This window comes from Populus nigra, chromosome 7 (assembly GCF_951802175.1).
Source record: "Populus nigra chromosome 7, ddPopNigr1.1, whole genome shotgun sequence".
In the NCBI taxonomy this organism is placed as follows: domain Eukaryota; kingdom Viridiplantae; phylum Streptophyta; class Magnoliopsida; order Malpighiales; family Salicaceae; genus Populus; species Populus nigra.
This window is the reverse complement of record NC_084858.1, coordinates 8,265,400-8,337,488: the sequence shown is the minus strand read 5'-3', so window position 1 is coordinate 8,337,488 and position 72,089 is coordinate 8,265,400. Positions and strand designations below refer to the sequence as shown.

Below are 72,089 nucleotides of genomic sequence, written 5' to 3'. Positions count from 1 at the left end.
AAAAATCATGCTCTCTTCAATCTTTAGAAGTAGTTGTTCAATTGTTATGCAAGGCTAAGCTCTTTTCTTGGTTGCAAGAACGCAAAAACCTTCGGATTTCAAGAACCATGAGATTTATTCTTTCTTCTATTTTCAGTTTATGTTATGAATGAGTATGATTGTTTTCCTATGCATATTTCCTATGATTGTTGTTGATGATTGCTAGAGCGGACTCTAAGTTATTGTTGTGAACAATCTATTGCTAAGTTTAATAACAAAACCGGAGTTTTAATATATGAACTTGTGAAGCAACTAAGCTTGATAACTGTGGCAGAACTACGTTATTGAACTTAGGGAGAACATTTGAACAAAGTAACACAAGCTGCGGACAGCTTGTATGTTAATCTTAATGAAATTATCTAGTTCTTAAAGCTACCATTAAATTGAATCATTAGTGCGAACACTTTGATTGTTTGTTGGTTAGGATTAGTTATACGGTGGATCCGTTAATTAATCAACGTTAAGAAAAGATAAAATTTCAGAACATAAACTGCAATTTTTGTTTCAAGGATCGGTTCTAATTTCCGTAGGTGGATGTGTGTTTGCGACCAAGATTTGTTTTCTTGATAATTTTCGGTTTTAATTGATTTTGTTTGCTAGTTTAATTGTTGTCATAGTTTAGATAATCACAAACCAAAACCCCCCAATTACATAACGTACAACACAAAAATCTGACTTAAAACTTCCTCGTAGGATCGACCCCTTGCTTACTCTATACTAATCTTGTGTGTTTTAAGCTAGGGTAACTAATTTGTGCGAACACGACATCACAACAATGTCATCTCTCTATATTTTAAAAAATATTTTGTCTTGAAATTTTTTTAATCAAGCTGGTTTTCATTGATCGGTTATATTTGGACTTACCATGAGGATCGGTCTGCAAGGCATTTTCATGTGGAAAATACAGTACTTGTCTTTTGCATCTTCTTCATAGTATTAGTAAGAATGGAAGAACTAAATCAGGTGAGAGCAGAGAACAACAATCGAGAAATCGGTTAAGGACCAAGAACGATTGAGTATGAACTAATTTGGACGGAATCGAATGATTACGATCATAGACAATGAAGTAAAGCCAAGAGGGGAGAGCACTTAGACAATATAGTTAAGTCTGCTGGAATGAATTTTTCAGGACCTAGCTTAAATAGAAAGCGCAGGAAAGCCGATTGACGGTAATCGGACACTGGTTTTCAGGGAGCTCTCAACGGCTGAAGAGGAACTAGAAAAAAAATTTCTCATCACCGACTCAGACACATGAAAAACAAGACTGGACTTCTAATTTAAACATTGGATCGAATAACATAATTTAATATTTGGGTAGTGTTAATAATTTTCTTTAACATTTATTACCATATATATATATATATATATATATATATATATATATATATATATATATAATTGTCCATCTATTTTAGTTAAAGTGCACATCATGTTTTGAATTCACAATTAATATTTTTCTTTCTTCTAGCAATTATTCTAGCAATCACTGACCTGGAGGAAGGTGGATACCGTTTTGGGTGAAGGGACAATGTTAGCCGCCATTGTCCTGTGGCGTGTAGACAACTGTGTAAAAGTTAATGTCGAGGGAGAGAGCAGGAAAGAAGACCAGTATCAATGCATGAGAATAAGCTGGAGATATTAATTTTTTGAACATGTGGATTGAAGATAGTGTAAAATAATGATTGGTAGATAATGTAATAAAATGTCGAGAATACAATTATTGCTCTTGTGTTTTTGGAATATTGGAAAAAAGAAAAAGAAAACTAAAACTAAAACAAAGTTTTTAATTTTTGGAATTTATATCGATTTTGAAAAACACATTTTAGAGGTAATCTACAAATTTCCTCTTTTCAAGTTTTTTGTATTTTCAAAATAAATAAAAGACAAATTAACAATTTTTTTTCTTTTATATACAAGCATTATTTAGCAATGTAAAATATTTAAACTAATTTTTTATATATATTTATATTTAATTAATGTCACAAACTCTAAGTATTTTTATTATAAATCTAATATAAACATTTTTCAATTAATTATATCACAAATATAAAATATTAGGGCTTAACACATGGTACCATACATTGAGTTTTTTCCTGTGATGGAAAACTATTTAAAAATTTCAAGTTAAATATTGTCTATCGCATGGCCCCATCCACAAACATATACATATATGTCTTGAAAGATGAGAAAAGGGAGTAAGTGATTAGTACTTAAAAGTATATTTTTATCAAGGTTTTATATCATCATTTTGCACTTGAAGTATCAATAACTCCTTTACTAAAGCATATTTTATAATAATAAGTCTGATAATATAAGATAACTTTAATTTATGGTAAATGTTCATTTAAATACAGGCATATTTCACAATTCAAATGATTGATTGATGTGATTAACTATTAAAAGTGAAAGGACAAAGAAAAGGCGAAGCTTAGAAAGGAGATATCGATTCAATTCAAATTGGAACACTGTTCAGTTATTGGGTCATATTTGGAACTGTAGATCTTGGATTTCAATTTAATTTGTATGGATAGAAAGCTAAGAAATAGGCCTACAATGTTTATGAATAGTGAAAGACCCAAATTTGCCGTTTCAAATTCAAAGTTTGGCCACAAAAGAGAAGTCAGAATCTGTTCTTCAATCCAACCCAAACACTGCTCAGAATTTTACTCATATCTGGAGTTCTAGAAGGCAAAATGACGTTACATTTGGTGGGTGGAAGGAAAAGATAATTTCCAACAACTTTCATGAAGAAGACCTGCTCCAATTCTGATGGTAACAATGACATTTCATCCATACAAGAGCTTGAGAGCTATCCACCACGTCCACCAACAGCATTACTCAGTATTTTAGTCATATCTCGAGCTCTAGTGATCCAAATGCTCTGAAAGTTTATGGGTGGAAAGATAAGATGATTGCCAACAACTTTCATAAGGAACACTTTGTCAAATTCGGATTGCATCAATGTCATTTCATCCAACCAAAATGCTTGAGTGTTGTTGTCCACCAAGTCAATTAAATTAATAGTTGGCTACTACATCAATAATCAATTACTAAATGAATAGTTCCGAATTTTAGCCTATAAAAGGAGGCATTTGCCATTTATTTAGAAATCTTGGTTCTTCATATCAAGATCATGTTCTTGCTCTCTCTTTATATTTTTGTAATGCTTAAGTTTTGCTTTCATTAATCTCTTGTTCATGCTTTTCATTTTCTTTACTATACTTAGTTAACTTATATCATGTTTATATTCTTATATTGTTTATTTATGTTTTTCTTCTTCATAATGTCTAGCTAAGTTAATTATATCAAGGTGAAAAGGTTTCACTAATGGTGTTAGGATAAGTATAATATAAACTTAACATGAACTTTAATATTTATATCCAAGAAAGTTTGCCATTAACATGTCTTATCATTTTTATCTTATTAATTTTTAATACCTTGCTTGTTAAATGGTTAATCTAGATTTGTGTTGTATAACACTTAGTACATCAAATACTTGATCCTTCATAATCTTCGGCCGACATCGTTGTTATGAAAGGAATTTGATTTATTGTCAACATAAGTTAGTATCATGAATACCTGATAAAATTTATAAGTATGGTGTTACGTAAATAAAATGATTAATATGATCATGTTGATAATTTATAAAGAGTTTATACTTTACTTATCTCTAATAATATTAGTGGATCCTCTAACCTTGATATTTGTTTTTATCATTGTTTAATCTTCACATTTATCTTACATCTCAAAGTCCTCTTTAACTCATCATCACCATCACCATCACCATCATCATCATCGTTGTTGTTGTTGTTCTTATTATTATTATTATTTATATAGTTCACCTCCCTATGGTTCGATCCTAGTCTTGTCGGGTTATTTATTACTTTGACACTCTTGCACTTGGGATAAGACATCAACTCTTTGATCGTGTTAGTAAGATAGAAACCAATCTGCATAATTCTTGATAAACAATAGAAGAAGAAAAAATTCTCCGGTCCCAAAAAATTACAATAATTCAACAAGCAGGTCAAAACATAGACAACTCAACCGTAATGTGACAGCATGAATCTTCATAAATCTCAAGATGAAACAAATATTGACCTATCAAAATCAAGAATCTAAACCGTGAAACCAGTTTTAAATCCAGCAAGCAACTAACTTTCCTCATCTTCCACATCCAAAAAACTACAACAATTAAAATAACTCAATGCAAGTACCATGTTAAATATGCATAATCCTATAATAAAAGCTACAACCAACTCATTCTCAAAAAGACATAAATCACTTCGCAAGCAACATCATCTTCAAAAAATCCTGATGATTGATCTATTGTTTTCAAATTAGCAATTCATCTACACCCAATCTAAACTCTACAACTAAATGCTTTAATAACTAACTGAAGATAGACATTGCTAAAAGAATGGAGCTATGACCACGGAAAAAAAATAGAAGGCACTGACAAAAATGCAAACCTAGCAAAGGAGAGTTTCCAATAATGAAATAACCAAGAGGAAGAAATAATGGCAGCAAGACAACCTTAGAGAACCCAACATCAAAATAAAAGAAAACAAAACTAGGCAAATGAAAAGCAAGGAAGAAAGGTTTGTTAAAACCAAGAGGAAGAACAATGGCAGGAAACTAAATGGATTTTTTTGTTTTTTCAAACTCATAAAATCGGTTTGAGTTTAACCTGATTTTACAAGTTTGACCCGATTTTGCGAGTTTTCGAGAGATAACAATAAGGTATCAATTGAATAAAATCAATGTAAATAAAATCTCTATGATATGATCTGCTGCTTTTACTGATTTGATTCCAAGTTACGCTCTTCTATAACAAAAACTTCCTTGTTATCATGGATCACCATCTTGAGGTGAGTTTAATGTCGTTGGGACTCCTTCATCAGTCAACTTCTCTTCACTAACATAGGTTGATTTGTGAGAGTGTTCATCCTTGTCACTCTAATTGTCTCAGTCTCCTTGTCACTCAAGTTACTCCCACAAATCATGCTAGGATGTCGGGTTCCGCTAATGTTAACATCCTCCATCAACCTATATCGGGGCTTGAGGCAAAGTTTTCCTTTAATGTAGCTCAGTGAAACCTTTAACATAGTTTTGGTGAAGATGTCGACTACTTGATTATTGAGATGTGTTGAGTGGTGAGAAGTCCAAGTGCAACTCGTTCATGCATAAAATGATAATCCAACTCGATGTTTTTGTTGCGAGCATGAAACACTAGATTAATTATCATATGAAAGCACTGAGATTGTCACAATAGAGGATTGATAGAGAAGAGAGTGGAATGTGAAGATCTTTTATAAAAAAGGTTATCATCGTAAGTTTTGTTGTTGTATTGGTCATGACTCTATATTATGATGCAATGCTTGATCAAGAGGTAATATGTTATCTCTTTGCACACTAGGAGATGTGGTTTCTTCTAAGAAATATGCAGTATCTAGTTGTGGAACGTATTATGGTGGAGTAATCTCCCCAATTTGCATATGAGAAAGAACAAAGATCAAGTGTAGCATCAGAAGTAAAATATCGGCCAATATAAATGGTTCCTTTCACATATCTTAAAATGTGATGACCCATTTTTAAATATATAACAATCAAAGCACGCATGAATTGAGAGACAAAGTTAACATTGTATCAGGTCGTGTTAGATTTAGGTACTGTAAGGCACCAACAAGTCCATCAAAAGAGTGTGGATCTTCCAGTAACCTGTCATTTGTTGTGATCCTAGTCTTAGCTTAAAATGGTGTGTTCATGGGTTTACATTCCACCATATAAGCTTTAAGGCAATCTAGTGAGCCATCGAGTTTGATTTTTGGTTTGAGAAACCATCCAGAGCTAATGAGATGCATGGAAGTTGTGCGACGAACAAGTTCCCAAGTTTGATTTTTTTGGAGAGCCTCAAGTTCCTCTTCCATGACAGCCTTTCTGCTAGGGTGAGCTAAGATAAACCAAATATTGTGAGGTTCATGTGGAATGGTTATTGAATATTTAAGGGAACTTAAAGCATATTTTGGTTTAGGCTTGACAATACCTCTTTGTGATCTAGTAATCATGGTATGTGGTGGAAGAGGTGAATGTGGAGAATGGAGTAGTGTCTGAAACGAAATCAGACTGTGAAAAAGATGGGTATTGCTCCAGCATTTTAAGCTCAATTTCAGGTGGTGCTAGATGCAACTCAATCATGGGTTTAGTTCTATCAAACTGTCAAATGTCAATTTTGTCATGTTGTTGATTTATTTCAGACTTATTTCCAGGTTCTGCTAGTTGTAGTTCAGTTACGATTTCAGTCCCAACATGTTAACCTTCAATTTTATTTAGAGTATTAACAGGAGCACAACCTACAACATCATGTGAATCAAGATAAAAGTGTTGGAATGGCTGGTAAGGAGCTTAAGCATGGTGGAGTAGTTGTTGTGGGTTGTATGTCTGCAACAAAATTAGAATTAGTATGAAACAACCATGAATCAAATATGCTAACAATTTGCGATGCAGAAGACATAGTGTTCCAATTCTGATATTTTGTTTAAAAGGACAGAATAACTCATCAAAGACTACATGAAGATAAATAAATATTTTAATTGGGCATACCTAATATCTGTTATTATTGAAGCATGCATTGTATGCTGTTTAAATTATAATTATTGGTCGCACGTGAATATTTGCTGTGAGTGGGATGAAAAGATTTTTTTAATGTGTGTATTAATTAAAATAAATTAAAAATTATATATATATATATATTAATAAACATTAAAAAGTGTTGTTAATGTTAATAAGAAATTCAGAAATATATATATACACTGTCATAGGAAGCCCTTCAAGTTTTTTCATTTAATTATATGAAAAAAGCCTATATTTTCTTTTTGCTCAGGTGCCAAATTCAATCCCCACATTTTAGTTGTTATGAAAGTAATAAAATTAAATTTTATTTTGTAAAATCGATTACCTTCTTCCCGATTTGAAATCTCAAGTTCTGAAACTTTTTTTTTTTAAATAATTGTGATTTATAAGGAACTGCTTTTATTTACATCTTTGTAGGACACAATGATAAACATAAAGAATACAAATATTTTCATCTTTCTAGTAAAAGAATAATTGATCAAGTGGGTTCTTAGAGTCCAAATAAATTTGCTAGCTCTACTTTTTGCTTTCCTTCCTCGTATTCTCAAGTTGTGTTTTGTCGAAAAGATGTAGCAAATTCCAAGATTTCACTGTTTGTCAGTACACAAATGAATTTTTATGTGTTCCCAAAGAACTTTGAACAACTTTATTCCCAAAGTACATAGCAACTTGTCAATTTCTTTTTGTTTTTGTAAAAGGCTGTCATATTTGTTATAGAAATTTAATCCAAATTCTGGCTCCGGTTTTATTCTAATTATTTTATTCCGGTTAAATAATATTTTTTTAAAAAATAATATACAGTTTTATAATATCAATTATATGTCTTAACTAACTGTTAAATTGAGTTAAAATTTTATAAGAAATCTCATGATATATTGATACGTGCCATAAAGAAATCAGAGATTAGAAAAGCAGATTGCTGATGACATTCTTATGATTTTGTTCAAATTCATAATTTTGTTTAGAAAATTCATTTTATTGTGTTCTTTTATATTAAATTTTTTTCAATTTCATTATTCAACAATGATTTTATTAATAATCGAGTTTCATAATCTTTTATGATTTGTTTTATTTGGGGTTATCATGGTCTCATGATCTAGATTATAAATTTAAAAGGTTAACCTAAGTTGACCCGAGTCGATCTAATATATTGTCATCTCAATATATTTTTTTAAAAAAAAGATGTTATCTTGGAATTTTTAAAGTTAAACTATATTTTTATTAGTCGTCCATGTTATTTTTGGACCCGTCAAGTGACACGACCAAAAGATTGATGTCTTCTCCCAAGTGCAGGAGTGTCGAAGTAATAAATAACCCGGCAAGACCGGGGTCGAACCACAGGGAGGTTAATTTTATAAATTATAGATAACAATAATACAACAATAACAATAACAACAATAATAATAATAGTGAGGAAGAAGAGGAAGAAGTTGATGAGAACTTTGAGATGGAAGATTAACGTAAGGATTAAACAATGATAATAACAAATGTCAAGGTTAGAGGATCCACTAATGGTATTTCAAACAAGTATAGTATAAACTCTTTTTATTCAATTGGAAACCACACACAAGGAGGTTCCAATCATATTATAAATTGTTAACATGATTACATTAGCTATCATATTCGAATAATGCTAATACTTGTAAATGTTTTCAGGCATTCATGATTATAACTTATGTTAACAACAAATCAAGTTCCTTTCATAGCTCAGGTGTCGGTTATACCATACAGTATGGGCTATGAAAGTGCCAAGTATTTGTTGTACCAAGTGTTATACAACATAAATCTAGATTAACCATTTAACAAGCAAAGTATTAAAAGTGAACAAGATAACAAATATAAAGCATGTTAGTATCCAACATTAAGGTCCATGTTAAGTTTATATTATACTTATTCTTACACCATTAGTGTACCCTTTTCACCTTGACATAATTAATTTAGCTAGACATAATGAAAGAAAGAAACATAAATAGACAAGGAAAGGAAATGAAAAGCATAAGCAAGAAATTAATATAAGCAAAACTTAAGCATTACAAAATATAAAGAGAGAAAGCAAGAGCATGATCTTGATCTGAAAACCAAGATGCCTAAATACATGGCAAATGCCTCCTTTTATAGGCCAAAATTCGGAACTATTGATTTGTTGACTAATTGATGAGTGGGTGGCAACATCTTGACTTGGTGACAATTCTTATCTTCTTGTCTGCCAAAAACGTCATTGATGACGTCATAATTTGAACAAACTTGAATCATGAAAGTTCTAGGAAATTGTCTCATCTTTCCAGGGTAAAAATTTGAGATCATTTGGACTTCTAGAACTCGAGATATGGGCTGAACACTGAACAATGTCTGGGCTGCAGGACAGATTCGGACTTCTTCTTTGTTGCTACAATTTGGACTTGAAAACGGCCTTGTTAAATCTTGGGATCCAAATGAAAGTTGTAGGCCTATGTCTTATCTTTCCATCCATATAAAATGGACCTAAATCCAAGATCTACAGCTCCAGATATGACCCAATTACCGAACTGTGTTCCAGTTTGGACTGCACCAGCATCTCTTTGGCCATCTTTGTGTCCTTTCAATTTCAATACTTCAACTCATCAATCAATTCTTTCATTTATGTGATAGGCCTGCATTTAAGATGAACATTTACCATAAATTAAAGGTATCTTATATAATTAGATATGTTATTATAAAACATGCTTTAGTTAAGGAGTTATTGATACTTTAAGTGCAAAATGATGATATAAAACCTTGATAAAAATGCACTTTTAAGTACTAATCACACCCCCCAACCAGCTTATTACTAGTCCCTAGTAATTAAAGCGTTAAAGTAGAAAAACAATTTGCAAAATCCACAAAGCAAGGCATTCATCATTCAACTTCCATTAATCTATCCAGATAAACAAACTCTCATTAAATTTTATATATCTGCTCAATACCTCTTAAACAAAATATTAATAAACCTTCCTTGTTATGTGCTCAATGTATGAAACATAGATGATGGGGCTTTTGTTGGAAGAAAACAATATTTTGTTCTAATGTTTAAGGTTAACTTCCTTAGGTTGGGATTATTTTATTTTATTTTACTCTTTTTTTTTTTTTAATATCTATACATATAACATAAAACACAATGCATCTTTAACCCATGTAACGAGCTTTCGGCTAATGACTCCCAGACCAGTTGATCTTAGGGCATTAGGTGTTGAGACACCCCTACGAGCTTAGTAACTCGGGTTGCAGATACTGATACGTAGATAGTGCAATGTTTGATTCCCTTAAGCTTTTCTCCTTAACCCATGTAACAAGCTTTGGGCCAATAGCTCCCAAGTCAGTTGACTTTAGGGTATTAGGTGTTAAAACACCCCTTCGGGCTTAATTGCTTAGGTTAGGGAGGCTACAAAACCAAACTTATCTACGTTTTTATTATCATCATTTTTTGCTCTTTTTTTTTGTTTTTTTTTTCTCTTTTTTTTTCTCTTTTTTTTTTTTTTTTTTTTTGCAAATTATAGACTATCCCTATCCCTTAGTTGTTACCTTTAACAAAAGAACATAAATAATGTAATAATCCAATGTGCAACCCACAATCATATGTTAAAGTGTGTGTGTGAAAATGAAGGTTTACGAATACTTGTTAAATGAGTATATGAGCAGAATTAAGTGATAGCAATGCGAGAGTTTGTAAACCTGAATATTTCAAGAAGTATTCTAATAGGCCTTGTTATGAATATTGCAAATAACCATTAGAAAATGTTTACTAAGATGCGTCTCAAGAGTCATTCCCCCTTACTCTACCATCCTAGTAATAACAGTTTTGCCCAATGGTTTTTAAACAAAAACAGTTAGTTGGTTTTTTTTTTTTTTTTTTTTTTTTGAAATACTACTACCCTCTCCCCCCAACCAAAACGAGACATTGTCCTCAATGTCCTAAGGTAGAAAGATAGAGTATAGAAGACATCACCTGAAACAACGAACACTGACAAACCTGAAACACTTAAACAAATATAACAAATAACATAACAAAATACTATGTGAGAAATAAAACCAAAAGACACAAGGATTCACAAACGAAGGCTCAAATCCAATCTAAGCTTTTTACGGCTTTCTGTAGTTGACCAATTGTGCGACTCATGGAAGGATCAATTACAGGGGTGAAAGATTGTAGTTTGTCGATCAATTGTTCAGCCGTAGCAGCAGAGATTATGATTTGTCGTGCTGAAGATGTTAGAAATTCCTGTTCCACAGCTTGATCAAGAAAAGACAACAAAGTATCATAAAAACCATTAACATTGAGCAAACCTATAGGTTTATAGTGAATGTGAAGTTGGGCCCAAGAGGAAATATGAAAGATCTCTTCCAATGTGCCCAGACCACCTGGTAAGGCAATGAAGGCATCAGCATGGTTAAACATTGTATTCATTCGATCAAACATTGTGGAGACCTGTAGTTCCTCTCCAATTGTTCTTCCAATGATGTCCCCTTTTGTTAAAGCTTCGGGGACGACCCCCAAAACTTGACTACCTCCTAAAAATGCAGCTATTGCCACACCCCCCATTAACCCAAGGCTGCCTCCCCCATACACTAAATGAATCTTTTTCTCAGCTAGTACCTGACCAAGATGATTTGCTGCTTCTAAAAAAGCTATTTCCTTCCCAGGACTGGATCCACCGAAAACACAAATATTTTTGATGTGATAACTTGAGGGACCTGCCATTTCTACACACTTCTATATCTGTCTAATGTAAGGGATAAGTAGAAATGAGGGGAAGGAAGAGAAGATTTTATAGATGAGAAATTGAAGATGCAATCATACCACCTATATGTAGGCCAGCTGGAGTCTCACACTCTTTCTCTCTCTTTATTTATTTATTTATTTATTTTGAAAAAGCATGTGTATGTACAGGTAGTTGTGATTGTGGCTCACATCTTCCCTTGGTTTTACGTCCAAGAACGGCTTAAACGCCCTCTATGGGTCGGGGATAGGCTTCCCATCCAGTTTTCTTAAAAACTGGCAAACAGGGTCTTTTTTAGTCAGATTCCCAAGACTAAGTCTATCATGTTCTTTATGAAAATGGGGCCATAAATCATGAATTGCACGATGCACATCTCCACTAGGATGCGTCTCAAGGGTCAACAAAAGATTATCTAAAGACCCCTTACTCAGGCCATCCTTAATGAATTGTATTTTATCTTCACGGTTTATAGATACCATTCCTAAAGAACGACATGTTGCATTACAAGTCCATCTGGCACATCGGTGACAGACTTTCAGTCGTTTTGCACGACGTTTCTTTGCAAAAGTGCTTTTACCTATTCCAGGCATGTGTGAAATGAAAGAATTGGAGGACTCACCTGATAATCGGACCTTTGCTTCAATCAACCAACGAATATCTTCAGGAATTCCATGATCCATTAACAACTTCAATCTTGCACACCTAGCACGATAAATTTTTGTAATCGCATTCTGAGGCAGAGCGGGAAAGTACTTTTTCAATTTTTCAAGAATGGTGTCCATTTTGAAATGAGAATTGGAGAAGAGATTCAAAGAAGAGAGAAAGAGCAAAGAATTGCACAAATATATACAAATATCAATTATTATGGGAAACTGAAAGAACCGACTGAAGTCACGGAGTACCGTTGTCCGCCATTTGACCGGGATGAGAGACTAGTAAAACAAGAGTCACACTAAAAGGAAACACAAAAACAATGTGAGAAAAACAAAATAATCAACCTTTATCTACAGGATCATTCAAACCAATGGATTCATTTTCACTAGGAAAATTATCAAAGTAAGTTTTCAAACGATGTCCATTTCTCTTAGAAACATTGTCATTCTTTGAATTCTCAATATCAAAGGCCCTATAAGGATACACATGTTTCTCAATAAATGGACCGCTCCATCTTGATCTTAACTTTCCAGGAAATAAATGGAGTCGAGAATTATAAAGCAAAACTTTTTGACCAGTATCAACTTTTTGACAATTTTCACAAGTTTTGCAGAATGCATGTGTGTCTTTGAACATGGTGGGCCAATAAAATCCATTTTGAAAGATTTTTGCAATGGTCTTTTTTGACGAGAAATGACTCCCACGTGCTTCAGAATGACAAAATTTAATGACACTACTTACCTCATTGTCCGCAATGCATCTTTGAAATATTTGATCAGGACAATGTTTGAATAAGTTAGGGTCATCCCAATAAAATTGCTTCACTTCGTTCAAAAACTTACCTTTGTCTTCGGTACTCCAATGAGTTGGCAAGTCTCCTGAGGCAAGGAAATTGATATTTTTAGCAACCCAAGGCATTGAACTAAGAGAAAGTAAGGATTTGTCAGGAAAGTAATCATCGGTTGGTGTGATGTTAGATATCGAATCTGTTGTCACTCTTGACAAAAGATTCGCATCAACATTTTCAATGCCTTTTTCATCCGTGATTTCTTCCTGAGAATAAGTCATTTGCAAATCTTCAAATTCATCAAACTCAGTATTACTCAAAGTAGATTCAAATTGATCATAAACCAATTCTTCAATAAAATCTACTTCTTGTAAATCATTATCATCTCGAGGTTGCTTGCAAATGTTGAAAATATTCATCTCCAATGTCATGTTCCCAAATGATAGCTTCATCAGTCCATTCCTACAATTAATCAATGCATTAGAAGTTGCAAGAAATGGACGTCCTAAAATAACAGGAAATGAATTGCATGCTTCAACAGGTTGTGTGTCCAAGACAATAAAATCCACAGGATAAATGAACTTATCGACTTGTACTAACACATCTTCAACTATTCCTCTAGGCACTTTTACAGATCTATCGGCAAGTAAAAGAGTTACAGAAGTTGGTTTTAACTCACCTAGATTGAGACTTTGAAAAACTGAATATGGAAGTAAATTCACACTAGCTCCAAGATCAAGTAAGGCTTTTTCAATTTTATGCTCTCCAATAAAGCAAGAAATTGTAGGACAACCAGGGTCTTTATATTTCAATGCATTATTGTTCTGAAGAATGACACTTACTTGTTCGGCTAAAAAGGCTTTCTTTTTCACATTCAGTTTTCTCTTCACAGTGCACAGATCTTTCAAAAATTTAGCATAAGAAGGAACCTGTTTAATAGCATCCAGCAAAGGTATATTGATCCTTACCTGTTTGAAGGTTTCAAAAATTTCAGAGTTGTAATTGACTTTCCTTTGTTTGGTCATGGCATGAGGAAATGGAAGTGCTGGCGGAGAATCAGTCTTGTCTTTGCAATGATCAGATTCAACCTCTTCCTTACCCTCAGAGATTGATTCATCATCATTCTCACAAGGTTTAAGAATGGGTTTTTCAATAACCTTACCACTGCGAAGAGTGATGACTGATTTTACGTGATCCATGTGTTGGCTTCCCGAACTACTTACATTCGCATTGTATTGCCTCTTGGGATTTTGTTGTGGTTGAGATGGAAACTTACCTTTCTCTTGGAAACTGAGAGCAGATGTCAATTTTGCAAGAGTATCTTTAAAATCTGTCATGCTTTGAGCAAGTTGAGTGTTAATTGCCTCTTGCTTTTCCATAAATGCATGCATTGTTTCCTCAAGATTTCTTCTAGGAGGTGGAGCATAAGGAGGTGCATATCCATGAGAATTTTGGAAATTATGATGTGCTTGAAACGGTGGCTGTGAAGTTTGAGCATTATTGTTCTCACTCTTCCAACTAAAATTTGGATGATTTCTCCAACCAGGGTTATATGTTTGCGAATATGGGTTATGGTTGGGCCTTTGAAAACTGTTTAATGCATGGGCTTGTTCATGGAGACATTCTTTAAAAGAAGGCAAGGTTGGACAGTCATTGGTTGAATGTTCGTTGGTTTCACAGATTTGACATGCAATGTCTTGAACAGATTTTAGTTGACCACTCTTTTTTAATTCCAATGCCTCAACCTTTCTAGCTAAAGATGCAAACTTGGCTTGGAGGTCATGATCTTCCCTAAGGTTGTACATACCTCCACTAGATGTATGAGGTTGGGTTTTACTTGGTGCCTCATAAGTACCTGTGGTGTCCCAATTTTGCGCATTTTCAGCTAGCAAGTCTAGGTATTCCATTGCTTCATTAGGGTCTTTATCCTCAAAAGTTCCATTGCACATCAATTCAACCATTTGCCTATCTCTAGGAGTTAACCCTTCATAAAAATGTGAAACTAATCTCCATGTTTCAAAACCATGATGGGGGCAAGTATTAAGCAAGTCTCGATACCTATCCCAACATTGGTAAAATGTTTCTCCTGGTTTTTGAGAGAAAGTAATGATTTGTCTTTTGAAAGAGTTTGTTCTGTGGGATGGAAAAAACTTCTTTAAAAATTGTTGTTGCATTTTATCCCAAGCACGAATGGATCCAGGTCTCAAATTTTGTAGCCATGTTTTAGCTTTATCTTTTAATGAAAAAGGAAAAAGCTTCAATCTAATGGTGTTCATGCTACAATTTGAGTCATTATATATGTTGCAAACCTCCTCAAATTCCCTTAAATGCAAGTATGGATTTTCTAAATCTAAGCCATGAAAAGATGGTAAAAGTTGAATAATGTCTGTCTTAAAATTAAAATGAGATGCATCAGGAGGAAAAACTATGCATGAGGGTGCACTTGTTCTTGTGGGATTCATGTGGTCTCTAAGAGTTCTAACCCGAATATTCTCATTATTCTCATTATGAAGTGATTGGTTATCTTCTTCAGCCATATTTTCTGAAAATGATGAGGATACCCTACAAAGTCTACCACTTAATGTACGTGACCACACTCTCATGCACGTGTAGGAGAATAAAAGGAAGAAGAAAATAAAAGAAAGAGAAACAAAACAAAAGAAACAAAGTTAGATACAAGAAAAAGAGAAAATAAAAAAGAGAAAATAAAATAAATACTATAATTTGTACAAGAATTTACCTCCCCGGCAACGGCGCCAAAAACTTGACACGACCAAAAGATTGATGTCTTCTCCCAAGTGCAGGAGTGTCGAAGTAATAAATAACCCGGCAAGACCGGGGTCGAACCACAGGGAGGTTAATTTTATAAATTATAGATAACAATAATACAACAATAACAATAACAACAATAATAATAATAGTGAGGAAGAAGAGGAAGAAGTTGATGAGAACTTTGAGATGGAAGATTAACGTAAGGATTAAACAATGATAATAACAAATGTCAAGGTTAGAGGATCCACTAATGGTATTTCAAACAAGTATAGTATAAACTCTTTTTATTCAATTGGAAACCACACACAAGGAGGTTCCAATCAGATTATAAATTGTTAACATGATTACATTAGCTATCATATTCGAATAATGCTAATACTTGTAAATGTTTTCAGGCATTCATGATTATAACTTATGTTAACAACAAATCAAGTTCCTTTCATAGCTCAGGTGTCGGTTATACCATACAGTATGGGCTATGAAAGTGCCAAGTATTTGTTGTACCAAGTGTTATACAACATAAATCTAGATTAACCATTTAACAAGCAAAGTATTAAAAGTGAACAAGATAACAAATATAAAGCATGTTAGTATCCAACATTAAGGTCCATGTTAAGTTTATATTATACTTATTCTTACACCATTAGTGTACCCTTTTCACCTTGACATAATTAATTTAGCTAGACATAATGAAAGAAAGAAACATAAATAGACAAGGAAAGGAAATGAAAAGCATAAGCAAGAAATTAATATAAGCAAAACTTAAGCATTACAAAATATAAAGAGAGAAAGCAAGAGCATGATCTTGATCTGAAAACCAAGATGCCTAAATACATGGCAAATGCCTCCTTTTATAGGCCAAAATTCGGAACTATTGATTTGTTGACTAATTGATGAGTGGGTGGCAACATCTTGACTTGGTGACAATTCTTATCTTCTTGTCTGCCAAAAACGTCATTGATGACGTCATAATTTGAACAAACTTGAATCATGAAAGTTCTAGGAAATTGTCTCATCTTTCCAGGGTAAAAATTTGAGATCATTTGGACTTCTAGAACTCGAGATATGGGCTGAACACTGAACAATGTCTGGGCTGCAGGACAGATTCGGACTTCTTCTTTGTTGCTACAATTTGGACTTGAAAACGGCCTTGTTAAATCTTGGGATCCAAATGAAAGTTGTAGGCCTATGTCTTATCTTTCCATCCATATAAAATGGACCTAAATCCAAGATCTACAGCTCCAGATATGACCCAATTACCGAACTGTGTTCCAGTTTGGACTGCACCAGCATCTCTTTGGCCATCTTTGTGTCCTTTCAATTTCAATACTTCAACTCATCAATCAATTCTTTCATTTATGTGATAGGCCTGCATTTAAGATGAACATTTACCATAAATTAAAGGTATCTTATATAATTAGATATGTTATTATAAAACATGCTTTAGTTAAGGAGTTATTGATACTTTAAGTGCAAAATGATGATATAAAACCTTGATAAAAATGCACTTTTAAGTACTAATCATCAAGTCAATCGGGTCATATCAGTTCAACTCTTACTTTTTCTGTTATGTTTGAAATTTGAATTGCACAGTTTCAAGTTAGTTTATCTTTGGATTTGAATTGAAATTATATTTGTTGAATTATATATATAAACAATACAATCCCGAAACAACATGTTGAAACGCTTCGAAACCGAAACATATTGTTCCAATTGAAAAATAAAACTTATGACCTAGGTTAGCTCGTTCGAGAAAACTCCATAGAAATAAAATTAAAAAATAAATTATGAAGTCTAATTAATAAATATTCAATTAAAAAAGGACCCAAAAAATAAATAGAATCAACCCGGGTCAACCTGTCAAACCCGTAATCTGAGTCATAAGATCAATATAACATCATAGAAAGCAAATAAATTTTTTTTATAAAACTTAATTTCTAATCAACCCAATATTAAAGAATGAAATCAAGAATTGTTTTTAGAAAAAGCAATAATTTATTTGCGTATGAAAGCCTAATTTTGGAAAAAGCCTAATAAAAGCTTAATTTTGCTTAGAAATTAATTCTTACGAGGAATAGACAATTCTCTAATACTTAAGACAATAGATGTACGAAGAGGAAGAAAATATATAGAAAAAGAAAAAGAAAATGAGGGTTAGGGAATGCATATCTATATTTGTTTGCCTAAAGATTATATGGCCAAGCCTGGCTTGACCTGGTTTTCAATGTTGTAGCTTTAATTGGCTTTTTAATGTATTGACTATTGAGGGTGGCTTTTATGCCTAGAATGATCCTATCTTGTAGGCCTCATTGTAGTTTTTTTTTTTTTATTCACGTGGGGTGTCCGGGCCAGCTTGCGCGCACCACGACTATTCCCCACGGCCCACTGGACATCCTGCAAGCCCAGGGGCAGGTTAGGCACCGCGGGGGTGACAGGCGTGCACATAAAGGGTCGAACCCGGGACAGGGGCGGAACAAGTCACACGGTTGACCACAACAGCTAGACCCTCAAGTGCCATTGTAGTCTTTTTTACTTGCCTAGTAAGTAGGGTATTTAGACTCCTGGACTTTAGAATTTCTTCATGAAGAAAGAAATCATATTATTAGTGAAGAAATTGGCCCTAACCTTCAACTATTCATGTTAAATAAAAAAAAATTAAGTTGAAAGGAAACATCTAAATACATGTCTTATTTTTTTTCTTTTCAATAATCCATATTTGTTTTGAAGTCCAATTAAATCCATTGAGGGCTTAATTTTGGAGAAAAAAATGAAATTAAGGGCAAAATTTGGTAGTTTTGCAAGCCAATGACCTAAATAAAGGATAAGAAAATGTTTGGGTTTATAATTCATTCAATTAGAGACTTAATTGAAGAGAAATTTTGACTTTTTAGATTAATTCGACCGAAATTGCATCAATTGAAGAGCTAAGGATGAAAGTATAAAAGATGCTGATATTAACGGACTGACTTGAGTTCAATCAAGGTGAAATTGAAATAAGAAGTAATTTTGAAGGTCAATTTGATAGAAATTGCATACATTGAAAGTCCAAGGATTGAATAGAAACACTACCAGAAAATTGATAAAAACAAACAGAAATATCGAGGGAATTACCGTGGGAAAAAATTAAAACAAAGCTGAAAAAAATAATGACGTGCCATTTTTACTGACGGAATTACCGACGGAATTTATTCTGTGGGGAATAAAAAAATTATTACCGAGGGATATACCGACGAAATGAAGCGGATAATTTTTTTTATTACCAACAGATTTACCGACGGACAAAAAATTACCGATGAAAGATTCACCGATGGAGCATTTTCGTCGGTGATCCGTCGGTAAATTAATTACCGATGGAATATGTGTCTTACGCCGACGGAAAAATTCCGTCGGTAAAACTGTTAAATCTTGTAGTGAAAATGCCGCTAATGTGCAAGGACTGATTTGGTTTCAATTAGGGGTCAAATCGAAGAGAAAACCATGATTAAGGATGAATTTGACTTAGATTGAAATAATTAGAAGTACAAGGACTAAATTGAAAGTTGAGAAAAAAATCTTAAATTAAATAGTGTGTTGTTGCCTAAATGGCATCGTTGTTTTAGGCGTCCCTGGTTTCCTCTTCCCCTCCCCCCCACCGTTGGTTTGCATGGTAACAATGACATTATTGGCTTTCATTTTCATCTGTAGGGTGGTCCAAACCTTCAACCATTTGTTCTTTGTTTTACATGGAAATTATTGAGAAAAGAACCTACCCAGCTGCTCTACTACATTCATCCATCATTTTTATATTAATACTTGCTCCATTCTTCACGTGCAGAAAGAATAAAACTGGTGCCAAATGGGCTAACTCAAGCATTATTGAGCAAATCATTCAACAATGGTGGATGTTCAAGATTGTTCTAAGAGGATAAAAAAATAGATTTGTTCCACTTCGAAAGGTTTTGGAACCTTCCCTATGACAAGTTAAATGAGTTTTTTTTTTTTTCATGATTTCACATAATTTCCAAAATGTATTAAGACTATATTCTCATCCCATTTCTTGTAAAGTTTGAATATAAAGTTGAAAATACTGTGGATTCATCCAGCAATATCATACCGTTACTTTTCTTGTAAAGAATGTCTTTCAATATTTTTGACTTTCTAGAGGATAGGAGTTTTTCCCCAAATAGGGCAGAAAAAAATTGAGAAAAAGAGGAAGAATTTGCTGTGAGAAGCACATTAGAAGCACCTAGCTAGCTACAACAATACAGCCGGAAAGTGAAACCGAATAAGAGTATCAGTAGCCAGAAAGTGACAAACAGCCGGTCCTGGTTTAATTTTGAGAACTTCAAAGGCCATGCTCTGGACTCCAAGCTGATATGCTCAGGTGGCATCCGCTTCCACTTACAGTCTCTAAAAAAAATCAAAGCAACGTTTGCATATTATTTTAGCAATGTTTACTAAAAAAAAATGTGGTTTCTTTTACGAGCATGGAGTCATATTCAGCCACCCTTACATGACCATGATATAAGAGATCATTAAGTTCTATAGGAGTGATGCAGAAGATTTTCAGAGAAAAATAATCATTTGTTTTTGTAGTTATTTTTATTGCTATTTAGTTTTTAAATATATTTTTTCTTTATGATATTTTCTTATTATTTAGTTTAGGAATTTTATTTCTCTTATTAAATTTAAGCCCAAGACTAATATAAATAGTGTTGTTTAGCTTGTATTTAATTCAATAGACTATTTGAAAAATATTCAATAATAAAATTTTAAAGTATAGTTTTTATCTTGTGACCCAATTCCATAAAATTCTATGTTGTTTGTGTTTGTGTCTTTCTAGTCTTATTTATATCAACTTTTATTGATTTCAAAATTCAATAATACCTGGTGGTTAATTGCTATGTGTTGTTGAAAAATTATAGCAAAAAAAAGTCACACAAGAGAAGATTAGAAGGGGATGAAAAGATTTATTTTTGAAAAATAGAAGATATATGTAGAAAAATTGCAAAATTAACTCATCAATTCAAGGTGATGAGAATCCTAAGAGACTGTGAGGAGAGGAATCATAAATCCATGAGCAATTTTAAAAATTTTATCCCCACAAGAAACACCACAAGGAACCCATATATCATATTGTCTAATAATTAGCACACTAACATGTCTCAAAAATATCCTAAGCCAACAATAAAAAAAAAGAACAAAACAAAACAAAAACCCTTACAATGCATGCACACACATGATGATAAGATTCTCCAAGTGTAAGATCTCATGAAACCATTTGTATTCATTCTTGCTTTAATTTTCTTTAGCAGTCAACCAGGATGCTAAAGAAATACTAGGATAATTATGGCCCACCAAGCAACTTGCTTGGTGGGACAAATTAACAAGAAGGACTTGTGAATTTTGATGTTGTTGTTTATTGTAACTAGTAATTATCTTGTTATAATTGTACCTTTTGAGCATGTGAGTCTTTATGGGAAGAATATGCCACAGCTGCCTATGGAGACCACTTTTTCTTCCACTACTAGAAACAGGGGCTATTGGCATCTGAATTTAGCAACGGATAATTCCATTGCTAAATTCAGTAACAGATTTGCAACGAATTATACATATATGATTTTTTTAATATCAGCAATGGATTTTAGCAACGGAAAATTCATTGCAAACTTTACATTGAATTTAGCAACGGAAAATCCGTTGCTAATTAAAAAAATAATTATTTAAATTTTAATATAAAAATAAATGGAACTGACTATGCCTCTTTGTTTCAGTGTTGTTTTCTTTGGTATTTACTCCACCTCTATTGAGCAGCTCTATCATTCATGAGAGAGAGAGAGAGAGAGAGAGTGTGTGTGCATCAAGCTGTTTTACCATAACAGGAAGGAGGGTAGGTCTGTAGAAGATGTATGGAGATGGAAAGGAGGCATCTTAGCATTTGGCTTTGCTGATCAGAGAAGGTAAGAATAATTGACAAGGAGAAGGGTTCGCTCCCATTTTCTGTGCTCTCTTTGTTCATGCTACTTCCCATCCCATAATTTATTTCCTTTCAAGCTGCTCCTTCGTTAAAGTCTCACATCTACTTTGCCAGTTTCTGTTATGTGTGGACACAAGATGGTGGTGGTGGCAGCCATGTCAAGCATGGCTGCTGTCAAACATGGCTGCAAGGTTAGGCATGGTAGGTTACCTAACCATTGAAAATGGTGGCTGCCATATTTGACTAAAGGAGAGTGTCTCAGCTATAAATAGAGATGCTGAGAGAGAGATGAAGGGTAGAGAGAACAAGAGAGAAACACAGAGAGAGAGCTAGGGAGAGTTGAGTTGAGTAGAGAAGAATTTTCTCCTCCTCCTTGTTTTGTTGTTTGTATTGTTTCTAAGCTTGATTAATACAAACCAGTAGCTCCGTGGAGTAGGCAAGTTGTTGAACCACGTAAATTTGATTTGTTTTGATTGCTTGAATGACCCAACAACTGGTATCAGAGCTTGTTCTTAAAAAGGAGGGTGTTTGATCCAAACTCAAAAATCAAAGTTCTCAAAACGTGTTTTTCAACATACCATCATGTAGATCAAGAGGAGGCGAATTCACTGGTGAAAACCCGGCGAAGAACCGACGTCCTGCATGCCCGCACGCGCCAACACGCGTCGACGAAGCCACTGCCTACGCGCGCCCACGCGCAGCACGCTCTCCATGCGTCGTCTCTGCCCAGATGCCTGCATCTGAACCGGGTTGACCCGCCACGGCATCATCCAGTCAACAGCCACGCCAGCAATACCGCACAGTCACCTGACACGTCACCTGACACATCAGCAAGTCAACTGACACGTCATTCGACCAGTCAGCAGCCACGTCAGACACTGCCACGCCAGCAAGAATCGCGCGTGTATTTGCCACGTCAGCAAGAATCACGCGTGTGTTTTCCACGTCAGCAAAAGGGGTCCCGGTTGGCCTACGTGGAGGACACGTCATCTGGCCAGGTCATTAAAGTGGGTTTTAATCCAGTGCTTCGCAGACACTATTCTGGCCTGACACGCGGCTTCATCTGCACCGTCCGTTGATCCAAAATGGAGATTGTGGGTATAGGAGAAGTGCAGATCAAGACAATGAATGGATCTACATGGAACTTGCAAAATGTAAGGCATGTTCCTGGACTAAAGAAGAAGTTGATCTCAGTCGGACAACTTGATGAGAGTGGTCATTCAATCCTTTTTTCTGGAGGTATGTGGAAGGTATCAAGGGAGCAATGGTTTTGGCTCGTGGAAAGAAAACCGGCACCCTGTATATGACCACAAGATTTGCAGACATTATTGCCTTTACTGAAGCAGAAAATCAAGCACAGCTATGGCACTGTAGACTCGGCCATATGAGTCAAAAGGGGATGAAGATACTTCAGTCGAAGGGAAAACTGCCAGAGCTTAAAAATGTTGACCTAGACATTTGTGAAAGTTGTGTTCTTGGAAAACAGAAGAAGCTCAGTTTCTTAAAGGTTGGCAGGGCTTTAAGACCAAGAAAGCTAGAACTGGTGCACACAGATTTATGGGGACCTTCTCCAGTGGCATCTCTTGGAGGTTCTCGGTATTACGTAACTTTCATTGATGATTTCAGCAGAAAGGTATGGGTCTACTTTCTGAAAAATAAATCTGATGTGTTCGAAACATTCAAGAAGTGGAAGGCTATGGTTGAGAATGAATCGGGTTTGAAGTTGAAATGCTTAAGATCTGATAATGGCGGAGAATACATTGATGGAGGTTTCAAGGAGTATTGTGTTGTTAATGGTATCAGAATGGAAAAGACCATTCCAGGCACACCACAACAGAATGGCATTGCTGAACGAATGAACCGGACCATCAATGAACGAGCTAAAAGCATGAGGTTGCATTCAGGGCTACCTCAAACATTCTGGGCTGACGTAGTTCATACTGCAGTTTACTTGATCAACCGTGGACCATCAGTTCCTTTGGAGTTCAGATTGCCCGAGGAAGTATGGAGAGGAAAAGAGGTACAACTCTCTCATTTAAAGGTCTTTGGGTGTGTTTCCTATGTGCATATAGATTCTGATGCTCGCAACAAGCTAGATGCCAAATCCAAGAAATGTTTCTTCATTGGCTATGGAGATGAAGAATTTGGATTTCGGTTCTGGGATGATCAGAACAGAAAGATTATCAGAAGCAGGAACATGATCTTCAATGAGAAAGTTTTGTACAAAGACAGATCAAGTGCAGAAACAGATATGACTGATTCAGATACAAGTCCACAAAAATCTTAATTCATAAGATTAGAAGGCCTTCCCGATGTTACCGAGCAAAACAAAACTCAAGAGTCTTTACAAGAAGATTCAAGCACATCTGTACCCACCACTACCCAAGACGATGCAGAGCCAAGTGAACCAATTGTTTATGTTCGCAGGTCTTCAAGGACTATAAAGCCCCCACAACGGTTCACACTTCTACTGAATTATATTTTACTGACAGATGGTGGTGAGCCGCTAAGTTATGAAGAATCCTTACAAGATGGAAACTCAAGCAAGTGGGAGTTAGCCATGAAGGATGAGATGAGTTCGTTGCTGAAGAACAAGACCTGGGAGCTTACCACACTACCTGAAGGAAAGAAGGCTTTGCAAAACAAGTGGGTCTACAGAGTAAAGACTGAGCATGACGGAAGCAAACAGTTCAAGGCAAGACTTGTTGTAAAAGGGTTTCAACAAAAGAAAGGGATTGACTACTCTGAGATATTTTCTCCAGTTGTGAAGCTCACAACAATCAGAGTTGTTCTGGGGATAGTAGCAGCAGAGAATTTACATCTTGAACAATTAGATGTAAAAACAGCCTTTCTTCATAGAGAATTGGAGGAAGACATTTACATGCAACAACCAGAGGGGTTTGAAATACAAGGAAAGGAGAACCAAGTCTGCAAGCTAAAGAAAAGCCTATACGGTTTGAAGCAAGCTCCAAGATAGTGGTACAAGAAGTTTGGCAACTTCATGTGTAGTTCGGGATACACAAGATGCCAGGCTGATCACTGTTGCTATGTCAAACATTTTGACAACTCCTACATCATTCTACTATTATATGTGGATGATATGTTGATTGCAGGATCCAACATTGAGGAGATTGACAAGCTGAAACAACAATTGTCAAAACAGTTTGAAATGAAGGATTTGGGAGCTGCTAAACAAATACTTGGCATGAGAATCATCAGAGATCAAGACAAAGGCATACTACAGCTTTCACAAACAGAGTATGTCAAGAAGGTTCTCAGCAGGTTTAGTATTGATAATGCTAAACCAGTAAGTACACCTCTGGGGAATCATTTCAAGCTCAGCAAAGACCAGTCACCAAAAACTGAGCTAGAAAGTGGATACATGGATAAGATTCCATACGCCTCAGCTATCGGCTCTTTGATGTATGCTATGGTCTGTACCAGACCAGACTTGCCCATGCAGTGGGAGTTGTAAGCCGATATATGAGCAATCCTGGAAAGCAACATTGGGAGGCGGTGAAATGGATCATGAGATACTTAAAAGGTTCATCAGAGACATGTCTTACCTTCACAGCTGGTGGTTTGAAACTTGAAGGTTTTGTAGACGCTGATCTAGCAGGAGATGTTGATAGCAGAAAGAGCACTACAGCATATGTATATACTTTAGGAGGGACTGTTGTTTCCTGGAGTTCGACCTTACAAAAGATCGTCGCTCTTTCAACAACCGAAGATGAATATGTTGCAGTTTCAAAATCTGCAAAAGAGATAGTATGGCTATAGAGTTTCTTGAAAGAATTGGGCAAGATGAATGAAAAGGGTACTTTGTATAGCGACAGTAAGAGTGCAATCTTCCTTGCCAAGAATCCAGCATTTCACTCTAGGATGAAGCATATTCAGATCAAATATCACTTCATCCGACAATTGCTAGATGAGGAGCAACTGATGCTAGAAAAGATCTGCGGAAGCAAGAATCCGGCTGACATGTTAACTAAAGGAGTTACTCTTGATAAACTGAAGCTGTGTAAAGCTTCAGTTGGTCTCAGAGATTAAAAGACAGATCTAGCACCATTTGTGTCCAAGTGGGAGAGTGTTATGTGTGGACACAAGATGGTGGTGGTGGCAGTCATGTCAAGCATGGCTGCTGTCAAACATGGCTGCAAGGTTAGGCATGGTAGGTTACCTAACCATTGAAAATGGTGGCTGCCATATTTGACTAAAGGAAAGTGTCTCAGCTATAAATAGAGATGCTGAGAGAGAGACGAAGGGTAGAGAGAACAAGAGAGAAACACAGAGAGAGAGCTAGGGAGAGTTGAGTTGAGTAGAGAATAATTTTCTCCTCCTCCTTGTTTTGTTGTTTGTATTGTTTCTAAGCTTGATTAATACAAACCAGTAGCTCCGTGGAGTAGGCAAGTTGCTGAACCACGTAAATTTGATGTGTTTTGATTGCTTGAATGACCCAACAGTTTCCTTTCCTTTTATCCCACAATATAACTCGAACTTCCCTTTTGCTGGTGACCTGTGCATGTGCTTGCATGTTAGCTCTAGCAGATGGGGTTTGAGATTTTGGAGCTCGAAGAAATAATTTTGAAAAATGTTGCAGATAGAAGAAGAATGCGACAATTGTACTGCCTGCACAAATACATTGATCGATCGTTCTTGAGTCTTCAGTTTTTGGCAAATAAATTAAGTCACCATGCGTTGAGTTATTGTTGTACAGCTACCACTGGCATTCCTAGCCTGTGCCGAGCATGTCATTATTGTTGTCATCCGGTAATCCAGCCCTTTTATCCGGAGAATCCGTTCGTTATTGTGAATATGAGCAACGGAGAATCCGTTGCTAGTTTTGCAACGGAGAATCCGTTGCTTACAGTTAGCAACGGATTATCCGTTACTAATTCTAAGCAACGGATTTTCCGTTGCTGCAAAATCAGCTAAGGATTTATCCATTGCTAAAAAATCAGCAATGACAAATCTGCATCTGATTTTTGTCGTTGCTGATTCCGTTGCTAAATTATTTTAGCAACGGATTTTAGTATTATTTGCAACGGAGGAGTCCGTTGCTAATTACTACATTTTTTAGTAGTGTTGGTTGTTTAGCCATATTAGGAAAAAAGACAAATTCCAAAAAGAATATATTTACATATGAAAGTATACTTAGATGAATTATCTACTAGATATACATAATATCTGCATTTTTCTATTGATAAAATAGAAGTAGATCCATATACATCACAATTATTTTTATAAAAAATATATCAGAACTTGAGTATTCAGAACAGGAAGAAGGTAATCTACTAAGTTTCTGAAATTGACAACTATCACAAAAATATTCATGTTTTACAGTTTCTATAACATCAATTAAACCTTTATTTTGCAATACTTTTAGAGTGGAAAATTGGGGATGTCCTATGCGTTGATGCCAAATGTTTGTTGATCCTTATCTGAATTAATAAGAGAAGTAGAGCTCAAGCATGATGAGAAGAATATAAAATCATTGCACCTTTCTATGATCACGGGTTGCCTTGTCTGTCAGTCCTAACATATGGTTGGAGGCTCCTATGGCTGATGTCCATTATGTTTCAATTATAGTATTGTCCAAAGTGAGAGCTGTAAGAGCTTGTGGTATGTCTTCATATTGAGTTGATTATTTTGGTACTTAGTAAAATATCTTTTCAATATATCCTACTTAACCACAATACTGACAAGTTTCTTCTCAATATAATTCTTGTTATGTGGGTGTCATGTTGTTCACCAGGTGGGGGAAGGAATTTTTGTTAGGGCCTGGAGTAAGTTTGGAAGAGTATGTATGATTTCTATCTTTAGGTTGTTGTGCATAAAAGCCTCTCCTAGTAGAAATGAACTTATGTTTGTTCCTATAATTTCTTAAAGGGAACTATTGTGTACGTTGTTGGTTTTGTCCATAAACGCTTGTTATAGGGTGAATGAGTTTGAGTTATTCTTATGATTTATAAACCAATTATGTCTTTGATCAAGACTTTGTAGTTATAAAACTGACTCGGAATATGAAGGCTTTGGTGGTTGAAAATACTTTTGCAGAATAAGTGAAGAACCGAGAAGCAGAAAAAATAAAAGACTTTGATCTTTACAGTGACTGTTTGTTACTGTAGATCAACACCAGAAATTTGAATTTGAACAGGGGATGTTTATTGCATGAAAACTGGATAATAATAAGGATAATTGCACCACCTTACAGCAATCAATTACACTGATTTATAGAAGGAAAATAAACAGAAAAACTAAAATTAAGCAACACTACTGCCACGTTTGGCTTACATTTCGCCACTACTAACAATTCACCTAAGGACTTGTTCAATCCTTTATTCTAGCAGAAATTAAAACAACACGTGAGCTGAACTGATCTTCAAGCAACACGTCAGCAACTTAAGGCAATAAATTTCAACACTCCTCCTTGCATTAAGGGCTGCAAACCCCAATCATCCTGGTTAGAAATTCAAACCGATTTGCAGGGAGTGCTTTGGTAAACAAGTCTGCCAATTGATCTTCGGTTCTGCAATAAATCAATTCAACATCACCATTTTTCTGCACATCATGAACAAAGTATAGCTTGATGTTGAAATGCTTGGTTTTCCCGTGGAACACTGGATTGTGAGAAATTGTTATGGCTGCTTGATTGTCAATTGAAATTTCAGTTGCTTCTTGCTTCTCCATCTGTAAATCACATAGCAATTTTTTAATCCATAGTGCTTGATTGACTGCTGCAGTTGCAGCTATGAACTCAGCCTCCGTAGTTGATTCAGCGACAATGCTTTGCTTCTTAGATGACCATGAAAACACAGCTGATCCTAAATTGAAACAAAACCCTGAAGTACTTTTCATGTCATCAACAAATCCACCCCAATCACTGTCAGAGAAACCATGCAACTTCAGCTTTTGACACTGTGTAAATTTGACTCCAAAATTGCATGTTCCTTTGATGTATCTCAAAACTCTTTTGGTTGCCCTCATGTGCAACTCGCCTGGACAGTGCATGAAACGAGCAAGAAGATTGGTTGCATATAATATGTCAGGTCTGGTTGCTGTTAAATACAACAAGCAACCAATTAAGCTTCTGAACCTCTCTTCATCTACCTTGGCAGTACCATCATCCTTCCTGAACTTGTCCTTTTGATTCATTGGAGTTGCAGTTGGCTTGAAATTTTCCATTTGAAATTTCTTCAAAATTTCCTTTGCATATTTTTCTTGTCCAATGAAAATTTCTCCTCTGTCTTGCTTGATCTCCATGCCGAGAAAGAAACTCATGAGCCCAAGATCACTCATCTCGAAAGCTTGCATCATATCCTGCTTGAACCTTTTGATTTGCTGCAAATTACTCCCAGTCACAAGAAGGTCATCAACATACAGTGACACAATTAGAACATCACCTTCAATTTTGTTCACATAGAGAGTTGATTCAGAGGGGCTTCTCTGAAAACCAAAACCTGTCAAGTACTCATCAATTTTTCCATACCAGGCCCTTGGTGCCTGTTTTAATCCATAGAGTGCCTTCTTCAACAAATACACCTTGTCAGCTTTGCCTTGAACAACAAATCCAGCAGGTTGTTCAACGTAAATTTCTTCTTGAAGAACACCATTCAAGAAGGCAGATTTGACGTCCAACTGGAACACCTTCTAGTTTCTGTGTGCTGCAACAGCAAGTAGCAATCGGATAGTGTCCATCCTTGCTACTGGGGTAAATGTGTCTGAATAATCAACCCCATACACTTGAGCATATCCCTTGACAACGAGCCTGGCTTTGAATTTGTTGATTGAACTGTCAGCGTTCAATTTGGTTCTGAAAATCCATTTTACGCCAATGATGTTTTTGTCTCCAGGTCTGTCAACAAGTTCCCACGTCTTGTTCTTCTCGATCATGAAGATTTCTTCTTCCATTGCCTTCTGCCATGATGGATTTCGTTGAGCTTCTTCATAGCTGTCAGGTTCGCACACAGCAACATTGCTCCTTTGATAAATTTCTTCAATTGATCGAGTACCCCTGACTGGTTCATCATCAATTGATTCGGAGTCAATCAATTTATCTTGCAAGGGCTGAATTTGATTATTAATCAGCATGCTCTCCTGTGAATCAACCCACTCCCACTGTGCATCTTCATGAAATGTGACATCCCTTGTAATAGCAATTTTCTGATTTTGAGGATGATAAACCTTGTAGGCTTTAGAAATTGTGCTATAGCCAATAAAAATTCCTTTGATAGCTTTCTTGTCAAGCTTGTCCCTCTTAATCTGTGGAACATGTACAAAACATACACAACCAAAAATTTTGAGGAAACGTAAGGAAGGCTTATAATTATACCACATCTCAAAGGGTGTCATTTCTGCCAACAGCATTTTGGGTAGATTCTTCTCATGCATCATGCTTCTCACCATCTCCATGACATATCGATTACGCCTTTCACTTACCCCATTCTGTTCTGGAGTATAGGGGGTTGTTAGCTGGTGTTCAATACCAGCATCTTCACAGTAACGGTTGAATTCGGCTGAGGTATACTCTTTGCCATTGTCAGACCGTATGGCTTGAATGCTGCTGCCACTTTGGTTTTCCATGTTTTTCTTGAATTTCCAGAAGATGCCAGCCACCTCTGACTTGAACTTCATGAAATATATCCAGCACATACGGGAGTAATCATTAATAAATAGCAGATAGTATCTGCTGCCATTCAGTGATGGTGTGCTTAAGGGACCAGCTACATCCGTATGAATTAACTGGAGCTTGTGTGTTGCTCGCCAAGTTGATCGTGGAAATGGCATTCTATTTTGCTTCCCAAGCTTCATGAACCTTCATGGTGAGCATTCTCTTTTGATGACAGTGTGCCAATCGTTTGTGCCATAGTTCAGTGTCACTAAGAGTGACTGGAAATGCAGTATGCTCTCCTTCAAATGGAACAAATGAGAAGCTTTTGCCTCTCATTTTAGCTTGAAGTATTTTGTGCCCAGCAGCATCAAAAATACAGTAAGTGTGATTCTCAAAAATCACCTTCATTCCTTTCTCAATCAATTGCCCCACACTCAGCAAATTTTGATCAATATCAGGTACATAAAGAACATCTGCTATTGTTTTTGTACCTGAGTTTGTTGTAATGGCAATTGTTCCCTTTCCCTTAGCTTCAATGCATTCACCATTTCCAATTCTGACTTTTGCAACATCTGTTGGCTGCAGATTTCTGAAGAGACTTTTATCAAAAGTCATGTGGTTTGTACAACCACTGTCGATTAGCCAATGATCTGAGGTAGTTTGTACTGAGAAGCATGTTGCCACAAACATCTGGTCTTCATCATCCTGATTTGCAACTTGAGCATCCTCTTCTTGTTTCTGATTTTTTACTCTGCAAATGATTGGCTCGTGCCCAAGCTGGTTGCATTTGCTGCACCTTGCATCAGGCCTCTTCCAGCACTTGAATGGTGGATGACCCATCTTGTTGCAATGTTGACATGGTGGAAATTTTCTTTTAATGAATTTTCCTTTACCGTGACCTTGACTAGTGGGTTTGGCTGCAACTTGGTGTTTTCTGCCAAATTTCCTTCTTTCAGAATCTGGAAATTTGGCTTGCAAGGCACCTTCAATGACATGATCTTGCCTCATAAGCCTTCTTTGTTCTTGGGCTTGTAAGGCATTCAAAAGTTCTGTCAAGGTAATACTTGACAGATCTTTTGTGTTCTCCAGAGTGGTGATTGAAGCTTCATATTTTTCTGGTACTGTGACCAGAATTTTCTCAACAATTCTTGAGTCTAAGAATGAAGTTCCCAGCAATTTCACCCTGTTTGCAATTCCCAGCAATCTGTCTGAGTACTCCTTGATAGTCTCAGAATCCTTCATCCTCTGCAGCTCAAATTCACGTATTAAATTGAGACTTTGCATCCCACGAATTTTCTCATCTCCTGCATACTCTTCCTTCAAATATTCCCAGACATCCTTAGCTGACTTCAGGGACATGATCCTGGTGAAGATCGTTGTTGAAACAGCAGCAAAAAGAGTGGCTTTTGCTTTTGATTTCTTGGTCTTTCTCTCCTTATGACTCTTGATTTGAGTCATGGTTGGATTATTTGGCAGTGGTAGGATCTCATAATCCTCTTCAACAGCTTCCCATAAATCCATAGCTTCTAAATATGTTTCCATTCGTATTGCCCAAAGTTGGTAATTTTCTCTATTGAAGATTGGAGTTGAGATATGAGAGAAGTTAGTTTCAGAATCCATTACAGACCCTTCAAGAAATAAGCTCTGATACCAATTAAAAATACTTTTGCAGAATAAGTGAAGAACCAAGAAGCAAAAAAAATAAAAGACTTTGATCTTTACAGTGACTGTTTGTTACTGTAGATCAACACCAGAAATTTGAATTTGAACAGGAGATGTTTATTGCATGAAAACTGGATAATGATAAGGATAATTGCACCACCTTATAGCAATCAATTACACTGATTTATAGAAGGAAAATAAACAGAAAAACTAAAATTAAGCAACACTACTGCCACGTTTGGCTTACATTTCGCCACTACTAACAATTCACCTAAGGACTTGTTCAATCCTTTATTCTAGCAGAAATTAAAACAACACGTGAGCTGAACTGGTCTTCAAGCAACACGTCAGCAACTTAAAGCAATAAATTTCAACAGTGGTTTCAACATGATGGTTAGTGAAAGTTTTATATCAAGGGCCAAGACTAGTGAGGAGGCAAAAACTTTTTTTTATTTAAGACAAGATTCTTAAAAATTATCACATAAACCTTTGAAGGTACAAATATATTCTTAAATGGTTCTGTCATCTTTTTTACGAAGATATGTAACTTGTTGTCTGAGAGTGACTTCATGTTCTTGTGAATCTTGTGCATATTCATTCTTTAGAGTATTCTAGATAGCATAGGAAGTATCTAAATCCATAGCAAGGCCGAGTGTTTCTTTTAAAAGCATCCTAATTATCCATCTACGAAGAAGACGATCTGCCTTTCGCTAGACAATGTATTCTTCGGTTAGTTTTGATGCAAAGATGTCTGAATCTTTGGTGTTATTTGAGTCTGGTATGATGTACTTAATGGGGGTTGGGTCTTCATTAGTGAGGTGCTCAACTAGCTCTTGACTTTTTACGAGAGAAAGGTTTGTTCTCTCAAAAATGAATAATTTATAGAGCTGAGTTAAAGGTAATGAAATTACCAATATTGAGAGACATTGTTGTTATGTTGTAAGATTTTACTGAGATTGTTGTATGTTCACACAAGTTCTGATATCATAAAGAAAAATTGAGAGAAAAAGTTGTTTGCTAAGAAGATTAGTTTCTTTATTGAAGGAGACATGAATACATAGCAGTACTTTTACGGTTCTTGAGTAGGTGGTATTTAAGATAACAATAAAATATCAATTTGAAGGTAATCTTTGTGATTAATGGATAACAAAAAAGACAACAAACACCATTGCATCAAATGATACATTCCATGCTAGAAAATACAATCACATTTCTGGGCTCTCAAAAGACAATCCAAGCATGCTAAGACAAGGTTTTTCAGGACCTTCCTAGTATGCAAATTTAAAAGCAGCGACCACAATACCAAGCTATGACCTATGATCATGGAGTCATGTCTTGATCCTTTTTTGGAACCCAAATAAGAGTATCAGTAGCCAGAAAGTGACAAACAGCCGGTCCTGGTTTAATTTTGAGAACTTCAAAGGCCATATGCTCTGGACTCCAAGCTGATGTGTTCAGGTGGCATACGGTTACCGCTTTCACTTCTGCGCCATCAGCAGCGATTAATGGAACCACATAAACCTCTGTGCCTTCGATTACATGGCAATAATGTACTGCATAAGGATATCTGATCTTATGACACACCGCTGCTTTATGTTCTCCCCTCATTTCCGCTTTTGCCGAAACAGTATACTCTTGCTTCTTGCCTGGTTCAGTTGAGAGTACCTGAACATTTTGGCCAAGCCTCGCAACATTAAAATCAATTAATGACTCTAGAGATGTAGCACAATATTTTTCTTCTCCTTCCATGTTCGGGCTCTCGCAGTATCCTATTTCATCACTGATAATCTCAGCCTCTTCCGAGTTGACTTGTAGAGAAAAGTACTTCAAAATCTCCGGAAATTTGTCACTTGAAAATGGTATAGACTCTGCGACTCGACGAGGCAAGAAACTAACCTTGGTTCCGCTGTTAGTAAAAAGTAATTTCATCTTTTTACCGGGATGGACATCGTTGTACAAGTAGAATATTGTTGAGTCGGGGAGAGCAGATTTTGCAGTTTGTTTATGGCTATCTACTCCATAGTGTTTTCCATATTTTTCACGAGCATCAACGCTAATGTTTTGGCCATTAGCGAAATCTCTGATCACTGAAGGATAATAACCAGGTTGTAGAGTATCTCGAAGGGCTTTTGGCAATGGAGTGTTGGGCAACCTTGAGAACCAATACTTCTCAGTGGGTGGAGAATTATCGCCCGGGAGGAAGCTGGGCACTTTGGTTGGTAAACGGACAGCAGTGGGAAAGGAAATGTGGAGGGAGAGAGTTAGAAAGAAGATCAGGAATGGAGCACCAGAAATGGCTGGAGACATTTTTGAAATAAGTAGATTGATGATTGATCGAGGATAGTAAAGTAGAGAGCTGAGTGACGTTATTTATAGGGAGGGGGAGGGGATCAGGGCAACGTTTGCATATTACTTTAATAATTAAATTAATATTTTTTTTAAAGAAACAAAAAAGTTGAAAGGTTTGGTGACTTCATTGCAGCATCCTCTCATATAAATTCCCTTTAATTTCATTTTAGCATTTATTTATTTTTAATTCCATCCTTGGTTAAATGGGATTTTGGGCTCTTGAGGTGTCAAAATGATGTTCTAGCATTGAATTGCATATTATTCTAGCAATTTTTATGTTTTTTTTGGGGTAATGGGTGGATAAGTATCACTGACCTGGAGGAAGGTGGACACCGTTTTGGGTGAAGGGACAATGTTAGCCGCCATTGTCCTGTGGCTTGTAGACAACTGTGTAAAAGTTGATGTCGAGGGAGAGAGCAGGAAAGAAGACCAGTATCATTGCATGAGAATATTAATTTTATGAACAAGTGGATTGAAGATAGTGTACAATAATGATTGGTAGATAATGTAATAAAATGTCGAAAATACAATTATTGCTCTTGTGTTTTTGGAAAATTGGAAAAAAGAAAAAGAAAACTAAAACAAAGTTTTTAATTTTTGAAATTCATATTGATTTTGAAAAACACATTTTAGAGGTAATCTACAAATTCTCTTTTCAAGTTTTCTGTATTTTCAAAATAAATAAAAGACGTAAACAATCTTTCTTTTTCCTTTTACATACAAGCATTATCTAGCAATGTAAAATATTAAAACTAATTTTTTATATATATTTATATTTAATTAATGTCACAAACTCTAAGTATTTTTATTATAAATCTAATATAAACATTTTTCAATTAATTATATAACTTTTTCTAACAAAATATTATCACAAATATAAAATATTAGGATATGATTGTAATCCTTGTGTAATTCTTATGTGAAAAAATATGTCTTTATTGTCAATAAATAAACACATTTGTTTAATATATCTAACAAACTCTTGAGTATCTCTAAATTAAATTATAACTAATTCTTGTGTAAGAATTAAGAAATAGAAACATCTACCAGACCGGGTGATCGACGGTGTATAATCTTTTTTCTTTTTTTAAAAAAGAAAAAAAGAAAATAGTCAACCAAACTGGAGTTCGTTCAGGCCATTACTCAAATGGGTTGGAAAAAAAAAGACAAGAGACAAGAAGAGCATCGGCTAAAAACAGGGGCAAGAGAAGGAGTACCAGCATGTTAATGCATATGTTTATAATTTAATCATTTTCATCATGTTCTTTTTCAATTTTTATTTTTAAAAATAAAAAATAACAAAGGAAATGGTGATAGAGTGGAAATATTGATGAGAAAGAAGGCATTTTATTGAACAAAATACTACAAAATTAAGTTTCAAAATAGTTATATCAAACACGTAAATGTTCTTCTATTTGTTTTAGTTTTTAAACTAGTTTTGCATGTTTTTGAATTATTTAGATATGTTATGTTAAAAATAAATTTTAAAAAAATAATAAAATATATTATTTTAATATTTTCAAACAAAAATTATTTGAAAACTTTAACCACACTCCCATCAGCCCCAAATTAAGAAGTTTACTGCCACAAGTATTGCCGATATCTGATGCATACACGTAAGCATGAGCTGTTTGGCCACAGCATAGATTCGCAAAACAGGTTCACAAAGGGATAAACCCCGTCCTGATGAACAATAAACAAGGACAACTTGAAATCCTGTTTCAAGGGGAAAAATGCCTTATGGTTCACTCCAGGGGAAAACAATGCCAGAAAACGCAGCTTGCTAGCCTTTCCCAGCATGTTGCAATAACCATTTATATTATAGCTTGGCCAACACGAGGGGGTAAAAATGGAGGACTGCAAGTAAATTAACTCAAGTAACAACTAAGGAGTGCAATATTCAGAAACTCATTACAATCCCATCCCCTAAACAAAATAAACTTATATAACTGCTAGACAGCACAAAAAAAAAGAAAAGATCTGCTCCAAGGTGTCCAACTTCATCTTAACCCAAAAACAGTAAAGAGCGATCCCTACAGTTAGCATCTCATATGTCAGGTAAGGTTCGTGTAAGTTTTCATTAGATGGCCAAAAGGTCAGATGCTGGTACTATTGGTTTGGATGATTCGGACACAGCAGGAGCTCTTGTTTTAGCTTGTAAAATCTGTACAGTATCTAATCCTACTACTCTAAGGGTAAGTGGTTTCATCAAAATGGAAGGATAGATCACTAACATCCTATCTTTTCTATCTTCATGTTAAAGCTTCAGGTGATGCATTGCTTTGATGCCTGTAAAGTATTAACAGCATTGGAAATCTCCAGCATCTGTTGTTCCATCTTCACTCTCCAATTTCCCAAGTCTTTGTACATCTCCTGCAAAGGCAATATTTAAAATACGTGTTTAATTGAGCTCACAAACCATGATAGAAGGTAAAGTGAGCAAGATATTTTGACCAGATGCTATAAAATGTCACCTGAAAGAATGAAAATGAATTGTCAAGTTCTGACTTGGAATTGGCCGTGGCAGATGAATCTGGGGTCATATTAGCTTGATCTTCCTCCATCCTCTTGGGTACCAACTCCTGCACATCTCTGTTTATACCAGAAAAGGGCACAACAAACCTCGGATCATTAATAAAGATCTTTTTTTCCTATGTGAGGAGAGGTGTTGTGATAGATATTGGTCAAACATAAAGTCTTCTAGACCTCGACCCAAAATTGTGTCAATAAAAATTATCACCTCTTCATTTTGGCCATTTCTTCCTTGAGCAGCTCCAGCTCTCCAGCACAAACAGGCTCCTGAGAGGGGTTATCAGAGTGTTTCAACCAAGGTTGAATAGCGTTGCAGGGTTCTTGTTCCTGCGGTGAGGCATTCTGCTTAAAATTAACCAAATCTGTGTTCTCTAACCAAGGTGCAAAGTCTTCCCCTTGAATATTATCCAAGTTGGTGCTCTCCAACCAGTCCTCCCATCTTTCAGAAATTGGATTGAGGGCAGTACATTGCTTTGATGCCTGCATGCTGCTCAGTGAATTTGAGATTTCCTTGAGTTGTTGCTCAGTCTTGGACTTCCATGTCATCACATCCTTATACATGCTCTGTCCAAAAGGAAAAGTCAGGGGCAATTGATTTATGTACAGTGACATGTGCAAATAGTACGTAAAAAGTGGAAAAAATAAACAGAAGATAAGGTGTTCTTCTGATACCTGCAAATCACCCAAAGAACTTGAAATCCCCATTAGGCGCTGGTCTATCTTACCTCTCCATTCCACAAATTCCTTGTAAATATCCTGTTGAAAGGACAGAAACTTAAAATGGAGCTATATAAAGCAATCTTAATAGTAATCATATTATTTTTCTACTGCAGAGAGTGATTCAACATTCACCCCAATTTGGTTAGCTTGGTGCTGCTCTTGATTCTTGGATACCAGCTCCTCCATATCCCTATAAGAGGCAGACTTAATTATTCAAGGAACACAGACCTAAGCTCAATGTAAACAAGACTTTTATTCTAGTACTATTTATTTACCTCCTCATTTTTGCTACTTCATCTCTAAGCAAAGTCAGTTCTTTAGCAGAAACAGAGTCTTGTGAAACACTACCAGGCCTATACCAAGATGGGGGAACATAGTTTGGATCTGGCACCCCAGCCTCCTGCTTGATTTTAACCAGGTCAGCACTCTCCAGCCAATACTCCATTATCCCTTGGGTGTTGTAACACCGACGAAACCGCTCAGTGCCACCTGGTGCCACTTTACCATCAATGTGCTTCAGTAGGTGGTCTAAGAGTCCAGTGTCACCAATGTGTTTACGAGCTACGGTTCTCAGTGCTGACCGGGAAATGGGATTCTCGAACACTGCCCCTTCAGCCTTCATGACATCCAACATACTTTTCTCTGCCAGATTATACCTTCAAAACCAGATACATCATTCATTTTAGTGATCATCATGTGACATATCAACCAAACAGAAAGGAAGAAAAAGAGTAATGATTTACCCTGTACCTGTCTACTGACCATCTATCCTTGACATTCTCCTTTTTTATGGAAATGGAATTTTCACGCTTGATTTGCTTACTCTTATAAACAAGATTAGTTTTCTTTGCCTTAGCACGTCTCACAGCTTGTGCTTCTCTGCGTTCGCTGAGGGCATGACACTTCCTTTTCTTAGCTTCTGGCAACACAAAAGACTCAATACCATCTTCGCCAACTTTCAAATCTTCTTTGACAATGGCAGATGGAAACTGAGGGTTATTCTTCCCATGCTTTACAACGGCAGATGGAAGTTGAGTGTTCTTCTGTCCATGCTTAACAATGGCAGATGCAGTTTGAGGGTTCTTCTGTCCATGCTCGACAACGGCAGGCGGAAATTGAGGGTTATTTTCCCCAGGACTGTCAATGAACTCAATATGCCTGCTGACTCCCCATTGTATCATTCCAGTGCGTTTTATCTCCAACAAACACGCCCCTTTCTTCGTACTTTCATCTCCCCTGCCACAACTTTCATGCAATTCTGAAGAGTCTGTAAAGATGAACCACAATGAAAGCCTCAAAAACAAAACTGACTCCATGTTCTTTACAACATATAAATGCATTTACGGCAAAAGATGTGTTGGGTTCTTTTCCACTACCTTTGTCTGACTGCGACATCAAAAAGCACATGATCCCATAGCCAAAAAGCAAGTGTTTGATGGTAAAAAGCGTCCCTTGAAACTAACCTACAAAACACAAACAAACATGGAGTACAGGTACTTTTACCCTCTGCCCTCCTCTGGGTGAATGGGAAACACACAAGCAAAACCCTTTTAAGATTAAAAAAAAAAGAAGTTTTCAGAGAGAATCACAAGCAAATACACGAGACCACTATCAAAAACTTTCAATGCCAATACAATTATACTACTTCCTATAATATATCATGCAGAATCAAGGTACATCAATGCTGAAACCTAGCAAATTTTCTCAGCATGGTACCCATTGAAGGGATAATCATATGCATGAAAAAATAAAAAAGTAAACCAACCAAAAAGACAAAAGCAACAATCAAAACATGGAAACATGTTACACTATGTAAGAATGCATTGAGGTACAGAGAAATTAATGGGGGGGGAAAGAATAAACACACCAGTAATTGCATCCATAACTTTTCAGTGTTTAATGGTAAAATGTATCTGCCATCATCCACAATCTTCAATAACAAAGTTGCATTGAATTGCAAGATAGATTTACAAAACACAATAGTGACATATCCCAACCAATTTCCCTCAAGCTTACCCCTTTTTTTACTCGATTAAATGCATCCCAAAACAACAGTGAACACAAAATCGAAAACATAAAAGGGTTTCATCCTAAAAGCGATGAAGTTCAACAACGAAACTATTCAACACATCACGTTAAGGTTGTAGAAGTTCTCAATGAAATATCTTTCAGAAACAACTAGCCTTCGGCATTTTCAACATCGCTCACATACTTTATGATCCCACACCTCCAACAAAAACCCCCTTCCAAAAAACAAAAAAACAAAAAATAAAACGTTAATTTTATTTTTTTTACTTATTTATTTGTTAGGGCAAAAAAGAACCCATGATCCACACGCCCATTCCCCTCTACTTCCTTCTTTCCCTCGGTAACCAAACAGCCAAGGTCTCAAAAACGACATGCCCTTATCCTGCATCACCCCGTTTCAAAGACCAACCACAACACAAAAAGCCGCAGAAAATCAAAACACAGAGCACGCAGAAAATAAAATAAAAAATTCCCAGAAACCAATAAAGAAAAAAAAATCAGGGTTTAAGGTTTTACCTAAAAATTAAAGGGTTTCTTCCTTAAACATTCATAATGACATTGTTAAAATAAATCCCGAAACGAACAAGAAAAAAGAAAAAAACCACAGATTTTTTTTGCAGAAAAAAAAAAGGGATCAAAGAAGAAGACAGTTAGGGTTTGCTTACCTTGGTGTTAGTTGAGGATTTGGTGTCTGATTGATGGGTTTTGAGAGATTTCAAAGAGGAGAGAGAGTGGAATGTATCTTGTTTGTTTAGGGCCGACGCTGTACGTAGCCTATCTAGCAATGATTTCTTTTCGATTTTTCATGAAAAAATATATAGGGTTTATATTTAAATATATAAATTAATAAAAAATAAAACACAAAACAAAAATATACTAAAACTCAATCGTTAATTTTATATAAAAAAAACTTGAAAAAAAACTATTATAATATATTTTTAAAAATATTATACGCTACTATCCAAACAATTCTCTGCTAAAAAAAATTAAATTTTTATATTTTCTCCTTTACATTTCTTGATTTCTATATTTTAATTATACTTGTTATAAAAATCATAAATCAATACCTTTGGGCTCTCTAGTTTTCTTTTTGTTATGAGAAATTGAAATTTTTTTTTCTGAAAGGAAGGTATATAAGAAAAAAGAAAGAAGATATAAATTGTAATGTAGGAATTGACTTGGAAAGAGCTTGGTCATTAAATCATAACATTAACTTGCAAAACACTAGGTTAGTTTAGGTTGATTATTTTTATTAAAATAATATTATGTTATTTTTAAAAAAAATTCTTGGTATCAACCTCTTCTAATTTAAATTGAGTTTTTCCTAGTCAATTGAATTTCACAAGGCAATGTTTGATCTTCTAATTCAATTAAAATTAAATTCTAGTCTAATTCAATTAAAAACTTAACATGGGTTAGGTGATAAACTTATTGAGTCAACCCATCAGAATAAATTTAACAAATATGATAAAGGAGTAAGTTATTCGTAGATATAAAGCCTGTTTAAAAGTGTAATTGTAGTTGTTTTTCAAAATGTATTTTGTATTGAAATACATCAAAATAATATTTTTTTTATTTTAAAAAAATTATTTTTGAGATTAGCACATCAAAACGATTCAAAATATACAAAAAACAATTTGACATCTTCGTAAACATATGGGGATCTAATATGAGATTTTAAAAACAAAAAGGATTGACAAGTTATTTAGCTAAATAAACAGGGACTAAATAATAGTTTACTCAAAATATTTCTCATTTTTTATATATATTTTTACAGTTGTACTAGCGTGCTTTTTTTTGTTTTCCTTTTTGGGTCATCTTCTAGCTGTTGAGATTGAATTTAAACTTGGCAGCTGCAGGAGGAGCAGAGTCGGCAGTGGCAGGGGTGTCCTGTGCGGTCCTTCCCAATGGTGCTAAACTAGTACGGATTTTCAGAAAAAAAATTATGGTTTGCTTGGGGGTTAGTCTTCTTCTTCTTCTTTTTGGGTAGGGGAAATTTGTGGGTTTTAAATTTAATTTACCTGGCTGGCATCTTCTAATTGTTCAAGCACAATGGACATTAAATTAGATATGTACAGCTTTAATGGTGCAATTTAAAATAGCTAATTATCTGGTAGATATAATTATACACAAGATTAAGATTAAGATTTAGATCGTTCAATATCAACCACACATCTTCTCGTGCACGCATGATGGATGAATTCAAATCCCAATCACATTATTGTTCAATACAATCCATATTACCTATAATTAAGATCATGGCTCAAAATCTTTTTGATTTTCCCAAGTTTATCAAGCTCAATCGTTTTTATGAACAATTTATTACTCGGTTCGAGATAAAATTTATTTTTAAAAACAATATTAGCAAAATCCAAAGCTTTATTACAAGAGTGAAAGCAAATTATCTATAAAATACACCGAAAATGAACATATTAAATGATTATAAGAGTCAAATTAAGGTTGATATATAACATTGAGATTAAAGAATCAATTTTTAAAAAGTACCACTATACTTATTTTTATTTTATTTTATTTATAAACAAGATCAAACTTATTATTATAAACTTAGCATATGACTCGAACTCAATTTATTTTATTCAAACTCAAACTTATTTGTTTTTTAAGTAGCTTTTGTAGTTATGATTTTAAAAAAATAAATTTTAAAAATATATGGTTAAGTATTGTACGTACTTGGTAAAAATCATGATTGAGGTTTATACATAGCAAAAAACATGTATAAAATATTTGGTAATTGTGTTTGAAAGTATAGTTACAGTTGTTTTTTAAAGTGCTTTTTACTTGAAAATACATAAAAAAAATTATTTTTAACATCAGTACATCAAAATAATCTAAAAATACAAAAAACAATTAATTTGAAGTAAAGAAAAAAATAAATAAAATTTAAATTTTTTCAAAACTGTTTTTGAAATGCAAAAACAAACAAGATTTTACAAAACTCAATTAAAAAAAATACATAAAAATTGCTTCAAAAAAAACTATGTTTTAAACTTAATTTTTTTACTAGTCTCGCAGTACAAAACGAATTTTAGTTTATTACCAAACACTATACCGTGTTTGTTGCGGAAAAACAATTGCAACCTTAGTTTTCACGAAGTAATCTTAAACACAACTTGACTCTGCTAGTTCACAGCCCTGCCTGCTTAAAGGCACTCATAATAAGTATCAGGGAACAAAGAGAGAACACCCTTGTGCATCTCATTGAACACAAAATGTCATTACTATAGCAAACATGTCTAGGGTAGTACAAATCCCAAAAGGCATAATCATAGAAAAAAAGCAGCTCTCTATATGGATCAACTAGTAAAATAGTAAAAATAGTTTGGAGTTGTAGCGTACGAGATTTTCCACCTACAACTGTGTTAAAAAAAGGTTGGAGACATTCTTCTTCTCTCACCTTCAATGATCCAAGTAAAAAAAAATCATCATCTTTCTCCTTGGTAGTATAATTGGGCCATCGGTAGACAAAATTCCCACAATGTGATCAAAATTAATGGGATAGAAATGTTACATATCAAGGCAATGATGAATCCATACCGTTTAATTGATGCCTCTAGATTTGCTGCTACTTTCCTTATCAGCACTATTCTCCAAATTTCAAAGACTTGTGTAATGGTTCAGACACGTTTCTTCTTCTCTAAATTGGCTGCAGCCAACCGTTGTCGTTTCTTCCAAGATGGAATCCTACCAGGGAAAGCCCATCTCAACAATTTCTCCCATGTATAGCAGCTCAGGAACATGAGCAAAGCCCAAATCAAAAGCTTGTTCCTCAGTTCTGGTGGCAAGGGCACCAATTTCAACCAGTCATTCAAGTTCCTGAAAAGGTCAGAAGTGATCACCGTGAAGAAACCTGCAGCAGCCAAGATGGCGTACAAGAATGGTTTGCTTTCTGTGATGCTCTGGTTGAAAGGATGACCAATATAGTTCACAGCAAAAGTGGCTAGCTGGAGCATCATGCTCACCATGTATGAAACGGTGTTCACCAGATTCGGATGAAAATCGGAGTCGGGTTCAATACATTCATCAGGCATATATTTCTCAGCACTTTTCACAGACGACATCAGAAAAAACAGGTGGATTGCAAACTGTCCCATGAGAGAGAGGAAAACGTAGAAGCAGAAAACATGAGGGTGGGGTCTTTCAGCTGAAAGTGTGGGAAGGGGGCGTGCTTGGGAAATGAAAAGGAAAAAAGCAGCCGTAAAGACACCACTGATTGTGGCCTGCACATCACCAAGCTTGACACCATCCAGATACATGACGCTCAACACATATGCTGTAGCAAGGCAGTTAAGACCAAGTATTTTAAACATCTGGAGGGTAGTCACAAGAGTACTGCGACCCTGACGAATTATGTCTGTGGTGGGGGCAACCGATGCATGCTTTGCTGTGAAGGGAGAAGCCATTGAAGCATCTCCAAGCTTGACAATGGGGGCTGAACGACCATCACCTTCCTCATTCATCTCTTCCATCAGCTTCTTCAACCTCTGTCGTTGCATTTCTGCTGCTGTCTGGTGGCGGTTGCCAGCTGTTTGACTGCTGGAATCTGATTTTGTGACAGCTTTGGCTCTAGAAGAACTTTCTCCATTTAGATTACTAACTTCAGGCTTCAATTTTGACTTTGAAGGCTTCAGATTTCCATCTTTAGATGTTTCTGATGAAGAGTTTCCACTTTTTGTTGGAGGCACTGCATTCAACAGTGCTACTCCTACATGGGCCTGAAAAACATGTATCATGTATTTATACTGTTTTTGTTGTTATGTCCATGTAAGACTGATGTCAAACCTCAAGTTTTACCTTTAAAATTGTATGGGCATCGCTAAAGATCTATCCTACCCAAGCTGAAATAATAAAGTTTGATTGGTCCAGAAAATAAAAGAAAATAAAATACTTGGCTCCTGGTTGAACTAACAACTGAAGTCCACTAGCTGGCAACAAGAGTCAATTCTAAGTCAAGTGTGCCTGGTGACCATCCAATAATATGATTAGTCCGAACTAAAAAGGTCTTCAACCACACAAGCATGCACACAAACAAATATATGGAACAGTTGTGTGCATGTATTGTTGTTGAAATTCAAAAACAGAGATCAATTAATTACCAGCTATGAACTACTTATCCATGCATACAGAAACAATAAGTGCATGTTAAATGCAGTACCAAAACAATTGGAGCAAATATTTGCTCAAGAAATGAAAGAACATGTGTAAATCATGTATATACCTGCTTCAAAGCTCCAACATCATTGGTTCCATCCCCACACATCAGCGTGACCCTCCCTACAGTTTTGAAAGTGGTCAAGATGAGTTCCTTTTGCTCAGGAGCAACTCTTGCAAAAACCTGAAACCATAATAATGGGCATGCATCATCAAGATGAAACCATCATGGAAAATCAATCCCCAGCACCCAACAAGCAGTATGATTCAGAACCTTGACATAAGGAATGACTTGTAGGACAGCAGAACTCTGTTGCAACATGTCAATACAGTCACCTCCAATACAGAGATCATGAGTCTCTGACAATTCTTCAGCCCCTTTGTCACTGAAATTAGATGCATTTTGTTTTTTCAGACTAAAGAATCAAAATTACAATTGATAAAAAGAGCAAGTATGCCATAAATATTGGGCATAAAGTATCAAAATAGCCTCCCTTTCTTTTTTTCAATTTATTGAGGTGGTAACTTTACCCGTAACTGATTTTCTCCATTTCATCTGGAGATATCCACTCATATCCTTCTCCGCTCTTTGATGGACCAAGAATTAATGCTGGCTTTGATATGATATGCACTTGGCTAGCAACATGGCAAGCTGTCAAAGCTTGGTCACCAGTGATCATCACCTAAAAACAGTGAACATCATGAGTGCTATTTTCAATCAAATGAGGAATACACAAAGCTGCAAAAAACTCAAATTTCATTTATCAAGCAGTTCTAAACCCTTAAAAGCCACAAGGAGCACTTCTTGATTCCAATGAAAAAAAAACAAAACTGGAGTTATTGAAATCCATAACAAAGAAAACCAATAAACATAATATTTTTTAATTTATCAGCAGGTGATCTAATATGTTGAATGTGGCATACATACATATGCCACCTAAAATTACTGAGAAGGTACCACTTACCAAGTCATGAGATGAATTCTTTAATTCAGACAATACACTAGCAGAATCCTCTCTTATAGGGCAGTTGAATACCTGTAATTACAATCATGAAACTTTAATAATGACAAGAATACAGAAAGTAATTATTGACAAGCAAATTACAGAACCCAGAAAGGGGTTTCTTTTTTTTCTTTTCTTTTCTTTTCTTTTTTTTTTTTTTTTTGGGGGGGGGGGGGGGGGGGGGTTGGGGTTGGTGGGGTTGCATCATGGTTGGAGGATTTATTGCTTACTGCAAAGCCAGCAAATGCAAGACCAGTCTCCACTACATCTCTGTCCAAGCTTCTAGCTTCACTAACCTTCATGGGAAAAAAAAGATATAGCAACTTCAGCATGCATGGTATACACATTGAACAAATTTATACAACAGGACATTGATCCCAAACTACTTGGGGTTGACTGTAAGGATCCTTTATTGCCGTTCAGCAAGCAAGTTCATATACACACTGAACAAATCTATACAACGAGAAAATTCAGATAAGGTAAATCCCATGCCTCATCACGAGAACAAATGAGTGATTTGCATTTCACACTAAACTACAAATTACTATAGTAATTATTGCTCCACAAAAAACATGTAAAATAACATATCATTTTAACTAACTTGTATAGTTTGCTGCTTGAATTGACAAGGGGCAAAAACAAAAGCAAGAATTTCATGATTGGCATTATAGAGAATTAAAAATGATGCAAAACAAAGAAGACTGAACAACAAAGAAGACAACAAATATGTCACTCGTGCATTCCTAACATCTCCAGAAATGTGTTTCAAGATGACCTGGCAAAACGATGAAGCTCGGTGGAAATGGTCGTGATACTTTCACATGGAATATTTATCAGTTTAATCCTATAATTGTATTTACAAGTTAAGATTCAATGTATGGCCCGCATCTAGCATTATGAATGACAAACAATAAAATTGAAGATAGGGTTCAAACAACCTTTTCACAAGTGGATCAGAAAAAGTATCAAGTGCATATAACAGTGGAAGTCAAAATAGAATACGCACACTATTTAAGTAAATACAAAGGCGAGAAGAAAGTAAAAGATATTAGAAACTTACTGTCATGTCCGGAAGGTACTTGAAAGCAAGGGCCAGAACTCGAGACCCTTGACGTGTGTACTTTTTATATGTATCAACATATGATGGTGGCAAGTCAATGAGTCTATCCTGAATAGTTTCAGGTGCACCCTGAAACATCCAAAACAAAAATCATGATGATATTATCTCCAAGGACAGTAAAAGATAGACTGCAATTAAATCAGCAATTCTTTTTTCATATTATTGTATTTTGGCAGGCAATGAAATTAGAAAATGGTCACTAATCAAGTAACAAATGATAATGTTGTGATGGGTCAAAGAATTAGCAAAATATTGTCATAATGTGGCAATTGAGGCTCAGAACCACATTTAGATCAGCTTCCAATACACTCCTTTGCAAAACATCTTATAGTGGCCCATCTAGTGATTGAAATATTTAAAAACAAACAAATGTTTACAGAGTCCTCAGCAAATGAAAAGGTCAATATCTTAAATCTGTGAATTGCTCGCCAAATTTGTTCAAGTCCAGTAACTCATATGAAAAGCATAAGCAACTGACCTTCACAAATGCCAAGAATTCCTCCTGTATGCGAACAACAACTGCCATTCGTTTCAAATGGGATGCAAAGTGATGTCTCTGAACAATCTGCACGGCATTGCCACCTCCTCTGCAACTCATAAGAATGACAAATAATTGCAATGAAACTGCCTAATGAAATAAACCCAGACTACGAAAAACTCAAAATGGGATTTGATCTGGTTCTCTTATTTCCTTTCATCCATAACTTTCATTCTTCCAATTTCTGTCTTTCTCATCAGTATATGTCTTGCTTAATGCCTACATGGTTCACCTCACCTCCATTTGGGCATTTCAATACATCTATCACTTGTCAAAAGAAAACTTCATGCAGGAAACCACAAACTCCATGTGCTCCGAAAAATAAAGAAAACAAAATATCTAACAGAAGGAAACTCGTTTCTTATAGACATTTAAGAGTGACTGGTAGACTGTCACACCAACACAATGAATTAGGATGCAGAGTTTGCTGTGAAAAAATCTTTCCATGGAACCATTTGCCTTCACAGTCTGATTATCTACCAGCTAGTTCTTACAGACTAACTATATGAGGATTCCTAAAAGACATGATAATTTTTCCCATGCTTCAATGTAGATGAAAGTTGAAAACTAGCTTGATATTATCCTTGTGTCATTTAATGACTTAATAGTTGAATGACTTTCTCCAATATTTTGCACTATAATTAGCACATTTAAAATGCTTTAAACAAGAGCCAATCCATGAAAATGAACTCGATCAATATTGCACTCTTTATTGCCTGTGATTGAATTCCTCTCTTTCATCATTCTCCTTGGACTTGGCTCTATTTATGAAATATCTCTCCCTTCAATCTATTCTACACTGCATATTAAATCTATAACACATGCCTTGTTTCCCTTCAATTCATTTTCTTTTAATAGTAATAGAATAGCCTTTTAAAACAGATCATGACCACATCAAGATTTCAATCAAAATATATTCTAGGCAGAGATTAAGCAGGAGAAAAATGACATTGTAGACATACAAATCAAATCAATCCACTGGGAGCAATTTCCACAACTTACTTTTTGGGCATCGCCTTTTCATCAGATTTATAACTCCAGTCTATTCCTGTAAGTGCAGCCTTCTCAAGAGGATCACCAACCTACAAGCAATTATGGAAATGTTAGAGCATTCTCGAGGGACAGCAAACATATGTAAAGGATTTTAGCCCGTGTCAGCCAGCTGCCTTCATCAGTAAATAGTTTGCTTGTGCTATCTTGAAAGTATGGTAAGGCGGAATCTTAATGATGCACCAAGAACAATGAATAGCATACAATATGACATTTCAGTAAAATATAGCTGTTAATTTCCCAAGGCCTCGATGAAACTAATTCCAAGAAAACTTGTTTCATGTGTTGTTCTATCAAAAATGACATTTCTGCAAACACTTTATTCTGAGGGGAAGGCCTAGACATCAGTAAAGACAACCATAAGATGATAATGGGATAGAAACCCAATAAAGTAATACACCTAATACTTCTTAAAGGGGACAAGACTATCATGGATAGCTGGCCATACCCTGTTTTACTTTTACGATTCCCATTCATTTACAGTGCAGATTCAGTATGAGAAGTGTGGGGAAAAAAGTCTGGCACAACTCCCTCCTTGCCATCTTATTGGTTCTCAAAAAGGTGAGAAGCCAGAAGGCATCTCCAAAGTTGATTCAGAGTGATGGTTACTAGTCACAACAATCACAAGTGTAGTAAGGGAGAGGGATACTTCAAGCTTCATTGAAACTTAGATCTCTTAGAGAAAAAAAGAAAAGGCAGTTCTTTAAGGGTGTTAATTCATGCAAGCTTAGAGTTCTTGAGGACAAAATAGTAGAAGACTGAGTTTATTATTTATGAAATGACAGGATACAGTACACTGCAGAGGCACTACAGCCTTTGGTTACAAGTAAATGAAACGTAATAAACAGTCCAGTCTAAGGAGTATTAAAATAACATTTATCTAAGTCATCATAAATTAACACAATTAAAAAAACTCAGAAATACAAATACCAATTGTTTTGCTAGAAAACTGCCACAGAACCAGGTAACCATACTACTAGTGAATTGTACTAAACTCCATTTTTGCCTCCATGCATCAACAGAGACAATTTTTTTTTTTTTAATTCAGCTGACATAGAAGGTGGGAATAGACGACCAGACTTGTTATGGCAATACAGGCCTTTACAGTTCAATATTACATTTTCTTGTGCTTCAACTATACTACAAGCTTGTTTGACATACTCTAATCATATGCATTCCAACTATATTTCCTTCATCCAAGGAAAACAAATGTAAAGGTGAACTGGTACAATAATAGAAAATGGCTCACAACCAAAATTCAGGGATTCTAGGAACAGCATGCCAAAAATTACATAAGCATACCAGTTTGTTATCCACAAACACCAAGGCATGACAAGAGGCCAAAATTTCTGCTGTTCGGACAGGCACTTTAGTCATATCAGATTCTAAATCTGCACTCTCTGTCAACCCAACAACTCCACGGAACTCCTGAAACCAGCAACAAGATATAAGGAAATTCAATATCAAAAACCAACACGCAACATCAGGTTATGTAAGAAGCATACCATGTCATCTGATGTAAGTGTTCCAGTTTTATCGAAACAACATATATCAACCTGCAGGACAAAAATGAGGACAGTGCTTAATATAAGGTGACCTGTTGATACACAAGCCCTAGCACACACTGTGCCCCAAATCACCACATATGCGAGAGTGTAACCATACAATCAAGAAATAAATGTACGTCATAAACGCTAATGTACGAGTCAATGAGAAAAGAAGCACAAGTTCAGTTCTTGATAAGGCTGGCGTTTCTTGATAAATTACACTAATCTATAACCTTTATCATCTCTCAAAAGTGAAGGAATGGCAACCCAACTAAAACAGCCAAGGCAACCAACTAATGTCAGAAAGGCAAACACCATCTCTGATTTAATAAGAAAAGTAGCAATTCAAGGACTAGTGAGTGAGAGAGAGAGAGAGAGAGAGAGAAAGGATGACTAATTGGCTACATTAACTTACCTTTCCTGCAAACGGGATGCGAAAAGGTTCGGTACAAAAAATTCCACGCCGTGCCAATGCAATAAGAGATGTATTAACTGCTATTGATAATTCCATTGGCAGTTCAGGTGGAATTACAGATGTTATGATAAGTGAACAACTCAGGAAAAGCTTGTACTTGCTCCTCGTGGGATCCTCTAGTCCCTGCATTAAGAAAATCACATTAGCATAGGCCAACTTATACAAAATTCCAAAAAGTACCTAAAAAAGGAGTAGTACTTTACCTTTTTAAGTACATAACCAGCAGCAATTACTGCAAACACGACTAAAAATAGGATGAACAACCCACTTTCCCAACTATTGGCAGTAACCTTCAACAAGTATAATCAAAAGAAGAATCCAAATTAGGAATTAGAAAAAGAATGTTTCATAAAAGTTTCAGTAATCCTCAGTCAACTATGAATGAAATTTTAAGTACCCTTTCTGTGGAAAACAAAATGGTCCTCATTAGTTTCCCTTGACTTGTTTCAAACCCAGTTCGAAGAACAACAGCTAGACAACCGCCATCAGGAGCCCTTAGGGGAAAGTTCTAACTCCAGGAACAATTAAAGGAATCAATTGAAACAGCAAAGAGACTGTCTCTGATACAAAAAAAAAAGTGCTCAGGAATTTAAAAGGCAATGTTACATATTCACATGACTGACCTTATCTGGAGTATGCTGCAAAATTTTAGTCCCACCAAATAAAATGTGGTTCTTATCGCGTTTGGCTGATAACTTCTCCTCCATCCCTCTACCCATGATTGAAACCTGAGAAAAATGTTCTTCTGTTTTCACAAGTTCTAGAGAGAGTGATTCAAACAACTTCCAAATATACAAACCAGCAGCCAATGAAAGAATAACTAACAAACAAAGCCACTTTTTTTCCCTTTTGTTTGAGATGAACATAAGAAAGCATTCAGGCCAAGGATGAAAACAAAGTATTACTCAATTGAGGAAATCAATTTAGCAAGAAAGCATTTAGGCTTCATATTGGAACATTGATAATGCAAACATCCTCAATGGTAAGCAAAAATATAAACGAGCATAAGTCACATAAATGACCTATCACAGATTATTTTTAAAAAAACAAAATTGGCTTATAGCAATTAAATAGCCTGCTTGTCAAAACACAACAACCCAAATGTAAATCCAATAAGGTTAGACTTACTCAAATTTAATAGCTTTTCACTCAAATGTCAAAACCAATGTCAGATAATCACACTTTCAAAAGTGTATAAAATAACAGTAATCAGAAAACAGGAAAAAGAACTACCTTCCATTGGGGAGTAGACTCGCCAGTGAGAATGGCTTCATTCAGAATGGCACTTCCAGCTAAAAGAAGCATGTCTGCTGGTACAGATTTATCTTCTCCATGCTGACCAGAAGAGCGTCCAATGGAGACAACATCACCAGGTAAAAGATCAGTCCCGGAGAGCTTCACCCATCTAAAATCATGTTGATGGCATAATTATACATATCTACAAACACTCATAATTTACAAAAGCACCAAAATTGCATAAAAAATACATACTTCCCACAGCGATGCACCATTATGGTCTGGGTATCCACTCTAACACGTCTTAGCTCGCTTAGAGTCTTCAACCTACTCTTTGCCATAGTTGACTCGAACATAAACAGCATAAAGAGGGTAAACAAACTGTAATACCAATATTCATCCAAGCACCAAAGCCCCACACAGAACACCTATACAGATGTATTGCAAAACCAAAGAAGAATGCCAGAATGAAAAGATGTAAAGCATATATAAAACTGAATTTAGACCCAAAAAAAATAACACAAGGTGAAATATAGAATTCTGAATTAGAGATAAGGAAAGAGAGGATGTGGTTTAAAGACAGAACCTGAAATACAAAAAAGGGCTCCATGCACTGCTCTTTCAATAATTTTTGGAATGTGGGCTGTGGATATTCAAATCTAAATAACCATAAACAATCCCCATCAAGCAGTGGAAGAAAATAAAAACACGGGTAAAAACTTCTTAAGAAGTTCAGGCTTCAGGAAGCATTGTTGATATCATTTCAGGGACACCAAAATGATATGCTGATAACAAAAGTCCAACAGCCAAATTGCATATTCCAAAAACCACTACAACAAAATACGTGTTATATCGAGTGTACGAGGGATTAAATTAACCGCACTTGATGAAGTAGTTTTTCCTAAGAACATGAAAAAGAATATATATCATAAGTTGATAGTATGCAATATTTGTCCTTCCATATTATAAAAATCCAAAAAGGTAATTTGATATTACTATCCTAAAAGAGCAATTGAGCATAACCAAAAAACTGTCCTAGTGTCCCTTTATGACCATCCATACTGCAAGGTTATTGAAAATGCATATCTAGCAGCATAGCCAGATCAGAGCGCATTGAACTGGTCCATAGACAATGGAAGCAGGAAACGCACCAACAGCCCATAAGGAAAGGACAAATTGACATTGAGAAGAAAGAACACTTGGGAAACCTTAGCCTATAATAAGATCGACACTCTCTGCTACCTTAATTTTAAACATTGAAGAAACAGAACTAAAGGACCACAAATATTGGACATATATGAAGCAGAAAGATAGAAATACTCACACATTCCGTCCCCATTTCTCAGTTGCAGCAGCTACTTTAGCCTCAGAACCATGGCCAGTACTTTTAAGATAGTGGCCAAACGTTTCCTTGGTAGGGTAAGGAAGCTTGCAAAATGTCTCATTCTCCTTTGAATAGATGAACCACTGCTTTCTGAAATCAAAGTAAATCTCTTCCCCATCCCCTGGTGATGAGGATGTTGCCGACTATGCAAGTAAAAGAAATTTTCAGAAAAGAAACAAGGGGTATCATGTAGGTGATAGATGAAAAGCTATACCTGTTTAATTTATCTTAGGTATCCAATAAAATCAAACTCTTTTTCATTAGCATGAGTGGGACTTCTAGTGTTGAGAAAGTAATCTTTGGTAGTCAAATCAAAGGTCTAAACAGCAAATTGCAAAGCCCATCGTTTAACTTATACACATTATATCAAGTTCATACAATACCTTTGAAAAGTCACATCATGTATTACAAACAGGTATATTTGCAAAAATGAAGATGTTTGAGTTATCATAATTGGGTTTGAAATGAATGGTATTTGACAAGAAGTGAGCTAAGTCTTCACCCTGTGTTGTTTCAACTTAAGAATAAGACCAGTCAATGTAGAGAAACCCTCTAACACCTAATTTCAGAAAAACCAAAACATTCCATCAATAAAAACTTCAACATTGCGCCATGAACTTCACAAATAACATTACCAGCATAAGCATACAATTCTTCTATCATTTTATAGCCAATAGCATTTTTCACTCCTCCAAATATAAAAAGAACAGATAAAAAAAAGCACGAAATGCATCCATTTGTACCCTACATCAACCTTTCATCCCTACCAGCTCTGAGAACGTCCAAATTCCATCCAATCCACTTATTAAAAAAACTCATTTTCACCAAAACAAAGCAAAACAACACAAAAACTTACTTGTTGACGAATATACAACGGCACAACTTCTTTGGAACCGGAAAACTTGGCCGGCGTAACTTTACAAGTATCCGCAGCTCGGATATCATTAACCTACACAAAAAACCCCCAAATCACAAAAAAGAAACCCTAACCACCCCCAAAAAAAAACCCAAAATCCACAAGAAAAACAAAACAAAACCAAGCACACAAACATTTACATTACCTTACTGTACTGAACAAAGCACTTGAAATCAACAGACCAGGCAGTGAAAAGCAAAACAAGAACATGAATAGCAACAAGTCCACCAAGAACAATAAAAGCATCAACAATGTCAATGCTCGGCACAACCGTAACCATCCAAATCGCATACAAAATCGCAAATGGAAAAATATCTAAGCGCCATGGCCATTTCTTCTTCCTTATCAAATCTACTCTCTCCACTACTTTCCCCCCTACATTAAACCTCAACTCCATCGCTAATCAGGATCGAATTAAACCCTAAACAGTAAAAAAACACATATTAGAATCCAATTAAACCCTAAAATGCAAACGAATGAGTGACGATTAGGTTAAGAGAGTGGTACCTGAGAGATCGAGAAGCGGAGGAGATCGGAATCGGTTACGACTCAGCGTGTTGAGCTGTGACTCGGTCAGGTTTCTTGTGTAGTAGGAGGAGGATCGAAGTAACGAATCAGAGATGAAGTCAAGGACTAAAAGTTGAGTTTTATTGCCACTTTACAGAGTTCATTATAACTTTGTCCTTATAGTTTAAAAGAGATAGCTTAATTGATCCCTATAGTTTATAAGATGTAACTCATTGGTCCTTGTAGTCTAACACGTAATCGAATATAGTTTTCTTTTTCTTTTTCTGAAATTATATTCTTTCTTAATCGATTAAATTAAATCAAAATAATTAATTAATCATTAATTAAAAAAACTAAAGGAAAAGAAGGTTTAATTATACCTTAGGAACAAATCACTATTTATTTGAATTGTTATCTAACAAAATTGCTCATAGATTAAAAGAACCTTTAAATTAGGTATTTAGGTCAAGTGGACTTTTTACTTTTATATATATATATATATATATATGTCTTTAATCATTTATGTAGTGTTAAGTTGGTAATTTTATTGTCTTTGGATAATAAAATTACAAATTTACCACTATCATAAAAATTTTGATGCCTTTCAATTAAGGTGTTCTTTTTAATTTTTTTGAAATTGTTAACCGTTTTCTAATGGCTTTTCTTGTTCTTTTACACTAGTTTTATTATTGATTTGAAAGTTATTCAAGGGCATTATTATAACTGACTATTTATTAAATATTATTTTTAAAAACATACTGACACATGCGTCTTGAATAGCCCCCACACCTTTTGGGTGGTGCGAGCGGTGTCGTCCGGTCATTGAACATCACCTTACAGAGACAACATTTGGAAGGTCTTTACGCTCCTTGCACAATGGGATAGTATGCGTGCCAAACACGCCTCTAGTTTGGCGTTTAGGGCCATTTCTTTCCTTTTTCTTTTTCTTCTTCTTCTTCTTCTTCTTCTTCTCTCTCTCCTATTTAAATCTTGCACCGGCGCCTTTAAAATTTCAAACAAACCCCTTCAATTTATTTTTCCTTTACATCTGGTCCATGTTCTTTTCATTGCTATTTTTTTATTTTGAATAATCTATAAAATTATAAATATTTTTCAATTTCACCCTCTTTTATCTTTTAATCTTTTAAATTTAGTCCTTATTTTTTATTGCTATTTATTTTGTTTGAGATCATTATTTAGATTTTTTTTATAAATTCATTCTTCATAGATTTTTTTTCTATCAAATACATCCTCATACTTTTAAATGATTTTTTTTTCTTTGCAAGTTTTAAAAAATGATATTTTTTCACAATTTCATTATTCAAAATTAAATTGGTTGAGAATTAAGATTCATGATTGAACTCAAGTCTACGATTTCATGAGTTGCAAGTTTTAGAAATTATACCAGATTCAAAAGGTTTGCTTGTGTTTACTTTATTTTTTTTTCTAAAGCTAAAGTTTTTTTTACCTTTTTTTCTAGAGTTTTGCTTTATTATTTTTTACAATTTACCATTTATAAGGTTAGTCTCGGGTTCATGACTAGAGTCACTAGTTTTAAAAGTTAATGCGAGTTGACTTTTTTTTCTTAAATTAATTTATTTCATTTTCATCATTTAACATTTAATGTGTTGAAAATTGGTCTTTGTGCTTTTTTTTCCTTTTTTTTATGGGATTATCTTGATCCTTTGTCCATAATTGTGAGGTTAGCAAATTAATCCAGGTTTATTCAGATTTTTTCACGGTTTTTTATAATTAAATTTTTGTTTTCGTTTTCTTCCTTAAACATTATATTGTTCAATGATTGAGCTTCATGATTTTTATTTAGTTTGCTTTCAAACATGGTTACCTTTGTATCACGACTTGGTCAAAGATTTTGTATCGTGATCTGAATGCGCTCAAATTGACCTTTTCAACCTATTTTTAATTATATATCTTTTTTTTTATTTTCATCCTCTAATATTTTATTTGCTAGAAATTGAGCTTCAACTTTTTTTTTCTTTTTATTTTGCTATCTATGGAGTTATCACATTCTTATTTGAATTATTACGAATTGGCCTTTGGACTTTTTTTCTTGCTTTCATTTCATGAGTTGTAATTTTTTTATATTAGACTAGGTTAAGGTTTGCTTGGTTTTTTTTTAAGATGATATTTAAAAAAAAATAGAGTTTTCCTTTGTCATTTCTTATGTTTTGCCTTTTATGAGATTAGTTTTGAGTTAATAACTAGAGACTGATTTCAAAAGTTAACACGAGTTGACTTTTATTATTTTTTTAAATTGATTTATTTTAATTTCATCCTTCAACATGATCTAATGATGAAAATGTAAAATAAATATATTTTGGAATAAGGAAATGGTCATGAGGATTTAGTGGAATAATTGATATGTTCCATGCAAGGATGGCACAAGAAAAATCAGATTTTTGGTGTAAAATCACTTGTCAACCAAGTTTATGTTATCAAACATAACTTTCAATCTAATCATTGGATCATGCTGAAATTTTCTTAACACATTATTCTATTTTAGGGTAAAAATTTAGGGCAACCAGAGTCTGGAAAAATCATACAAAAATGTTGATAGTTGGACAACAAAAATAACATATAGATTTATTAATGGTATTTTCATAGAAAAGTTGAATAAGCTAGGAATTTAACCTTTCCTCTCTTTATAATAGCCGATTCTACTGGAAAGAAAAAGGGAGGAGAGTTATTCTTTTTTTCTTGTTTTTCACCTAAAATTCTCAAGGAAAATAATGAATTAAACATGTTAGATGAGAGAGTGGGTGTTTAAACACATCAAACACAAAAGAATTAAAAGGAAATCAAAAGAGAAAGGGGGGGGGGGGGTAAGGGTAGTGAGAGATCAAAACAAGTTGAGGGGGAAAGAAGAAAGGGTGGGAAATATTTGACTGATTAGCATTCAAAGCTCATATAATTATCGAGTGAGGAGTTCTAAACATTTTGTACAAGTTTAAGTGAAGATAAATGGGTTTTGCATGAAATTCTCAAATTTTAAATTAGGGTTTGGAAGGAAAATTTAGGGGAAATGGAAAGCAATATATATAATTGATAATGAACATGGAATAAACGAAAATGAAGCAAATTAGTAGTGGTAATTAAAAAGAAATCCAAGGCTAATGAAGTACTCTAAAGCCAGCCAAAATTGAGGAATTAGGAGGGAGGAAGAATTGAGTAAATCTTTTGAAATCACATGTTAGTTTTGTGGAATTATCATGAAAATAAATGAAATTAATTGAAAAGATGAATGCATTATAGGATTTTATTATAAAAATATAAGTTATACTATAGAAATTAGAAGAAATTGATACTTTGATGTCAAATACTTAAATTTAAATGAACTAACTTTTAAATGAATGAAAGCAATTAAGAAAACTATAACAAAAAAAACATGGAAACCCTAGATTTTAGAGCCAACCATGATAAACATATTTAGGAGAGAGAGGAGTTAAGTGAAATTGTAAAATTAGCATTAAGAAATTTGATTGATTATGTAAATGCACAAATATGATATACTTTTATCAGAATATATAGATGTTGAGCTTAAATGACTAATGATGTATTGATGTGTTTACAGTAATTAGTATGGAAGGAGTAATATTGGAATCTAGTTATAAGATTTTTTTGGAGGTTATATGACATTAATATATTGACTTAAGGCTTGATTTTTGAAAAATTATGAAGTATGCAATGAAAAGAATATTGTGAATATTGAAGAATTGTGTAAGAGTATGCGATATTACTTATTGAAAATACTATGTTTTGGATTGATGTGTGGGAAGTTTGAAGGAACTAAGTAATGAGAGTTTATATTGATCAAATGGTAGTATGAAAAATTATGAAATTGAAAATGGGTGGAAATGTAAATTGAAGAAATAGTTTAGATGTTGGACATAAAAATAAGGTTGATAAATGGATTGATGATGGAAACTCTTTGTTATTGTTGGAAATTATTCTAGGTCTGTTTTGCAAAAACATACGAAATGAGAAAATAAACATTGAGGAAAAATCAGTAAGGTATATTTGGAAATATGCCCTTATTTAAAAATCTTAGGTTTAAAAAACATTTTAAGGCTATTTTTGGAAAACACGTTTTAAGGACAAAAAAATATTTTTTCCTTTGCTAAAATTTTATCCAGCCAAACATGACATTAAGTTGATGGACTTAGCCCATACACGTGAGCTGAGCTTCTTGACCTTAAACCCAAGCCCAAAAAACAGAACCTAAAATAAAAAAGAAAGAAAGAAGAAAGATCGTAAGAAGAAAAATGAAGAAAGATCGTAAGAAGAAAAATGCTTAAATCTTGTTGATGAACACGAAGAAACCAAAAATGTAAACTCGATTTTAGACTAGATTGCATAAATTGAAGGCATATAATCACGCACAAGATATGGGGGCTAGATCATCACAATAATCCAATAAAAGCCACAATTATTTGGTTTTATGCAAAAAAGTAAAAAGCCAAAAATAAAGATCAATATCTATAAAAACGATGTTTGTAAGCCATGAAAACCTTAGATTAACGACCAATAAGTATGCACGCACATGTAAAAACCATTAATTGATCAAAATGATACCAAAATCAAGGACCTAAGGCAAAGTTCATGGCAAGAAAACCAGCCTAGAAATCTTATAAACCCAGAAACCTAGCAACATAAACTTAAACCTAGAAAAATGCAATAAAACCTATAATAACAATTAAACTTAGTAACACATAGCTTAAGCATTCTTAATAAAACCTTTTTGAATCATCAAAACAATTAAGAAACAAAAATAAATAGAAAAATCAATAAGTAAAGTCATGTAAAACAATGAAAAAAAAATATTTCTTTAGGTAAAAACGTTGTTTTAATGGATAAATTCAATGTCCTGATGCTTAAACAACATGCATACAAACTAAACAAACACAACAAGCTACCTCAAAATAACTTAAACCATAGCAATTTCAAAATTTAAAACACATTGTCATAACTTCAAAAAAGATCATTTTAACATCAAAGCATGTAAAACATTATTTGATAATAACATTTAACACTTTAATGAACAGAATTAATCATTCAACTAAACTTCAAACAAAAGACACATACAATAAATTACGTCCTAACTAAAAAGGATAAACAAAGCATTAAAATTAATAAGTAGCTAAAAAAGAAATGCATAATGAACCTCTAATACCAACATTTAACATACATAATAAAAAAAAAAGGTGTGCTCAATGAGTTGCAACCCCTATCAAAGCTTAAAGGTATACCTTGTGATGAAGATATGACTTTCTCCTTTGAGTCTTTGGTTTTTTTCTCTTTGGTTTTGAACTCCTTTCTGCTTCTAACTAGTCTGGATAATTTTCTTTCCTTTTCTTTCAAGTTGGTGCCCTATTTCTCTAGCTTCTCACTTAATCCCTTATAGGATTTCTTTATCAATTCTTTAGGTGTTTCCTTTATTTTTTTTTCTCTCTATTTCTTTTTCCAGCCCCCTTTCCTTAAAGAGCAACTGCTCTTTTATAACCAAAATCCCTCTAAAAGTTGTTGCCAAAACTAGGATGATTTTATATGAAAAAAGGGTGGTTTGGGGAAGATTCCTCTCATCCTTTCCTAACCTCCCTGGAAAAAGGGTTGTGGTTCATTTTGTCATCTTATAGGTTCAATTTGATCAAGAGAAGGCAACTATAAAGTAATCAAGGGAGTTTTTCTTTTTTAGTCATGACTAATTAAGTGTGCTACTTTGACGAGGTCATCATGAAAATTAGGAGATAATCGGACCCATGGTTTACCTGAACCATTTAAAGAGGATGCATATTTACCCATAAAAACAAACCAAACTCGAGTTAGAGATTTAGAATGCCATATTCATTGCTTGGAAGATTGGCCTTTAATCAGCTTTAATCTATTAATATAGAGTGGCTAATCAAGGAAAAGATGTTGTTTGATTCATTAAAACAAATAATGTGTAAATGTTTGATATGGGTGGCTCATCTTTGTAGATGAGATATTTCTTAGTCTATTAGTGGTGGTTAAAGCCCTTGAGTTGGTTGAAGATGTCATATTCATTTGTCTGAAGATGGCATCTTAATTAGCCTTCTCAATTGGGGTAGAAAATAAAACAGGGATAGACGATGTGTCACTCAATTTTTTCAGTAAAAGTGAGTGACATGTCGTCTTCTTAAACCCTAAACATTAGAGTTTTTTAATTGGGATCTAAAAAACTTCAATTTGATCCCTGTTGTTTCAATTTAAGCTCAAACATTCTTAATTGAAGCAAAATTGACTAATTTTATACAATGAGACCCTTGCTGAAAATCAATTGAGATCCTACAAGTCTGGCACCTATTGGTTTCCAATTTATACAATAGAGTGCCCAATTAAGCTTTAAACATTGATTTTTTTTTAATGTAGTCCCTATTATTGCGCGCTATTTGCAGAGGGTTTTTGGTCTTAAATTATTTTAATTTAGACTTCAATTACCCTTCAAACTTTAAATTTCTTTCAATTGAACCCCTGGGTATACTAATTTGGCCTTCCAAAGTTTAAATTATGTCCCTAATCTTTTAATTTTTACAAATTGATTCGAATTAAGCCTCTAAACTTGATTTTTGTACAATTAAGTCCTTGATTGAATCCTCAAAACCCAATTGAAAAATTAAATAAGTCCTTGAACTTAATTCATTCTTCCAATTTTAGGCCCAAACTCACTTTTGAAATCAATTTTGCTTCAATTAAGTCTTTAATCAAATCAAATAAACCAATTAGAAGTTTAATTAAATCTTTAAACTTAATTAGTTCTTCTAATTTTGGTTAGATTAGATTTTAACCTTAAACTTTATTTTAAATTAATTTTTTCTTCCCACCTTGTCAAAATACCCCAATCTAGCTATTCTTCTAGCATCTTGGTCTACCTTAGCTCAAAGGCTTATCTCCTCCTATCTCAAAAATATATTTCTTAATTTCTTAATTTTTTTGAATTTTTGAATTAAAAGTATTTTTCATAAAATAATTTTTTAGGGATCCAAAATTGGGTTATGACAATATGTATGTTCGGAGGCTTAGTTTATGTGGGGTGTTCCCATGACACCATTTCTTCATTGTTGGTCATGGACCTGGGATTCAGGTTGTAATAAAGGTGGTATTAGAACCTAGTTTTGTTATAAACCCCGTAATATATGGAGCTTAAGATTCATCTTGTCTTGATATTATTAACACGATCAAAAGATTGATGTCTTCTTCCAAGTACAGGAGTGTCGAAATAATAAATAACCCGGCAAAACCAGGGTCGAACCACATGGAGGCTAATAATAATAATAATAATAATAATAATAATAATAATAAGTTGAAGAGAGCTTTGAGATGTAATATTGATTTAAGGATTAAACAGTGATAAAAACAATTGTCAAGGTTAGAGGATCTACTAATGATATTTCAAACAAGTATAGTATAAACTTTTATTACTTAACTGGAAACCACACACAAAGGAGGTTCCAATCAGATTATAAATTGTTAACATGATTATATTAGTTATCTTATTCAAATAATGCTAATACTTGTAAATGTTGTCAGGTATTCATGATTATAACTTATATTAACAACAAATCAAGTTTCTTTAATAGCACAAGTGTCGGTTATACCATACGGTTTGGGCTATGAAAGTGCCAAGTATTTGTTGTACCAAGGTTATACAACATAAATCTAGATTAACCATTTAATAAGCAAAGTATTAAGAGTGAATAAGACAACAAAAACAAAACATATTAGTGTCAAACATTGAAGTTCATGTTAAGTTTATACAATACTTATTTTTACACCATTAGTGTAACCTTTTCACCTTGACATAATAAACTTAACTAAACATAATAAAAAAGAGAAACATAAATAAACAAAATAAGAACATAAATAAGATATAAGTTAACTAAGTAAAGGGAAGGAAATGAAAAGCATAAACAAGAAATTAATATAAACAAAACTTAAGCATTACAAAAATATAAAGAGAAAGCAAGAACATGATCTTGATCTAAAAACCAAGATGCCTAAATGAATGGCAAATGCCTCCTTTTATAGGCCAAAATTTAGAACTATTGATTTGATGACTAATTGTTGAGTGGGTGGCCACATCTTGACTTGGTGACAATCCTTATTTTCTTGTCTGAACAAAACGTCATTGCTAACGTTAAAATTTAAAATTTTTCTCATGACAGTTCTAGGAAATTGTCTCAGCTTTCCAACAAAAAAAGAATTAATGTATTTGGACTTCTAGAACTCGAGATATGGGCTGAACACTAAAAAGTGTCTAGGCTGCAGGACAGATTCCGACTTCTACGTTGTTGCTAAGATTTGGACTTCCAGATAGAATAATTGAGTTTTGCATTCCTCATGAATGTTTTAGGCCTATGTCTTAGCTTTCTAGCCATATAAACCAAATTGAAATCCAATATCTACAACTCTAGATATGACCCAATGACTGAACAGTATTCCAGTTTGGACTGAACCAACATCTCTTTTCTAAACTTTACCCTTTCTTTGTCTTCTCAATTTCAGTAGTTGAACTCATCAATCAATTCTTTGATTTATGTGATAGGCTTGCATTTAAGATGAACATTTACCATAAATTAAAGGTATCTTATATTATTAGACATGTTATTATAAAACATGCTCTAGTTAAGGAGTTATTGATACTTCAAGTGCAAAATGATGATATAAAACCTTGATAAAAATGCACTTTTAAGTACTAATCAGTCAGTCCTTTTTAAATTCTTCTATCTAGTATATAATGTCTTTTTTGAACTTTTTTTTTATAGTTATATTGATAGAAAGGCATTCTTTTAGGAAAATATCGAGGGCCAGACTTGTAGTTAATAGTGATCATATCGGTAATAATTAAAAGGATGTTTCTATTGTTCAGTTTAGGAATGAGAGGTGAAAAGGGAGGGTTAAAACACCATCGTCTTAGCCTTTAAGGAAAGAGATTCAGGATGACACTAAGTCTAAGAGAGGTAATGGTTTGGATGCTGGTTAGAACTAAAAGGATAAATCCAAATGTAAGGTGCCTCATGCTTACAGTGCTTTGGATAAGATTGGACAGGTCATACAAACCTTGGCTAATCTTTTAGATGAGAGAGAGAAAGAGAAGAATAAGAATATATCTTTAACTTTCCATACTATGCACGAAATAAATGTGCCTTTGTCGAACTTTTTTAAGCTGGCATTTCCCACCTCTAAAGGAGTTGATAATTTTGAGGACCCATATCAGTTTTTGGATGCAACATAGCGTAGACGTGAGGCTATGAGATGCATGGACGATTGTGTAGTGCCTTTAACATCCTTCAGGTTGAAAGGTGAGGTGGTTGTGAACTAGTATGAGTCTAAAAGGAGTGAATTGATAGTAAATTCTCCATCGATGGCATGAAAAGAGTTTCTTATGATGTTTTTGAAGCGCTTTCTGTCTGAAAGTGTAAGGGACATTAGAGCATATGAGTTTGAGAGGTTGGTTGACATGACCAAAAGATTGATGTCTTCTCCCAAGTGCAGGAGTGTCAAAGTAATAAATAACCCAGCAAGACCGGGGTCGAACCACAGGGAGGTTAATTGTATAAATTATAAACAACAATAATACAACAACAACAACAACAACAATAATAATAAGTTAAAGAGAGCTTTGAGATGTGATATTGATGTAAGGATTAAACAAGGATAAAAATAATTGTCAAGGTTAGAGGATCCACTAATGGTATTTCAATAAGTATAGTATAAACTCTTTTTATTACTCAACTGGAAACCACACAAAAAGGAGATTTCAATCGGATTATAAATTGTTAACATGATTACATTGGCTATCTTATTCGAATAATGCTAATACTTGTAAATGTTGTCAGGCATTCATGATTATAACTTATGTTAACAACAAATCAAGTTCCTTTCATAGCTCAGGTGTTGGTTATACCATATAGTATGGGCTATAAAAGTGCCAAGTATTTGTTGTACCAAGTGTTATACAACATAAATCTAGATTAACCATTTAACAAGCAAAGTATTAAAAGTGAACAAGATAGCAAATATAAAGCATGTTAGTATCCAACATTAAGGTCTATGTTAAGTTTATATTAAACTTATTCTTACACCATTAGTGTACCCTTTTCACCATGACATAATTAACTTAACTAAACATAATGAAATAAAGAAACATAAATAAACAAGGAAAGGAAATGAAAAGCATAAGCAAGAGATTAATATAAGCAAAACTTAAGCATTACAAAATATAAAGAGAGAAAGCAAGAGCATGATCTTGATCTCAACACCAAGATGCCTAAATACATGGCAAATGCCTCCTTTTATAGGCCAAAATTTGGAATTATTGATTTGTTGACTAATTGATGAGTGGGTGGCCACATCTTGACTTGGTGACAATCCTTATCTTTTTGTCTGCCAAAAACATCATTGATAACGTCATAATTTGAACAGACTTCAATCATGAAAGTTCTAGGAAATTGTCTCATCTTTCCAGGGTAAAAATTTGAGATCATTTGGACTTCTAGAACTCGAGATATGGGCTGAACACTGAACAGTGTCTGGGCTGCAGGACAGATTCAGACTTCTTCTTTGTTGCTATAATTTGGACTTGAAAACGGCCTTGCTAAATTTTAGGCTCCACATGAAACTTGTAGGCCTATGTCTTATCTTTCCATCCATATAAAATGGACCTAAATCCAAGATCTAAAGCTCCAGATATGACCTAATTACCGAATAGTGTTCTAGTTTGGACTACACCAGCATCTCTTTGTCCTTTCAATTTCAGTACTTCAACTCATCAATCAATTCTTTCATTTATGTGATGAGCCTGTATTTAAGATGAACATTTACCATAAATTAAAGGTATCTTATATAATTAGATATGTTATTATAAAACATGCTTTAGTTAAGGAGTTATTGATACTTCAAGTGCAAAATGATGATATAAAACCTTGATAGAAATGCACTTTTAAGTACTAATCACACCCCCCCAACCAGCTTATTACTAGTCCCTAGTAATTAAAGCGTTAAAATAGAAAAACAATTTGCAAATTCCACAAAGCAAGACATTCATCATTCAACTTCTATTAATCTATCCAGATAAACAAACTCTCATTAAATTTTATATATCTGCTCAATATCTCTTAAACAAAATATTAATAAACCTTCCTTGTTATGTGCTCAATGTATGAAACATAGATGATGGGGCTTTTATTGGAAGAAAACAATATTTTGTTCTAATGTTTTAAGGTTAACTTCCTTGGGTTGGGATTATTTTATTTTATTTTACTCTTTTTTTTCTTTTTTTTTTAATATCTATACATATAACTTAAAACACAATGCATCTTTAACCCATGTAAGGAGCTTTCGGCTAATGACTCCCAGACCAGTTGATCTTAGGGCATTAGGTGTTGAGACACCCCTACGAGTTTAGTAACTCGGGTTGCAGATACTGATACGTAGATAGTGCAATGTTTGATTCCCTTAAGCTTTTCTCCTTAACCCATGTAACAAGCTTTGGGCCAATAGCTCCCAAGTCAGTTGACTTTAGGGTATTAGGTGTTAAAACACCCCTTCGGGCTTAATTGCTTAGGTTAGGGAGGCTACGAAACCAAACTTATCTACGTTTTTATTATCATCATTTTTTTTTCTCCTTTTTTTTTGGAAATTATATACTATCCCTATCCCTTAGTTGTTACCTTTAACAAAAGAACATAAATAATGTAATAATCCAATACGCAACCCACAATCATATGTTAAAGTATGTGTGTGAAAATGAAGGTTTAAGAATACTTGTTAAATGAGTATATAAGCAGAATTAAGTGATAACAATGCGAGAGCTTGTAAACCTGAATATTTCAAGAAGTATTCTAATAGGCCTTGTTATGAATATTGCAAATAACCATTAGAAAATGTTTACTAAGATGCGTCTCAAGAGTCAATAAAATTCCCCCTTACTCTGCCATCCTAGTAATGACAGTTTTGCCAAATGGTTTTTTAAAAACAAAAACAGTTAGTTGGTTAGTTTTTTATTTTTTATTTTTTTAATGTCAACTACTACTACCCTCTCCCCCCAACCAAAATGAGACATTGTCTTCAATGTCCTAAGGTAGAAAGATAGAGTATAGAAGACATCACCTGAAACAATGAACATTGACAAACCTGAAACAGACTTAAACAAATATAAGAAATAACAGAACAAAATACTATGCTAGAAATAAAATCAAAAGACACAGGGATTCACAAATGAAGGCTCAAATCCAATCTAAGCTTTTTAGGGCTTTCTGTAGTTGACCAATTTATGCGACTCATGGAGGGATCAATTACAAGGATGAAAGATTGTAGTTGGTCAATCAATTGTTCAGCCATAGTAGCAGAGATTATGATTTGTCGTGCCGAAGATGTTAGAAATTCCTGTTCCACAGCTTGATCAAGAAAGGATAACAAATTATCATAAAAACCATTAACATTGAGCAAATATACAGGTTTATGGTGAATGTGAAGTTGAGCCCAAGAGGAAATATGAAAGATCTCTTCCAATGTGCTCAGACCATCTGGTAAGGCAATGAAGGCATCAACATGGTTAAACATTGTATTCATTCGATCAAACATTGTGGAGACCTGTAGTTCCTCTCCAATTGTTCTTCCAATGATGTCCCTTTTTGTTAAAGCTTCGGGGACGACCCCCAAAACTTGACTACCTCCTAAAAATACAGCTATTGCCACACCTCCTATTAACCCAAGGCTGCCTTCCCCATACAATAAATGAATCTTTCTCTCAGCTAGTACCTGACCAAGATGATTTGCTGCTTCTAAAAAACTATTTCCTTTCCAGGACTGGATCCACCGAAAACACAAATATTTTTTATGTAATAACTTGAGGAACCTGCCATTTCTACATGCTTCTATATCTGTCTAATGTAAAGGTTGAGTAGAAATGAGGGGAAGGAAGAGAAGATTTTATAGATGCGGAATTAAAAATGCAATCATATCACCTATATGTAGGCCAGCTGGAGTCTCACACACACTCTCTCTCTCTTTATTTATATATTTTGAAAAAGCATTTGAGATTGGTGCTTTAAAATCTAAGAGATCATTAGTTGTATGGAAAGTTCTCGAATAATGAGTTTTGGTTGTAGAGTGTTGGATTATTAGGACATGTGGTGTCTAACAATAGGATAAAGGTTGATCCATAGAAGGTGGAAACAGTTAAATAGTAGCCTAAATCGACTACAATATAGGAGATTAGGAGTTTCTTGGGTTTAGAAGGATACAATAGGAGATTTGTGGAGAACTTTTCACTAATTGTAGCTTTGTTAACTAAAATGACAAAAAAAAATGTCAAATTTTAGTGGTTAGAAGAATATGAGAAGAGTTTCATGGAGTTGAAGAAAAGGTTGATCAAGGCCTTTATTTTGACAGTACATTCAGGGTCTAGTGATTTTACTATGTACTGTGATGCATCAAAGATTTGATTGGGTTGTGTTTTAATACAGAATAGAAATGTGATTACTTATGCCTCATGAAAGTTGAAGAAGCATGAGCAAAGTTGCCCAACATGATTTGAAGATGGTTGTGGGTAGTGTTTGCAATTAAGATTTGAAGGCACTACTGTATAAAGAGACATGTGAGATATTTTCAGATTATAAAAGTCTTTAGTATCTCATCTAGCAGAAGGATCTAAATTTGAGAGAGAGAAGGTGGATAAAACTATTAAGTGATTATGATTTAGAATCACTCAAGCTAATAGAATGTTGTTGTTGATGCATTGAGTAGAATCTTTATCGGTAGTTTGGCTATTTAGGAGGTAAGAGAAACTTTGATTAGGGAGTTACACAGGTTATTGGATGAGAATACTAGTTTTAAGATTGGTGAATAGGGAGTATTGATGGCTCACTTTTATGCTAGGTCAGACTTGGTAGATCGATTTGAGAAGCTTGGATGAAAGATGAGTGGCTATGTAAGATTCGAGATGAGTTGGAGTTAGGAAAGGCTTTGGGTTTTATTGTTAGTGATATTGGTGTGTTGAGATTTAGTTCTAAGTCGTGTGTGTCTGAGGTGGATGATTTGAAAAAAGATACAATGACGGAAAAACACCAAACTGCTTATATCATACATCCTAGTTCTAACAAGATATACAAAGACTTGAGAAAGTGTTATTGGTGGAGTGGCATAAAAAAGGATACTATTGAGTTCGTATCTCGATGCTTGACTTGTTAGAGGGTTAAAGGTGAGCATCAGAAGCCATTTTGGTTTTTCCAGCTATTATTGATTCCTGAATGGAAATGAGAGAAGATTACTATGGATTTTATGTAAGTATTTGTCTTTAGTGGAGTTTGTATAGAACAATAGTCATCAAGCAAGTATTGATATACCTTCGTATGAGGTGTTGTATGGTTAAAAGTGTAGATCAATTATATATTGGTATGAGGTTGGTGAGAGGAGATTGATGGGTCTTGATTTAATATAGGTTAATTTGAATAAGGTAAAGGTGATCCAAGATAAGCTTTAAACAACTCAAAGCAGGCAAAAGATTCATGTAGATAGGAGGAGGTGTAATTTGGAGTTTTTAGTGGGTGACAACATATTCATAAAAGTCTCTCGACTAAAGGAATATTTATGTTTGGGAATAAGGCAAAATTGAATCCCAAGTGTATAGGGTCCTTTGAGATTTTGGAAAGAGTAGAGGCAGTGACATACAGACTTGCCTTGTCGCCTAATCTATTCTCCATATATCTAGTGTTCCATGTTTCAATATTAAGGAAGTATTAACCTAATTAATCTAATGTGTTGGAGGTTCAACCGATTGAGATGAGGGAGGTTTTGTCTTACGAATTTGTAGTTGAATATTCACTGATGCCAGAGTTAAGAATATTATAGACAGACCATCAATAGTACAATAGACCCTTTTCAATTTAAGATAAAATCAGCAATGCAGCTTACCTCATGTAGGATTTTTTAGCGGTAATAATATCTTTTCTTTTACGTAATCAATCTCGTACCTAAAATCTTCGTTGACCAGTTAGGGGTTTCTAGTAACCATAATACTAGGTTACGACTTCTTAAACCGAACCTCTTCCCTTCCAAGAATAAGATGCCAAATATCTGTTCTTTTTCTTTAAAATTTAAATGTCACAGCGATGTCAAGTGCGACAGAATAACGACTTCATTAAGGAATTTTTTAAGACTAAATCTTGCCCTTTATTTGTTAATTATTATAATGTTTATTATGTTATGTTTATTCAGTTATCACTTTTTACAGCTTTAACATGCATATTTATTCATGTTATCATACATATATTGGATATGGATTTACTCCTTCACATACTGCTCACTACATATTAAATATACACAATATCAATTTTAGGTTAGGTGGAGAATACGGTACTCCAATAGTTTTAGCATAGGTAAGACTAGTGAAACTAACCAACCCTCACTTGATCGTTTACTTGGTAGTGGTGGGTATGACTATCTAATATTATTCAGGGCCTATATCTTCACATTTCTTATAAACCTTATATCAACATTTCGAGGACGATCACTATGCATGTGAGAGACCTTTTTGGAGACTAGATAGTAACCTACCTCATGCATTTAATGGTTAGAACCTACCTATTAGGTTATGCCCTCTGTAAATTTCACCAAGGCAAGCTTAACGTATAACATCTTGATTACAGGACTTGTGGGCGACATAATGGTTGTTAATCGTGAGATCACAATTGTTGAGTATGAGTTTAAATCTGAATCACTGCAGTCATTGAGGAAAACTGCCTTAAACTGGAATGTTAATGGGATACTACTGTTTAGGATGTGTAATAAATGATGCTAGCAAGTTGGTCCAACTCACCAAGTACATAGAATATGAGACAAAATTTACCAAGATATATGTGAGAATTATACACCTTTTGAAAGTGACCGCATTTCTATTAACCATAAAAGCTTTGATACATTTTAAGGACCTTAATTATCATTGCTTTACATTAGGAGATGTCGATATAGTGCCTACTATTGAGGAATATGGTGTCTTGACAGATTTATTTGAAGATGTCTATAAGGTATACTTTCACCAAAGAATTGATAATATTGTGGAAGAGCTTGTTAAGCTATTCACCAAGGGGTGTAGCGTGGTGGCAAAGGACTTGAGATCTGCACAGCAGGTCTCGAGTTCGAGTCAGGGCATGCACCTCTTGTAAGAGCCTGGGACAGCCGGGGTTTTACTCACTCACCTGGGCCCACAAAGTGCGCTTTCCGGGGGATGGGGTTTCCTCGAATCCAAAAAAAAAAATCAGTCAGATGAACTAATATAAAGAAAAGAATAACTCTGGGTTTAAGATGGAAATGACTAGAAAAGCTGCTTATTGCAAAAAAGTCTAACCCAGGTGTAAGAATGGAGAAGTGTAGAATATTGGCTTTAAGGATATTTATACTGGTATTGTATCCCTCTACTACTAGAATTATCAGTTTGGAAGTAGCCAATTTGCTTGTTGAGTATAGGAACACCAAGATTAATCCTTTTGCTACAATTTTAGTTGAGGCAATCCTATCTCTCAACCATTATAAAAGACTGAGAAAGGTTCTATATGATGTTGTATCCTATTGCTATTTATTTAGATGGTAAGTCACATAAAAGTTGAGACTATAATATTTAGAGATTTTCAGTGGTTTGATCAAAAGCCACTCGAGTTATTTGTATCAAAAGACTGGGAGAAATTTTCTAAGGATGACAGGAGAGCAAAGTTGCAAGAACTTCTGCAAAGCAATTTTAATTGGATAGCTCCTTGGATAAGAGATATGACATGTTTAGGAAGAAGCCCTAGGTGCTATTAATTGAAGTGATTGGATACATCAGCTATGTACTTGCTTTGGTTACAAGATAGCTTAGAGGCATTGCACAAAGCATTCCTAGAACAATTGATATAACTCAATTTTTTAGAGTCTAAAAAGGAGCTACTATAAAGATGCTAGAGAGTATTAGACAAGATTGGAAATCCTTGGTGATAATAAAAAGAGAAATAGGAGTAAGGAATCCCACATTTAGTGAAAAATACCTTAAATGGCATAATGGAGAAGTTGTCAACATAGTAAGAACTTCTGAATTTAGGGGCAATCGAAGGAAGATAATGGATGGTAAGGAAGAATTAAGAGAATAAATATAGTTATTATAAACTAAACTCAAAACAAAGGAAGAACTGAGAATGTCTTTGGAATAGTAGTTAGTTGGAGAAAAGGCTGTAAGAAAAGTAGCCAAGGAATAAAGGGACTCTGTAGGTCAAGACTGGATGAATGCAATAGATGAGTTGAAGACATGAAAAGCAACCAACCAGGACATGGTAAATTGTATAGAAAAAGCTACATACTAGGAAGAATTAGCCATCAAGACTCAAACCACACTAAGCATTTGGATAAGCTTAAGGTCCAATTAGGAAAAGTTGAGGCTGAATTAGTTAGCGTTAAGAAGACAAATAAAATTCATGAAGATTTGAAAGATGAATTGAGTAGTAGAAAGATTGAGATAAAAGCAATAAGAGCTAAGCTAACCAAGGAAAAGGTTACGACTGAACAATTGTTAGAGTGCCAAAGGATTATATAACCAAACACTACATATTGTTAATGGCTTTTTATTTAGAAATAATTTGATCTTTGCTAAGAGGATAAGGG

General features: G+C 34.6%; 3 protein-coding genes across 6 annotated transcripts; all 3 read right to left on the bottom strand.

Moving 5' to 3' along the window:
• Positions 1-32,959: 32,959 nt before the first annotated feature.
• Positions 32,960-34,206, bottom strand: LOC133699652 (BURP domain protein RD22-like). Its single transcript, XM_062122994.1, has one exon. It carries the CDS (start codon positions 34,152-34,154, stop codon positions 33,168-33,170), a length of 987 nt encoding a protein of 328 aa, XP_061978978.1. The 5' UTR covers positions 34,155-34,206; the 3' UTR covers positions 32,960-33,167.
• Positions 34,207-36,040: 1,834 nt separating this feature from the next.
• On the bottom strand, positions 36,041-40,288 carry LOC133699212 (protein DYAD-like). 4 transcript variants are annotated; one of them, XM_062122374.1, is made up of 9 exons: positions 40,142-40,288; positions 38,825-38,911; positions 38,199-38,715; positions 37,724-38,104; positions 37,581-37,638; positions 37,401-37,484; positions 36,937-37,292; positions 36,671-36,788; positions 36,041-36,569 (listed from the first exon to the last, which is right to left on the bottom strand). In XM_062122374.1, exons 2-9 carry the CDS (start codon positions 38,853-38,855, stop codon positions 36,462-36,464), a joined length of 1,653 nt encoding a protein of 550 aa, XP_061978358.1. In that variant the 5' UTR covers positions 38,856-38,911; positions 40,142-40,288; the 3' UTR covers positions 36,041-36,461. The 4 variants fall into 4 exon arrangements, with proteins under 4 accessions (XP_061978358.1, XP_061978360.1, XP_061978357.1 ...); XM_062122376.1 differs by having other exon boundaries at positions 38,199-38,693; XM_062122373.1 differs by having other exon boundaries at positions 38,825-40,266.
• A 2,402-nt stretch (positions 40,289-42,690) lies between these two features.
• On the bottom strand, positions 42,691-54,581 carry LOC133699861 (probable manganese-transporting ATPase PDR2). Its single transcript, XM_062123361.1, has 22 exons — positions 54,423-54,581; positions 54,061-54,336; positions 53,856-53,948; positions 52,940-53,142; positions 52,202-52,274; positions 51,871-52,043; positions 51,613-51,784; positions 51,003-51,107; positions 50,777-50,887; positions 50,583-50,669; positions 50,320-50,502; positions 49,863-49,913; positions 49,660-49,785; positions 48,310-48,389; positions 47,248-47,356; positions 46,710-46,838; positions 45,880-45,945; positions 45,611-45,682; positions 45,177-45,328; positions 44,920-45,031; positions 44,713-44,829; positions 42,691-44,209 (listed from the first exon to the last, which is right to left on the bottom strand). Exons 2-22 carry the CDS (start codon positions 54,310-54,312, stop codon positions 43,112-43,114), a joined length of 3,564 nt encoding a protein of 1,187 aa, XP_061979345.1. The 5' UTR covers positions 54,313-54,336; positions 54,423-54,581; the 3' UTR covers positions 42,691-43,111.
• Between the last annotated feature and the right edge of the window lie 17,508 nt (positions 54,582-72,089).

Excerpts from the sequence above, each read along its gene's own strand:
- LOC133699212 (XM_062122374.1), bottom strand. The coding sequence starts at position 38,855 with ATGTGCTTTTTGATGTCGCAGTCAGACAAAG. Across the intron at positions 37,293-37,400 it reads GTTCTTTGGGTGATTTGCAG|AGCATGTATAAGGATGTGAT; the intron begins GTATCAGAAGAA and ends CCTTTTGGACAG. Across the intron at positions 36,789-36,936 it reads GAAATGGCCAAAATGAAGAG|AGATGTGCAGGAGTTGGTAC; the intron begins GTGATAATTTTT and ends TGGTATAAACAG.
- LOC133699652 (XM_062122994.1), bottom strand. The coding sequence starts at position 34,154 with ATGTCTCCAGCCATTTCTGGTGCTCCATTCCTGATCTTCTTTCTAACT.
- LOC133699861 (XM_062123361.1), bottom strand. The coding sequence starts at position 54,312 with ATGGAGTTGAGGTTTAATGTAGGGGGGAAAGTAGTGGAGAGAGTAGAT. Across the intron at positions 52,275-52,939 it reads GAGAAATGGGGACGGAATGT|ATTTGAATATCCACAGCCCA; the intron begins GTGAGTATTTCT and ends ATGGTTATTTAG. Across the intron at positions 45,946-46,709 it reads AGTACCTTCCGGACATGACA|GTTAGTGAAGCTAGAAGCTT; the intron begins GTAAGTTTCTAA and ends TTTCCCATGAAG.